This window comes from Argopecten irradians, chromosome 2, assembly GCF_041381155.1.
Source record: "Argopecten irradians isolate NY chromosome 2, Ai_NY, whole genome shotgun sequence".
Taxonomy (NCBI): Eukaryota; Metazoa; Mollusca; class Bivalvia; order Pectinida; family Pectinidae; genus Argopecten; species Argopecten irradians.
This window is the reverse complement of record NC_091135.1, coordinates 6,355,258-6,425,228: the sequence shown is the minus strand read 5'-3', so window position 1 is coordinate 6,425,228 and position 69,971 is coordinate 6,355,258. Positions and strand designations below refer to the sequence as shown.

Below are 69,971 nucleotides of genomic sequence, written 5' to 3'. Positions count from 1 at the left end.
ACCCCTTCATAACTCATGCCATACAATCATAACAGATAAGGCCATTGACATACATGTACCAATCTTACCATTTTGAAGATCTTTTGGACCCAAATCTCAGGTGTAGACATAAAATAATAAAATCAATAATAAAACACTGAACAAACCACAATAGGTCTTTTCAACCACATGATGAATAGCCCCTAATTATAAAAAACCAAGATATTTTCAGCACTAATATCGAATTAACAGTGCATAGGAACTCGATACCATAAGGTAATAAGCTCTCTTTTCCTGTAACAGTTGCGATATATCATCAAATAACTGCGGGATTGGGAAAAAATAAATAAGAGTTAATTTCTTTATTTGCTGATTAACATGTCATTTCTAAATTTGACGATTTGATTCGCGAACATTCGCAATGACGGTCACTTTTTATTTAGTGCCTTCTGTGAGCCCGGTTGATTCCGACCTTTGCCAAGCTGACGTTTTTAGACAGGATTTAATCAAGCATTCATAAGGCGGTATCAACTGGTGAGTCGCAATTTTGCCCACTCATATTACAAGCGTTAACACAACATGTAGTTTAAAATTATAGTCTTACTTTTATATCTTGAAACATTTTCATTGATTTAACCGGTCGACTTTGACAAAATGATAAAGCAGAGGTGCCTTACGTTAGCTACAATGTAAATATTATCAGCGTTTGTGGATACAATGCTTCGTTTTAGTAGATGAAATTCATAAATACTTGCACAAAAACATCAATTAACAAGGCTTCCTCGAAACATGAGATTCAACTGCAATTTGAATTGAATATTCTTGAACATTGTGTGTAAGGATCATAACCAGGCTATAGCACATAGACGACTTTTTTTCAAACAATTCGTACATCCCGCCCCCCTTATAGGTTTTATGTTGTTTTGTTTCTTTGATTGGTCAGTTTATGATCACGTGAATCGTCATCATTCGGATACGGACATGCGGCATGTGTCATTCTTTAGCTGAGAGAAAAAAACTTGTAGAACGGCCATTTTGTAGAGTACAAGAAATTTTTGGAATTTCGTTCGTTTTATATCGTGCGTTGAATAAGTTATTAACCACGTACCAGTAACTAGATTCATATCACTGATTGGACCAATGTACAAATTGGTAAGTTTTTTTGGTGTTATATAACATGTTCAGTTATCACACTAATTTGGGTCACTATTTCAGACCCGTACTCGGATTTATTGGTTATCGGTCCACAAGTTAGCATTGCGCTGTCTCGCGTTTATATATCAATGAGCTTCCCTATCGCGGGCTAATTTTTTGGTTATCTCGCGAAAGTCATCTTGTGGATTACGTGGGTATCCCAGGGACTAAATAAGCAACGGTAAATCGCTTCTCGTTGTTTGAGCTTTCCCGTTTCGACATCTTTTTACGTACGTCATGTTTGTTACAATGGCGGCGGAAATGACCTAAGTAGTCCACGAGGTTTGCCTGATCGTGTGGTTGACTCTATTATGTACTTTTTCACCGAAGAAACTCTTGTCCAGGGTACCAGGCATGTCGTTGTTTGTCAGTTGTTTCGGCGAGAGGCGAACACGTCGTCATAAAGGTGATGTTGCGATTTTCAATATACAATTCGCGTGTGGCCGAAACCAATGAGCTATTGCTTCATAGACTTAATAATTTTCCAAGAATGGTTACCTTGCTGGCGTCATACCAGGAGATCTCTGGGATGAACATGACTTGTTAGGAATCGGAGATGTGTGCACAAACGATACATTGCTTAAACAAAACCTTAAAATCGCGCTCAGTAAAAAGGTTGAATTTTCAATGTCCTCTTTTCCCAATTAACTTTTATTAGAGCGCAAATCATTTCCCTGTATCCGTATTGGCGTACATATCTCCGCTAAATACCATCCCAGAGAGAAGTTCGTGTGATTGCCGACGTGATCTCTGCGTTAAAGGGGGGGGAGGTGATATCTAACAAACACAAATCCAACTTCTACACACCCCCCCCAAAACCCACACTCGAATCCAAACTCGGGTTCTCTTACCCTTTACAAAAACCGGAATGAGAATCTTATATATCACTAAGCCTACCTACATATAGTTTTACAACTACTATAGTTAGTTGGCACCCCAAAACACCTGTATAAAATGACATACTTTTCATTATGCTGTGACTACATATCAGTAATGGAATTAAATAGAGTAATTATGCAGATATTGTTTTCTTTTTCATAAAATCACATCTACATAAAAAATATAAATGTAAAACACAAAAACACGATAAATTAAAAATAAACAATACTAAATCAATAACTGAAAAACCAAAAACTTAACAAAACATGTTAAACCAAAAAAAAAGTAAAACAAAAAAAAAACCTCTGATGAGGCTTAATTGTGTACCCCGCGTTTATTATATATGCCAATTAATATTTGCCCTTTGGGACCCCGCGGTTATTATATTACTTATGATTGCCTATAGGGCCCCGCGTCTCACTATTGTTTCAGTGACTGCAAATTTGTTTCTCGCCCAACGCATAGCCCGCCGTGTTTTTTTAAAAACCTGTTATATGCCCTTCTACATTAGAACGTTTTATATAGCTTTGTATGTGGTTGATTCTAATTCTATATCAAAAATAAGCATCCCAGCTGCTGAGTAGTCACATGTTAGGGGTAGCAGTTTAATTGTATATTTTTCATACAATAATTGCGATTATTATGTCGTACTAATTTGTAAGATCATAAGTCACTCAATAAAATAAGAAAGACAATGGTAAGTCGAACATATCCTTTGGTGAATTCCTATGAGGTAAGGATTTAGACGGTTAGGACCAGTAGGAGAGAGGTCAATATTTTTGTTGATATTGTATAGAAGATAATACAACATATTGATAAGACTTAAAAACATGTCATAAGTGGATCCTATTATTTGTTTTCAATATTTTAAGATACTCCTCGAGAGTGTAGAGGACCTAGTGGCGGGGAGCGACGGGCAATACTTGTGTGACAGGCGGGGTTTATATGTTTCATGTAGAGCAGACATGAGACGATAATTAATATCCTGATGCGCCCAGAGGTGCGGAAGGCAGCCGTCTATAGGCGAACCACATTTATGTATGGGGCTCGAGCAAAGAAAATCATACTAGACACAGTGCTGCGGCTTCCGCTAATTGTAACGGAACGATCCACCCTCTCTACTAGCTTGCAGGACTGCCTGCGCAGCTGGGAGGCTAGTTAGATAGTAGTGTCGCTGGGTGAGGGAAACCGGCAAGTCACTTACAAGAGGGATGACGTAGAGACAGCGATCATTGAGGATGTGTGGTGAGTGTGCCAGTGAGATTATAGCCATGGGGGAGAGGGGGTGCGCCGGAGCGACAGCGACAATATAGCGACAGAGACCGGTCATTAGACAAGAGGAGGCCTTTTGTTGTGGATAGCTTAGCGACGTGTATCAAGTGAGATGTGTGCGGCGAGATAACCGTTCCGAGGCACAATGAATTACTTGAACCGGGGGTGGTGTGTAATTGTAGGGTGAGCGTCGCGTGCGGAGGACTAGCTCCCAGTTGGGTTCAGAGCGTCGCGGGAGAGAACTGCCGAGCTCAAATGCGCATGGCTACCTGGTAGAACCATGCATGTCGTGAGGTTATGGTGGCTGAGCGGCACGCAAACGCTTATATTAGTTTGAGCTACCGAGGAGTTAACAGAAGCGGCGGTGGGGGAGTGGCTACCATACGATGACAGAAACAGCTCGAGTAGATGATCTGTTGCGTTCAATCGTGTTGGCCAGCTGATCTCCTTAAAGTAGCGCACCACAGTGTAAACCAGTGTTCGATCTGGCTTCAGAACACTACGAAACATACAGTACTCTCAGTACCAAGATAGTTTCACAGTCGACAATGGCAGACATTTGACATAGGATAAAGACATAGTGAGTGGGGTTACAAGCTATCCCATGGGTAGTTGTTAAACGTACCTCAGACATGACCGAACCATTTAGCTCGCTGGCAAGTCATACATATTAATAAATAGTACAATGCTATCGAGAATAAAACTTTCCACGAGTTTCATTGAATGAATGTGACCAAACAAGTATCAATATTTTTGGCATATTGGTGTCTACTGGTACTAATGTGTTGTTGTAGTTATTTAAGGCGAAAACAAGGAGGTGATGCAGCCTTTCCCCTGGGTTACTATAAGTATTTGTTCTCTCATAGAGAGGTGTCGTGTCTAACCTCAGGGTGGCGAGATATCTATTCTACGGACGGGAGGTTGGGGTGGTGGCTGTAGTTCTTTGGCACGGATATCATTTACGGATTAGTTTAGGGAGAATTGAGTCCGAGTCGCGTCTGATGGCAATGTGCGCTATCCGCTTTGTTCGTTGGCAGTTGAGGATGCAAGTGCCAATTGTAATTGTGTGCAATGAAGCCCTTAACCCCTACCACCCCCAAAACACCCCACCACCCGTGACGGCGGCTCGCCGCCCCCATGGCCGGGTGCCCTTCTCTCAACAGCACGAAAGTTTTAGAATTTACCATACTTTAAAGTTAATTTTACAACTCCCGCTCGTACTGCTCTCGTTTTTTGACAGCGTGGTCGAGCACATCTGCCAAGCGGTCACTGTACAAAACAATCTATCTACTCATACAATAGCGATCTCTGATTACTTGGCGCACTAAATCAGCATCGTCTAAGTACAGGCATCTGTCCTGTATTGCAGTTAGTTGCAGTTATATTCTCTAATCTAGACGACAATAAACTCAAAACCTTTCAAGGGCTCACGGAATAGATTCGCGGTTTTCTCGTGGTACACTCTATAGTGTACCACACAGCACCACAACTGTATCCGGACCAACTGTCCTAACACTCCGCCGGTCTACATGCGCGGAAAACGTCGTGCGCGTCCTATTCACCGCTAGGCGTTCAACTTGAGAGGCTGTGACTCCTGTATAATCCATGGTTATTGGTCTAAAGCCTTCAAAAAGGTCTATGATCCATAAAAGGCGCCATTTCACTTCCTCTAATTCAAATATCAGTTTTACCTTTACACGTTGAGTGAATTCCATTTTACGGCGTACCAGCATCTAGGACAACATGCCAAAGACCTTTTTAGCGCATATCTTGCAAAGAGCAATGATCGCGCAGTCCCGAGCAGTGGATCCAAAAACTTGACAACAAGAAATTTAATCACCAGTACGCTTTCGTGCTGACGCTTTCGTTTACAATACACAGATCTCGTCCGCCTATCATTTAATTCGTTGATATTTCTCCTATATCAAGCGTCCACGCAACACTTCTGAGACGCTTTTAGCCATACTCTGCCATATTAGGCCCTTGATTCTCTGTTATGCAAAACTGTATGCATGGATTATGATTATAAATCGTTTTCATTTGCAATTAACTAAGTTATTAGTTTAACCTTATATAAGCTATAATCTAGGACAGTCATCAGTATATAATAATAAGATATTGCTGTGATATTACTCCAAAACATATCATTTTGATTCGTGTAGAAAAAAGCAAAATGGGGAAAGAGAGGGGCAGCCGAAGTTAGAAGTCCCGTTTGGGATATTGTGGCTAAATAACGTTCCCTATCAATTTCATGTTAATTTCACTATCTCTGTGTTCCAGAAGGAAAAACTGAGTGAAAGGGATAATTCCCATGAATGATGGTGTCTTGTTAACTGAGAACAATTTGACCCATTGTTCAGTATAAAACCATTCAACAGGCAATCAATTTCATTAAAAAAAGCTTATTGTTTCTGAATTTAATTAAGTCACCCTTCTTTTCTTGCAAAAATTCTGGACATTTGAAAGCTGCTTTTAGAATTATTCCCAATACATTCCGACGGTTTATGGTGGTAGACGTTTTGGTTAGCGTAGGATGTTAGCGCACTTGCTGGGGATTATTTTTTTTGGCAGGGCCATCTCCATATTTTACATTTTGTATGATAATGGTTTAACCAAATGGGCGGATCTTGCTCTGAAAAAAGTTGTAAGTATTTTTTGAGGCTTTTCCTACCTCAACCCCCCCGATAGTGTGGATTTATGTATCAGAACCGTGGGCAAAGCATCTGCAATTGTCCATCCAAAAGTGGTTTCGGGTGGATTGTTTTGTTTACTTGAATTCGTTCTTTATAAACCCCGCTGCCTTCAGAGGCTTACATGATTTCCAAAGCCTTTTGTTTCTCAGTTAGGGTGTTGCCCACTTGCCCCGTATAAATATCGTTAAAAACTGTTGGGCCCGCTCTCATGAAACAAATTGACTCCCTTTCCCTCGGTATAGAACACTTGATAGCATTTTGATGGAGGCCACACGCACTCACACAGATGATAAACTAACTCGTGGCTGATTGTAAACAATTTATGTAAAGGACTTTTTCATGTAGGAGTGAAAAAGATCACCCTAAAAGAGTTATTGCAATCTGTGATTGGAAAATTGCAGTTTGCGACAAGTGTCGTTTTACCAGGATACGGCGCCCTTCCTAAGATGGTTAATTGATTTAACTTTTAGGAACTTCAGAAGCCAAACTATAAAATACGCCCTTAAATTCTGGGAGGGCTATTGAGCAGACTTGGCAATGTGGGGACAATTTTTTAGACAATTTCAATGTGAAATGTTTTTTCTTACTCTGGCATTTGGGAGTCTTCCAATACATTACAACTGTATACTGATGCAACAACATCTTCAATCGGTTTTGGGGCTGTTTTTTTGAAAAAAGGGGTTACATTCGGGTTTGGAGCATGATGAACATTTCAAAGCCACCACATTAATTTGCTCGAATTTTTACCTCCATTAATAGTAGCTAGTTTTCTCACTTGGGGCTGGACGAGTTGTACCAATAAAGCCATTTGGGCTCTATGTAAGATAACTTGAACATGGTGTCAGTGCTTAACTCTCAATCTTCTCGTGATCCTATAGTCAAGAAAATGGTCAAGAAGTCTAGTGCTTGTATGTTTACGACACAATATATTGATTGAAGGCTAGACACATTGAGGGTTGTAAAAAATAACCTGGCTGATGCTTTGTCTCGTTAGCAGATTCAGCATTTCAAAATGTTTGCTGTCCCACAGCCGAGAGGTTGTCCCTCCAACGACAGATGCCCAGCGAATGTGGATAAAAAAAACAAATCTTCTTCCAACCTTGTCCCAACCTCATAAGTGCTTTCTCTCTAGCACCAACATCGAGGAAACTGTATGAACTCAGGTCCTTAATGGGACCGTTCGAGAATTTTGTATCGAGGTTCTAGGCACATCGTTTTTTTACCCTACCTGTATGTCAGGGTACAGTTGCCCTTTGATATAGCCCATGCCTTTCAACTTGGCAAGGCAACCAAGCACAATTTACGTCCCAACTCTCAGCCTTAGCATATATTCATAAGCTGAACGTGGTAGGTATAGTGATCCGACAAAAAACATTTCTTGTTCGTTAAAGCTATTCAAGGTGCTACACGTAATAGCCCCTTCATTGTTTTCCCGACTTCCCAATTTACTTTAATCAATATTACAGTCTCTCTCTGCTCTTCAAGCATGTAAGGTTACAGCATGCCCATATGAGCAAGCTCTTAATGCCAGCTGTCTTCTCTGTAGCCTTTCAACGCCTTAGCTAGATTGGGTGAATTTACTTTCCAGTCACCCTTCAATAGTGATGACACAGGTGATTCAATTACAGGATGTTCGATTTTGAGTTTCACAACAATATACCAAAACAGAATACTCATTACATTTTCGGCATTTTATAACATAACCTAGGTGGGTAAACCTCACACTTATACCTATCAAGGCAGTAGCAACATGGTCCATTGCCTCTGTGCAATACTTAACTGACATATCTAAGGTCATTCGCGGTACAAAACCGGGCTGTCTCTTTCAAACTAAACGTGGTGACGCTTTCTCACGCAGAAGTTTTGACTCGTTGACAAAACAATGCTTGTCCATATGCGGATCTTGATGTATGACTCGATTCAAGGGTCACTCATTTCGTTATAAGGTGGGGCATCATTTGCTGCTTAATAATATTGGGCTTGTCTGATTCTCAAATACGAAGTTCCTTGGTCGATGGAAAAAAAGAAAAGTGACGCTTTTTAAGGTCCTATCATTTCGATCTCCTGCCATTTCACACACCAATGACTACGTAGTTTACATGACAACCCTCCCCCCAACCATGAATAGTTGGGATCTCAATTTATGTGCGACATTACTATGTACTCAGTAATCTTGTCAGCAGAGAGATGTGTGTATCTTTGCAATTTTTCCCACACAGATTTTTCAGTATTGGGGTCAATTTTATGAAATAGGATTGTGGTTGTAAAGGTTTACTCTTTAACATTATGTATGGTGTCAGGTAGTAGGTACGCCCTGGCCCTGGGCTGGTTCCTTATACATGTTTAATTTTACAATGTTATAATTTTTCCACACAGGCTATAGTGACGGTACGTCCAGGTCATTGTGGTTATAAAATTCATTTGTGGTTTACATGTTGATGATAAGTTTGATATTTGTCTTTGATGTATATATATGTTGAGACTAGATCTGCGACTGGGAACTCAGTGGCGGTACGCCCGTTTCCCTGGTGGTTTTTCTATGACTCTAAGTTTTCTTTTGATGTTACTGTGTTTTACTCTGTAACATTTGGTATTTGCAAATACATTGTATATGCCATAAAAGACTTGTGTTGTAAAGTCTGTTTGGACACTGAATGTGTTTCCAACATTATTTGCTTCTGTTATATGCATTGAAGTTATCATATTGTTTTTGTTTAGTATATATATATACATTTATATTTTAGGTTTGTTTATACGCAGCAAGGGTGGCTGGCAGTTCCATCTGTATTGAAGGTAATATAAACATAAGTAACCTTTTGGCGCATCTTTTCAGGGCTGCTCCCGTTCACTCAAAATTCTTTTCGATAAATAATTTGGGTTAGGTGTTAAGTCAATAAATAAATATTTTCGGCCGCCTTCATAAAAGGTGAGCCAGTTTTCTCGTGTCCGAAAAATCCTTGTTGCGTTGTGTTATTCTTGATTTAATTCATTTTGAGGTAAACGAGAGGAGAGCTTTGCAGACATTAATCGGGCACCAGAACTCGATAACCCGGATAATATGTAATGTGTCTCCATTAATAGTTGCAATTAGGAGAAAATTATTACGATGTCAGTAAATAAAAATGTTTAATTTCTTATCGTTTGGTTCAACTTCTAAATTTGATGACTTGTGATCCGCTAAAGATTCCAGTGACAGTCACTCTTTAGATGGTAGTGAATGAGAACGCAGTCAGTCCCGCCAAGCAGTGGACTTCACATCTACCGAATGACTCGCTTACATATTTCCTCACAGTAGTCAAAAGGAGTACATACCCTTTTCGGTTTAGTGAAAGCATCTTTTCTTCAACATCAAAGAAAGCGATTCGCTTTTGATTGAAAATCGTGTAAATAACAGTCAAATTGCTTTCGTTTTTGGAAGTACCATCTTCGTTTATATAAGAAGAAAAGGGTTGACAGGATATACAGGAATACACGTACTATCTTACAATACAAGTTTTTATTTTGGTGTCGACAGGGAAAACAAAGATGATTCTGCTAAACCAACCGTCCATCTCATCTAATCTGCATCCAATAACGATAGGCAAGCATCAGATATGTTAATTAAAATAGCGAAATATATACAAAATGAACCGAACGTGTGTAATAAATCTGTGCAAGTAGACAGATCATTACAAATTACATAAACCAGTAATTCGAATAATCTATTTTAATTTTATAATTTCATCACTAGAACAAAATCATAGCTTTTGCTACTATCCCTATACACCGGCCCAGCCCAAGTGAGCACGAAACGTTGGGCCCTAGTTCGCCAAGACCCCACGAGGCTCCTCGATCGTGAGTCTTATCTCCTATGTAATCTTTTCATGGGATATTGAATATCTAGGATATGATCTGTTGTCGAGAGTTAAAATTTCTTATAGATCACGTGTAAAACTAAGCAGTCTCGAACTGCTATTAATTCCGAGACCGTAAAATGCAATCTTGTTTTACACCTTCAGCCAAAACACAGGGGCACGCAAATCATGACAACTAGGTTAGCTTTTTGAGACCTTTTGATATGCATTGTCCTGTATGATGTTGACGTATATCTGCCCGGATTATATTTGTGTATAAACGTTATATTTATTAAACGAATTGTCATATATCTGTTATGAGACACTGTATTTGATATACTTTAAAAACAAAACGAATATATTACCTAAGAAGTCCAATAGATATATAGAATAATGTAAGGTATCTATCGGTTAGCTTGTATATTAAACGTTACATTAATATAATGATCAAAAATGCTTTTTTGTGTCTTCCATAATTCCAATGTTTCAGAACGAATCCAGCAGGAAATATTCACGTGTGGAAAAATCGTCTTTTTGTGTCTTTATTTCCCTCATTAAAGTGTTTATTCCCATTGAAAACAAGCGTTCTGACGGCCTTCGAGGGTTAAGGTTCATTATACGAATTAAAAATCAAACAAAATGAACGGAATAATATAAAACAAAACAATGCATTTTTAGCTCTAATATCGACATTATGTCGGGCACCAAAACCCGATATCGGATAATAAGAATTTCCTGTAATAGTTGCAATAGGAAAATATTACGATGTAAATAAATAAATGTTTAATTTCTTTTCGTTTGATTCAATTTCTCTAAATATTTGTTTAACTTGATCACCAACATTCCAGTGACGTCACTTTTACATGTAGTAGAAGTAAATGAAACGGCAGTCAGTCCCGCCAAACAGTGACGTCCACAATCACCGGGAATGACGTCGCTTACATATTTCCCCAGGTAATAAAAAGGAGTAAACACTCATTCGGTTTAATGAATGCAACTTTTCTTGATCATCAAAGAAGCGTTTCGCTTTGAGTGAAATCGTGTAAATAATAGACAATTTGCTTTCGTTTTGAATACCATCTTCTGTATGTATAATGTAACAAAGTTACAGGATAAACAGAATACCCAGGTCACTATCTTACAATACAAGTTTTATTTTGGTGTCGACAGGGAAAACAAAGATGACTCTGCAAAACCTCCTCATCTCATCTCATCGCAAAAAACGATAGCAGCATCGATAATTAGATTTATAGCAAAATAAAAAATGTCCAACGTTTCAAAATATTGCAAGTTCATTCATTCTTTACATAAACCAGTAATTAGAATAATTATTTACGATATTTCGTCTAGACTAAATAGTTTGCGAATCCCATACACCGCCTGCAAGGAGACGACATTGGCCTATCGCTACCCCACGATGCAGCTCGATCGTGGTCTTATATTATGTAACTTTTTCATGGGATATTAAATCTAGATATATCTGTTTTTCGACAGTTAAATATCTATGAACATGTGCAAAACAAGCAGTCTCAACTGCTATTTCGAGGCCGTAAAAATGCAATCTCTGGATCACCTCACAGCCAAAACACAGGGGCACGCAATATTATGACAGAAACGTTTTACTAGTAATTTTGATACGTATGTCATTTTAAAGTATTTGGAGACCTTTTGATATGCACGTGTATATATCATCGACGTTTCAAGTGGACGTGCCCTATATTATTTTTTCAGTGAAAAACACAGAAATTATATGTATTATATATATGTGATAAAATTTAAGGTTAGAGCTTTTTTATTGTCATTATTGTTATATACACTGTATGTGATATTAAACGAAAAACACATATTTTACCTAAGAAGCCAATTATATATATATGTAATGTAAGTATCGGTTAGCTTTTTAACTTACATTATATATAATATTAATAATAAATAAAAAATACTGTAAGTAGGATATCTTTCATAATTCTAATTGTTCTGAAATCAGAACGAATTTCTTAAGTGTTCCAGCAAACTTAATGTAGGGTAACTTACTTACATTTGGAGAAAATCGACTTTTTGTGTCCCAATTTTCTGATGCAAATATTCACTGTTGTTCATACTTGAAAGGTCTTTATCACTACGGTGTTTATTCCCGTTGAAAACAAACGTTTTGACGCCCTTCGCGGGTTAAGTTCATTTTACGAATTTAAAGTCAACAAAAGAAGCGGAACAATATCAAGAAACAGTGCATTTTCAGCTCTAATATCGACATTAGTCGGGCACAGAACTAGATACCAGATTATAAACAATTTCCTGTAATAGTTGAAATAGAAAAATATTACGATGTCAGTAAATAGATGTTTAATTTTCTTTTGTTTGATTCAATTTTCTAAATTTGATGACTTGATCCCGAACATTCCAGTGACGTCACTTTTAGTAGGAGTGAATGAAACGGCAGTCAGTCCCGCCAAACAGTTACGTCACAATCACCGGAATGACGTCGCTTACATATATTTCCCACGTTAGTAAAAAGGAGTTACACACTCATTCGATTTAGTAAAAGCATCTTTTACATTGATCATCAAAGAAGCATTTTCGCTTTAAGCGAAATCGTGTAAATATCAGGCAATTTGTTTTCGTTTTGAATACCATCTTCTGTATGTATAATGAAAAAGTTGCAGGATAAAACAGAATACCAGGTCACTATCTTACAATACAAGTTTTATTTTGGTGTCGACAGGGAAAACCGAGATGACTCGGCAAAACCTCCTCATACGCACAAACGATAGCAGCATCGATATTAATTATAGCAAAATAAAAATGTCCAAGACGTTGGAAATATTGCAAGTACATTTCATTATTTACATTTAACCAGTAATTAGAATAATCATTTATGTTCATCTAGACTAAATAATTTGCAAACCCATACACCGCCTGCAAGGAGATGTCCTTGGCCTATCGCTACCCACACGATGCTCTCGATCGTGGTCTTATATTGTGTAACTTTTCATGGGATATTAAATCTAGATATATCTGTTTTCGACAGTTAAATATCTATGAAACACGTGTAAAAAACAAGCAGTCTCAATGCTATTCCGAGACCGTAAAAATGCAATCTTGGTCACCTCAGCCAAAACATAGGGCACGCAAATTATGACAGAAACGTTTTACTAGTAATTTGATACATACATGTATGTCATTTTAAAAGTATTGGAGACCTTTTGATATGCACGGTGTATATCATGACGTTTCAAGTGGCTGCCCGTATTATTTTTTGTGAAAAAAAGAATTATACCTATATGTTATATAAAACTCGGTTAGCTTTTTTATTGTCATTATTGTTATAGACACTGTATGTGATATTTAAACGAAAAAACACATATGTTACCTAAGAAGCCAATTATATATATAATGTAAGCATCGGTTAGCTTGTTGACTACTACATTTATATATAATAATAATAATAAAATTACTGTAAGAGGTATCTTCATAAATTCCAATTGTTCTGAAATCAAAACAGATTTTTTAAGTGTTCCAGCAAAATTAATGTAATGTAACTTACTTACTTTTGGAGAAAATCGTCTTTTTTGTGTCCCAATTTTCCCTGATGGCAAAATTTTTCACTTAGAAGGTCCTTTATCACTACGGTGTTTATTCACGTTGAAAACAAGCGTTCTGACGCCCTTTGCGGGTTAAGTTCATTTTACGGAATTTATAAACAACAAAGGAGCGGAATAATATCAAGTAGAAACAATGCATTTTCAGCTGCGTAATATCGACATTAGTCGGGCGAACAAGAACCCGATAGTCGGATAATAATGAATTTACGCTGTAATAGTTGCAATAGGAAAAATATTACGATGTCCCAGTAAATAGATGTTTTTAATTTCTTTTCGTTTGATTCATTTCTAAATTTGTTGACTTGACCCCCACAACACATTCCAGTGACGTCACTTTTAGAGTAGGAGTGAATGAAACGGCAGTCAGTCCCGCCAAACAGTGAACGTCACAATCATCAGAATGACGTCGCTTACATATTTCCCTACGGTAGTAAAAAGGAGTACATACTCATCTCGTTTAGTGAATGCAAACTTTTATTGATCATCAAAGAAGCGTTTCCGCTTTAAGCGAAATCGTGTAAATAACAGACAATTTGCTTTCGTTTTGAATACCATCTTCTGTATGTATATGAAAAACTTGCAGCATTAACAGAATACACGGTCATATAACCTTCAAATCACAAGTTTTATTTTTGGTGTCGACAGGGAAAACCGAGATAACTCTGCAAAACCTCCTCATCTCATCTCATCGCAGCAAACGATAGCAGCATCGATATTAATTATAGCAAAACAAAAATGTCCAACGTTGAAAATATTGCAAGCACAATTCATTATTTACATAAACCAGTAATTAGAATAATCATTTATTTCATCTAGACTAAACAATTTGCAAAATCCCATACACCGCCTGCAAGGAGATGTCCTTGGCCTATCGCTACCCGAGATTCTCTCGATCGTGGTCCTATATTATGTAACTTTTTTAATGGGATATTAAATCTAAATTTATCTGTTTTCGACAGTTAAATTTCTATGAAAATGTGTAAAACAAGCAGTCTCAATTGCTATTCCGAGACCATAAAATGAAAATTTGGTCACAGCTTGGCCAAAAAACACAGAGGCACGCATATTATGGGACAGAAACGTTTACTAGTGAATTGATACGTATGGTCATTTGCACGTGTATATCATTTTTATGAAAAAATGAATTTATATATATGTTATAAAATTCGGTTGGCTTTTTTATTGTCATTATTATATACACTGTATGTGATATTTAAACGAAAAACATATGTTACCTAAGAAGGTGCCAATTATATATATATAATGTAAGTATCGGTTAGCTTGTTAACTTACATATTATATATAATAATACTAATAAAAAATACTGTAAGAGAGATATCTTCATAATTCCAATTGTTCTGAAATCAGAACGATTTTTTAAGTGTTCCAGCAAAATTATGTGTAGTGTAACTTGCTTACTTTTGGAGAAAATTGACTTTTTGTGCCCACTATTTCCTGATTAAAATATTCACTTTTGCCTTACTTGGAAGGTCTTTATCACACAACGGTGACTTTATTCCCGTTGAAAACAAGCGTTCTGACGCCCTTTATGGGAAAAGTTTATCATTTTAAACGAATTTAAAGGAACCAAAAGAAGCGGAACGATATCAAGAAACAAAGCATTTTCAGTCATTAGTCGGGCACAGAACTCGATACCGGATAATAGGAATTTCCTGTAATAGTTGCAATAGGAAAATATTACGATGTCAGTAAATAAATGTTTAATTTCTTTCGTTTGGTTCAATTTCTAAATTTGATGACTTGATCCCGAACATTCCAGTGACGTCACTTTTAGTAGGAGTGAATGAAACGGCAGTCAGTCCCGCCAAGCAGTGACGTCACAATCACCGGAATGACGTCGCTTACATATTTCCCACGGTAGTCAAAAAGGAGTACATACTCATTCGGTTTAGTGAATGCAATCTTTTCTTGATCATCAAAGAAGCGTTTCGCTTTGAGCGAAATCGTGTAAATAACAGGCAATTTGTTGCTTTCGTTTTTAATACCATCTTCTGTATGTATAATGAAAAAGTTACAGGATAAACAGAATACACGGTAACTATCTTACAATACAAGTTTTATTTTGGTGTCGACAGGGAAAACCGAGATGACTCGGCAAAACCTCTTCATCTCATCTCCTCGCATAAACGATAGCAGCATCGATATTAATATAGCAAAATAAAAATGTCCAACGTTGGAAATATTGCAAGTACATTCATTATTTACATAAACCAGTAATTAGAATAATCATTTATTTCATCTAGACTAAATAATTTGCAAATCCCATACACCGCCTGCAAGGAGATGTCCTTGGCCTATCGCTAGTCCCACGATGCTCTCGATCGTGGTCTTATATTATGTAACTTTTCATGGGATATTAAATCTAGATATATCTGTTTTCGACAGTTAAATTTCTATGAACACGTGTAAAACAAGCAGTCTCAACTGCTATTCCGAGACCGTAAAATGCAATCTTGGTCATCTCAGCCAAAACATAGGGGCACGCAAATTATGACAGAAACGTTTACTAGTAATTTGATCCATACATGTATGTCATTTAAAAGTATTGGAGACCTTTTGATATGCACGTGTATATCATGACGTTTCAAGTGGCTGACCGTGTTATTTTTTGTGAAAAAGAATTATACCTATTTTTTTTTATATGTTATAAAAATCGGTTAGCTTTTTTATTGTCATTATTGTTATTGACACTGTATGTGATATTTAAACGAAAACACATATTTTACCTAAGAAGCCAATGATATATATATATAATGTAAGTATCGGTTAGCTTGTAATAAAAATAATAATAATAATTAACAGAACAAAAACAATAGGTCTTTTCACCACATGGTGAAAAGCCCTAATAACATCATTATAGCAGAAATCTAATATTTGTGATTTGGTAGATATAGTATTGAATATCATTCGAAAATAATATTTTCAATTTATATCAAAATATATCAAGTATGTATAATTTCATTGCTTTATTATAGTAATTAGTTTTGTATGATTAGCTTTCCATATTACTGATCGTCATGCTTAGATAATCGAACAAGTGCTTTGCGAATACTGCAGCTGGCTAATGTTTTTTTTAATGATAATAAAACCCACTCACCTGTAAACATAAAGTAAACCCATTCATGTCACAGTCTAATATCACAGTAGGTAAACGTTTCAACTGCTACTATCCAGCCAGTGTATCCTTAAAACCAGGATGTAATTGACAAATGACTGAGGAGAATTATAACCTACTTCATACTAAGTGAGGTTCCAAACTGATTCATTGAAAATGGGAAATAAATACATATGCATGTACGTTATACATATACTTTTTTAGTATTATGTTGGAATGTGACTGGAGACCCTGACGTTTGTCAACCCAATTTGATATATTCAGGTTTAATATAAACGGGTTTAGTGTTTAATTGTATGACTTATGTGGGTGGTTTGGTGATAAGGTCAGCATCCTGCTATTAACAACCACGGTTGTTCAATGACGTCTCCCGTGTATGCGGTGTGTTGAGTGTATTGATTGTATGTTTGGTGTGGAAGAATGCATTACATAACGACTTGAATTTTAATTTTTAATTAATATCGCCATAAAAGGAAAGACAGATGTTACATTGAAATTTAATTTTGTACTTTTTGTACTTCTATCCGAAGATACAATATGCGATTAGCATTCCAACCGATAGTATTATGTGTACAGTATATGCTAATAACAACGCTTGTGTGTATATAGCATATGATTACAGATTATACTAAAATCATTAGTTGTCTGTATTTTATATATGAAATAGCTCTACTACATCTGTACACGCAAGGTTTATATCCCCATTAAAAGTGGTAAGTCCATTTTTTAATTCTTCTATGAATACGACCTGTGTCTCCCGTTAACGATTTGATTTGTATCTATTTTTAGTTTCAGTTTAAAGAACTAAAATTTTAATTGATTCAATTTTAATTGAAAAGTGTATCAATTATAAGTATGACGTCATGCGAGAAGGCATGTTATTGATTTTGTGTTATATATGCATCACATAAAAAATTATCATTTCCAAACTTTCATTTCATCTATTACATGTAACACATTGATTGTCCAGATTTTGTAAAGGGACCAGTATTAGAAAACGTTAACCTGTAGCCAATTTTGAAAATGTTTTATCACTGATTTTCAGTCATAGTAAACGACTTTTCTTAAAAGAAACTTTCGATATCCATTGATATAGATGTGGATTATTCTTGTTGAGACCAAATTAAGAAGAAGATGAAGCCATATGAATGTGAGTATAGGACATTCTAATTTTGACCATTATATTATATATTTTAGACTGACAATAAAACCATTTACAGTGATATATTGATCATATTATACTGTAAATTCTGTGTCTTATCCACACGGAAGTAAAGTTCGCAGGAAGCAAAATCATGCAGTTTTCCATGATTTTATAAATGAAACTCCGGATAATCCCCATTGACAACAGAATACCCGATGGGTATCCGTTGATATAAACATTTGAAAGTGCACATGCATTGTGCACTTATAATGGCACGAGAGCCTACATTTTTAAAAAAAATTATAGATATTTCATTTTTGTGTTTAATGATATCTATCAAAGATATTTTTAATTTTAAAGGCTAGTCATTGTGTTTATATGTAAATTCGAAATTACTTACAACTTATACCCAACATATATTGGAATATATTTGTAATACCTGTCACAGATAGCCTCGCGTTCATAGAAAACACGTATTAGGCTTCTTCTGGACCAGGTGTAAATAAATCATATAGTCAGCGGGCGTAACGCAGGAAATTAATGTACTCTGGTAATACACATGTAGGAGTTAACAGTTGTTTTATACTTCATGTTTTTCTCCAAAGGGAAATGGAGGTACGCTATTTTATTCTTCAACTGTTTCATGGCAGCAGGCGTGTACTTCTGTATTGATATGCCGAGCCCTTTACAGGTCGAATTCCAGGGCAGCAAGGTAAGATGTTCTGTTTTACGTTTTCTGAAAGAATATAAAAATGAAACTGTACGTACAATCGTATACGGAGCCCCTCTATTGAAGATGCCTCACACTTATTTAATTTCTTTTATTCGAATAATTCGGTTTTTTTTTCGAATTGATTCGTATTATCTTCAAATTTTACAAAGTGGTGATATCAAAAGTAAACATATGAATAATATTTTGATGAATCGAAATATTTTTGATTAAAACGACATAATATTTCGACAGCTGATTACTCCTATAAAACGAAATAATATCTCAATAAAACAAAATAAGATAAATGTTTGCGACAGTAAAGGGGCTTCGAAACTAAACCTGGCTAGTTTTTTTTTGTAAGCAGTCTAAAAGTGTCTAAAACTACTTTTCTAATATGTTTACCAGCAATCAACAGTATTGCATCAGTACATTTATTTATTGTACTTACCCATTGAAGCATACTGACGAAAGCAAATTGCACGATTTTATTTTTGATCGATGTTCCCACTATCACATGTTGAGTGATTGGAAGAAACAAAAGCTTTGAAACACCACACGATATCTTACACACGGGCAAAGAACTTATCTCACAGGCAAAATGTTAATTCCAAAGCCAATGGAGAAAAATTATGTTTTTTATTATGTATTTTGTTAACATAAGAACCATAAGAGCAATTTTATTGTCATCCATTGTTTCGAATCTCTGACCAGTCATTAGTTCCGTGTATTTCCAAATTTATAACTATATAATTCACTAGGCTATCCAGTGTCAGGCGAACCAGACTGAATCAGTAAGAGCTTGTTGCGACACATGTTTAGGCCTGGGACCCACACGATACAACCTCCTTCATGCCTTCCTTTACTGGACGTAAGTATTGAATTCTGTTACGTTTGTTTTCTGTAAAGAATGGTCCATTTACACTGGATAAAGACTAAGTTGTCCACGACCTCCACAACTGAAACATCGTGACGAGATGGTGTAAAATGGGAAAGCTGTCTTTAGCGTGACTGTGTTTCACTGTTGTAGCTCGATCGATCGCTTCTACGATCTGCAAAGCGCAAAGGGGCTTCTCCTGATTTGCTCCTTCGCCCCCAAAAGACATTGTGGTGGCCTTTCATAGAATAAAAGATTGCCTTTGTCGTTGTACGGTCCTTGAACGGGTTATAAAAACATGACCATGTATCAGTTTCGGCTTGATTTAATCGCTTCCTTATTTCAACATTACTTGTTTCGGTTATATTTTGCACGAAAGAAATATTTCCAGAAACTTGATTCATTACATATCCCCATCGTTGATTATATAAACAAGTATGTTTCACAAATGTAAATATGAAATCATCTCTTCCCGAAGATCATCTGTAACGTCACTGTTAGCCGGCTACGTCATTGATAGAATTGGCAACCGTGGTAAGTATTAAAATATATAAAAAAAATATTCAAATCAAAATGAGATATGTTAATACTTAACGTCATTGGAAGGTCATCCTTAACGTAGTGTAATAAAAAGATCTAATTTACGTTTCTAGTAAAATCAAGACTAAAAGAACGGATATTTGTAAGTGATGCAATTTTCACTAAATTTTTGCCATATAATTATATGTAATAAGGCCCCTGTAAAACTGCCATTACATTCACGCATACTTATTATGTTTCCATTCATTTGTTAAATGTCGGTGATAACGTAAATCTGTTTACGATATTTCTCTCATTTTAACACCAGTGTCAGCTGTTCTGATAATCCTATTGTCGTCCCTCGGAGCAATTCTGTTCGCCATTGCTGGAACTGTGGGTGTTCTAGGTACCTCTTCTATGTTTCCAATGATGATTGCGGGCCGCATGCTCATCGGATTGGGCGAAGGGCCATTACGGAGTACGTAGGCGTCTCGCACTATAGGAAGGGCCATTAAGAAGAACGTTATATCATTATGTGCGGTTGAATACTGTTGGACTATATACTTCTTTCTTTGCACATAATGATTTTATTTGCGTTTTATCTGCACATAATTTTGTAAGATGTGGAGTTAAATTGTATATTATGATCCAGCTACTATTTGGGGTTCTATACATTGAAGAATTAATTATACCTGGTCGGAATATGTATTTTTTCATAGCAAATGAGTCTAAAAACTAAATATTGTTTGTCATAATGTATGTCACTACTTTGGTTTATTTCAGTCGTACAGGACAGGGTGATTGTCCATTGGTTCGCCAAAGACTCTTTTTTACCGATCAGTCTGATTCTACTTACGAGACGGTCAGGAACATTACTCAATTTTTTGACTACAGAAAATATCGCCGACTTCTTTGGGTTTTCTTTTGCGCTTTGGATAGGTAGGAAGAAGCCTAGAGACCCTTCCCAAAATTATGAAAGTATTGCATGATCGTCAAAGATGACTTAATTTGGATTTTTATGTAAATGTTAAGTATTTCTAGACACCACAAATTACAAATGGTTCAGAGATGCCTGCGGCATATTTAAAAACCTCGACGATACGAACAGGTAACAGGTAACTGTCACATATATGGCTTTGCGTTTAGCGTTTATCTCTGGCGAATATTAAATATCATTTCTGTGGGAAATGGTTCGTGTACACACTTTGTTATTCTCTCCTCCACATAGGTGCCTTTATATGTGTCATGGGCATTGTTGCGAGTTTATTATTAGCCATACTGGACTATCATGGAACAAAGAAACTGGACCAGGCATCCCAGCAGGAGATGGCTTGTCGACCTGTCGTATGTATTGGTAATACCTGGTATCATCAAGTCATAATGCCATTAAATAATCATTATTCACTATTTACGTGATCTTGTAAAGATTTATCAATATTTTGTTCAATATTATGTCATTGTTGGGCTTCACAAAATAAAACACAATTTATTATAAGCCGTACATATAAATGTATATGTATACGTAATGTACTATGATTTTGGTTGAATTAAGTTTGAATGCATGTGAGCCATAGCCTCATAATATGAACATGTTTTCAAACTTGCATTTAATAAATACTTGCTTAAGGTATTCTACATAATACCATGCTGTAGAAAGAATATGAGTAAGTAATGCTAATGTCTCTCAATTTCATATTGTTGTTTCTAGTACAAAACGAATGGGTATAAGTTTAACTTGATTGTTCAAAAGTTAAAGTCACCTCCAGGAATATTTGTGGTGAACAGACAATGGATGATATTGAGAACAATTTACTATATTATGGGTTATTTCCAGTGATGGAACTCTTTCATCAACAATGCCTACAGAATACTGTTTATAATATGCAGTTATTTATATCAGTGAGAAAATGATATCATTTGAAGACATGAAACATATATGTTTAAAAATGTATTTTGATACCGTTTTGGCTGTGTAAATAAACCTTGCTGTACACCTCTAATAAACATTTTTAATATGGTTATAGTTCAGGCCCCTTAGATTTTTTTTTATTTTTAAAAATTATTTCGGGGTTGACTTTAATGTTGCTACATACAATATTTGGTTTTAATACAGTTGGTTCGTGCGCAAATACATTGGTTGTGAAAAAGGTCCTTTCTTGCATAAACCTTAAGCCCAATGTAATGACGAAACACGAGTATTATAATATCTGGCATCTTACCCATTTCTAATTTTTAACATAATACCAAGCTTATCTTTGTATGCTACAAAGTCATATATATTTAATTGATACAATTTAAACACAGGTGTCTTTTCTCGCTAATCGCATCCTCGATATTCCAGAGTTTACTATCATTACCGTTATAGTTACCCTTGAAACATTTCATAGCAATATTGACCGCAGATGAGAAGGCAGTTCGGTCATTTAATGTCCACCAAAAGAATTAAATAATGGTAAACTGTAGTTGACTTTGTGGTTTTGAAGTTGGGCGTCGGGTCTCTGTAGTCTTTAGAGGAAGCATCTCCAAGGCTGTGATCGGTGAGATGTTTTTTCTGTCCTGAACTGCTTTCAGTTTTACTATGAAATATTTCAGAGGTATTTGTATACCAGCAATGATATTAACTCCTGGAGTATGCACTAATTGATTCAAATTACGTTTGTAGAAGTTATCCGACATCGCCAACCTTCCGATCACGTTCTGGATCCACATAACCATGCTTGGCTTTCATTACTGCACCTTTTACGGCTTTGTTGCCAACATTTCGTATGTAAAATTATATTTGTTATTGGATTGATCAAAATAATTTTCAATATAAAATTTCAATTCTTTGAAGCACATGTATACCGTTGTAATTCGACTTCATATGATCTTGACATCTGTTTTTATCCTTATATATTAATAATATGCTTGAATCATTTTTTTTTGTTTTTGAAAGTATGCCTAGCATTTATGCAGTCAAATGTATTTTGAAAATATGGCGTACTTGAAAATATGGCATATATTCTATTCAGTGACATCAAAAATAGATTGATCCAAATGGAAGGAATAAACAAACAATATGCTTGTAACTTTTTTTTTAACTTTCATTGACTTTTACTATGAATTTTTCAAAGTGTAGTATGACTTTGAATACGGTATTGCGCAACTCTGAAACTTCTGTTTCCTTTGAAAGTTTTCCGACTCTACAAATAGGACATTTAATTCGATTACTTAGACACCTCTACAACAAGAATTCGCTTCGCGAACGGGCTTTCTGTCTGTTCGATCTGCGCTTTCTATCAATATTTAATTATCAATATTATTTTTTCCGTTATCCCAACAGACAATATATCCAGTTGAGATACGGATACACTAAAGTACAAGCGTCCTACGTCACAGGAGCGTCCTACATAGGATCGGTATTTTTTTCACCGTTTGCTGCTCTTCTACTGGTAATACGGTTACATTACTTTCTTATGTATCTGTTAAGTAATGCAACATGATCAATACATCGTAAAATATTCTGAACTATCATTTATAAAAAACCCATAAAACTCACAATACTTCCGCTTTTTATCGTAACGTAATATATAGACGTGTATACCGTAAAAACGTAACACTAGTGCTTTTGATTCCAAAATTATTAAAAGCTAAATGATAAATACCGTCATATCTTCCGCATTCCTTACATTGTTGAAACCAAATACTAATATGTTTTGATAACAATGCAAGTAATTGCTGAAAATCTTTCTTGAAAATTCTGTCTTTTTTCATTTTTTATTGATTTACAACAGAGGAAAATCGACTGTAACGGTTTGGTGGCGATGTCTGTGACCTCCCTAGGTATCCCTGTGTATCTACTGATGGCGTATTGTCCCTCTATCCCTCCGCTGGCATTCACTGTTGCTGTAGGAACTATCTACAGTTTTGCTGTTGTACGTTTACCTTCCCATAACATTTACATTATAATGTTCTTTTGTTTACGACAAAAACATATTTATCATTATGTTAAATTAGTTTTAAAAATATTTTTCGAACATGTTTATAGCATAATAAACTGTACTTGTAAATATATTCAAAACTGATATAAAGAATTTGTATAAAGAAGTATCACCTGAAAGCATGAAAGTTATCATGATTTATCTAATTAAAAATGTTTTATCTGATAGATACAATAAAACAAAAATACCATATAACATTTTAAGTTATTACATCCTCTTAGATTGGTTAAAAATAAAGATACATAGTTTGTGATTGGTTGGGAGTGATGTAACATTGATTCTGATTGGCAGATAATAATGTGGCAGGTGGCCATCAATTTGTTACCGCCCGCCGTGTTTGGGACCGGGGCTGGGATTGCAATTTTTCTGATGCGTGTCTGCATAGGCTTGACTAATCTAGCTGTCGGTACAATTGTGGAAAGCAAAAGCAGGTAACGATCATCATCAGACTCAGAGTTCAAATAACGTCAGTTACTGTTGATTAGTACTCATGTGGCACTTGTAGACTTGTATGAGAAATTAAATTTCTTGTAGTTATACGTTTGTCTCGCAACCTTAACAGAGGGTATGTTTGAATATATATTTTGCTTTGCTTTAAAATACTACTTTAAAAGCACATAACAGTTCTTACACTATGTATAAATCATACATGATGTTTTCAGTACTAACCTTGAAATACAGATACAAGCCTACCAGGACGCTCTACTATTAATGGCTGTGTTCTCTGTGATGTCACTTGTAACTGGAATTTTACTTAACGTCGTTGATATACGTCGGGTGGGTATATGGACAGGTGTAACTAACAGGATTAATGTTTACATAAGCCTTTTCAATAAAAAAGTAAAATTTTAAAAATTGACATTTATAGATTCAAAAAAATATTTGAAATTTCACATAATGAAACGGGAAGCTCTTTGATGGCGTGATTATAAAATTTCTTAAACTGAAGTAAATTACATTTGAATGCAGGGTGACGGCGTTAACAGACGTTTTATAAAGGACAAGGTTCGAGTATTGGACGATATTGGCCTCCTTTCAGATGACAAACTCGGGAAGCGGTACGCCACTGAGTCTAACTAAGCCTCACGTCTAAACCGTCAAGGAGATTTAAAAAGTTTTATTTTTATACCGTTCATTGAGTAGTTGTATTCAAAACTCAATAGCTAATGTGCGGATGGTGACGCAATTATTTTTTGTAGGAATACGCCAGAAAGCATCGATATAAAATGAAAAAGTCCAGATATCTTATTGGCATCACCTTCCAATAAAGGTCATGATCTATGGAAGACTTAATTCAAATAAACAAAATATGGACAGAAGATTGTAACATTGAGTAATGTATAGGGTTTCCAAAAAGGTATGTCCCAAATTTAACGCTTTATAAAAAATTGTTTCAAAATAAAAAGGTTAAGTTTTGCAAAAGTTAATATTAAGTCAAAAACAGGGAATGTTTCTTGGGACACCCTGTCTTTTGCTGAGAAAAAAATGTCAATCAGTTATGAATATATACATATTAATTTTTTTTATTTGCATTGATTATGTTATATTATTATATGTGAAAATATATATTAATATATATACCCGGAGAGGGCGTAGATATGTTGATAAATTGAAATAAACTGTGCCTAGTCCCTGTTTGATTTTATTATATTTTCTTCAATAGATATGTTTAAATAAATAATGAACTAAGCTACTAACTCTTCTAATAAATTTACTTATCAACTGCTTCTAACCGCCACACAGATGAAAAAAATGAACCATCCATGAAATTGGGACAGCTGATTTATACTGCCTTCAGATATAGTTGACAGTTTTTGTTTCATCTTCGATTTCTTTCTATCCTTTTATTCTTTAGAGTATATTCTTTAAATCTTTTTACTCTAATCCAACATCGTTAAAATATTACCATGCTAGAGTGTTTTCGAGGGTTTTGTTATACCTAGCATTAAATAATATGGCGGTTTCGAGATCCCAATACGACGTGGGTAAAGTACAATTTACCGTCGATAAGTCTCACCATCTGGTGATTATGACGTCATCATTTGACGTGAGTTTCGTGACGTCATAATCATCAGATGGTGGGACTTATTGACGGTAAATTGTACTTTACCCACGTCGTTTTGGGATCTCGAAACTCCCGTGTTCAACTGATGATCGTTGCAATGTGCATGTGATTGTATGCGTTTAATTTTACGAAGAGTGTCTATACGAAAAGGAACTATCGCCTTACAAATATCTAACTCTTTCGATAATAAATGTGATTCTATTTTCAACGCTGCGATATTTACAATCGATTCTGTTACCTTAACTTCCTATTCTGACATTAAAAATGTTGAATGTAAGGAACATAGAATGGCAGGAAAAATGCTGCAAAGTTTGTCCAAATGAATGCATGCACGATTATATTGACTGATTCAATGACCCATTTTGTGGACTATTTCTAAAACATCAAGAATCCAACTCAACATACAATGTATATATATTGACATAAATCATTGTGTATCTTCCTAGCTTATAGGGCAAATGAAAAAAAACTGAAATCCTGTTCAGAAAGGGATGACCTGGATGCCATGCAGCATTCTAGAAAGAACGGCGAATTGTTTGTTTTTAAGAATGTCCTTATAAAAATATTCCACCAAAAGGTGTCTTTAAATGACTTCTCAATAATTTTATTTTTTTGACATTGAAAGATGCTAGTTAACAGGATTGAATAACAGTCAAAGCCTGTATACTTTGTCCCCCTTAGGCGGATCAAGTGTTGATATAATTCAAATATATTTACACATGTTTTGAAATGAAAATCTATATAACAACAAAACGCAGGGAAGGTCAGTCATTAGTTCGAAAAAGATGTCAATATGGGCCATGTATTTAGTGGAAATCATTTTGTCAGGTTCTTCACGTTACATATCTGGATTAAAGGAAAATATGTTTGTTTCAATAAACTAAGCAAAATCATTTTCTTCCTCTCAATAACAGAAAGCCTTCTTTTTCCCCTTTGTTTTTAATTAATGTTGTTTTGGTAGAGGTTTACATTACAAACACTCATCGCAGCGCATTGTTCATGCAATGCGATTAAATTGTCTTGCAGATTGTCACTTATTATTGCAAAATTATTCTTTATGTTTATCGACCACCAAAAACTACTTGTTTTATGCTTTATAAAGAAATATTTGTCCCTTAACCGGACTTTTCTTCATTCACCTAACAAAGATACTCTTGGGCATATTTGATTTCGTAGATATTGCCATTCTGGCAGTAAAAGGTATTGTTTACCTGCATATTGATAGATAATAGATATAATCTATTTTATATCATCATTATTAGGGATTTCCATTTATGAATGGAAATCCCTATTGTTATTGTTCTATTTTCTTTTTTTTAATAGGGATTTCCATTTCGGATGGATGGAAGTTTCTAAAAACAGAACAAAATCAATAGACAGGTTTGTTACAATCTGATATTAATGTCGGTATTTGCCAGACATTAATGGCAGCTGGCGCCGTGGTTTTTTTATTTTGAGATATTGTGATATCACTTATTAAATATTTAGTTTCTTTTCGTTTTATAGCGTTATCTCACCGTGACAAAGGCCAAACTAATCGTCACGTTCCAATTCGGCTGTAAATATATTGTGACTCCGTCGAAAGCGAACCACAGAATGGAAACACCTGCTTTAAATCATTACTAATTATGAAACCTTTTCATTGTCGTAACCTTGTGAACATCACCGAAGAATAATGCTCACCTTGATTATATTTCATTTGTTAAAACTACTTCCTTGTTATTTTTCTATTTCAAAAGCTATAGAGTAACACAACTCTTGTAGGTGTAGAAATAACTTCATGTCACCAGTGACACTGCTAAATTGTAGTGAGACTACCTCTTCCTCAATTGATTTTCTTTGTTATGTTTATAAGGGACTCTTTTTCCCCTTTTAACATTTACGCCTCTTTCACTATAAACATTATCAATACATAAAGGTGTTTACACCACTTGAGTATATAGTGAGTGTGTGTTGGCATGACATTATAATTGATACCCAATTGATCTGTTAAACACTCCTCTATCATAATTCATTTACTATTCCGTACTTCTGGTGAATAATTTCTTAAATATGTTTTTTATATCACTGAAGATGCTCCATCGCCGACAAACTTTCTTTTTACTCTATCAAAAACAGGAGGGGACGAATTAGTATTTCTCTTCGGTTACAAAATTTACTTAATTTAAAACATCACGACCATTGAAAAGTTTGAGCTTTTAGCTTTATTTCAAGATGAAAATATGAATAATTGTGCATGCACCAGAAGCAAAATAGATTATTATATATGCATTTTTGTGTTGATTAGACACATATTAACACGATTATACTGTAACGGAACAGGCTTTGGCGGGAAATGTCTATGGTGTATTTGCTAGCTATTAAAATCGCCTCTGAGTAAAGTAAAGGTACATTTAATATCTATATAGCTTACCTACTTAAATCGTTACTAATTTACGATCAATTACGATCTCATAGAGCCGTAGAGAGTCAAGTTACATATTAGGTGTTCGAAACTAGCACTACAGACGACCATGATAGAAACTACAGACTTCGGAGCTATGTGCCGAGCGCTCTGATTGGTCTATCGTGAGAGCAGATTGGTTCTACAGGTCTGGTAGAGCCAGCCTATCTGGTAGAGCCAGCCTATCACTGGTAAGTGCCAGCAGCCTCCGGAATGGAGGCACTATGGTACACCATGCCTCCTTATTACCTCCAAACTCAGATAGAACATAAATATGAAATTGAATGAAATAATACGGAAATCATTCCGATAGTACCATGTATCAACTGTAACTAGTATGAATAAACAGTAAGCTGGCTGTGTGGTAATCCTGTGTATGTTGACCAGATATAGCATAATTACTGCTTGTCGGCGATAATGTAACTAGTTCAGAAGAGAATTAGATATTTTGGGGTGACATTACCTGGGAGAAAGACAGGTTTTTACCGTCTGTTTACCGGGAATGTGTTTAACAGTGACAAGTAATTATAATGACGGTTACCCACTATGGGGAAGCGCATATTATTCTATCTGTGGTCTCGAACAGTGGGCAAGCTTATATATAATTTTGTCGTACCAGGAATAGTGGGGGATGAGGGTGCGTTGACAGCGCCTCGGTTGAACGGGTATCGTGCGTGCTAGGGTGAGACAAGTAGGTTTAGGTTGGCCCAGTGCGCTAGGGATATGTGCATATCTTTCACTATTAACTTCACTGTAAATGTTGTGCAAAGTTATTAAATTCCATATCTAAATTAAACCTGTGCTCTAACAGCGTGTGTAGGTCAAGATGCCGGACTGTTCTGTTACTATTAAAGGTCAATAGTTGGGACATTAGGACATGGTGATTGGTACTTCGGGTTGGGGGCGGTTATTACGCATCCAGAAGACCATCTGATTAAGTCAATTGGTCTATAAATATCATTTACATATTTCATTACATTTCGTTAGTTCTTAGTAATGATAGCTACTACATATTATATATTTTCTTGGGTTAATAGAAATAATCAGTGAATCTTTTGGTTACTTTATTTTATGATTTTATTCAGTTCAGAAGTATTCATAATAGTGCATTTCAATGCATAATTTGGTTATAAATGCGAATCAAAATACTTTGTACATTCCAATTAAGTCTAGGATAATTCTTCTACTTTTTGCTTTTGTTATCTGTTTACTTTATGTTTATATAATAAACTGTTAACATTTATTCCATCTCCTGGTTATACTTTCCATTGTGTCCCGCCGGAATCTCAAAAGAATATTGCAGAGGGAGAACTTGAGGAATGGGTGATGGGCCATACATTTCCACTATACACGGAAGGCTCATCCATTCGCCGAGACCCCCTCCTGCTACATTTCATCATGATCAGTTATCATTCAAATGATGGGTATCATTTATGCTCTGTCGGTGGCGGAATATCGTTAGCGATGATGTCGCAGGTAATATTTAACAAAAGATACACTCATATGGTCTAATGATATAAATAGATCTTAGCGGAAAATGATAGCTGGATTCAAGTTTTTTTTGCCTATATATGTAAAAGAAAATCATATATAATTGTCATATGATACCTAATAATCAAACGAGTTCAGTAGTGACAAGGCGGAACGACATAGATATAGAACTGATTTCGATGCCTGTTTGTAGTTAGGCATATGACATTGATACATATAATCGTGACAATCAAATTTTAGATTTTTTACCGATTCTTCCTGAATCACTACCTCACGCATTGAGTAAGTATTAGCTGCATTTAGAAAGTTACAGCGTTCTCTCCAAATAGGGACAACATAAGCTGTGATAATAGTAGATGTTTGGTGCTCTCAGCAGAAAGGGAGAGGGACGACTGGTTTGCTGTTTCATCTGTATTTGGTTATATAGTGTAAGAATGTGGGTGCGTGCTGCTCGATATCTTTGACATAACGTTTTAGTGGAATATTATTTAAAAGTAGACAAGAGTTCCACTATCACAAGGGGACACATAGGAACTCCCAAAACACGCTTTTACCGCACGCCAACAGAATAATGTGCTTGTTAGTTCATTGTCCTATTAATAGTCAGACGTATTTAAAAACGTGTCAGGCAAAGGTGGAAAAATCATAAAGAAAACACGCGGATCCATCGGTCTGCAACTGCCCCACAGGGAATTCGAACGTAAGACACAGAAATGGATAAAGGACTGGTGGTATTTTTTTCTGGATATGTAAACCATTCGTCCTATCGGTTCATTATATACATAAAAAGGCCGTCCAAAAAGAACTTATATGTTAGAAAAAATGTATGACGAGGTATTTTTTTAAGTTTAAAATAATTAAAGTAGGTAGCAATACTTCAATTACGTCAATATTTGTTGCTTAAGAGGATGGATTACACCAATTAACGTATTAAGAATAATACCATCGCATAATGCACTTACAAATGCAGTAACGAAAATTCAGGTTTTTAGGACATAGCAGGTGTTTCTTACATTGAACATTTACCTTATACATATTCACCATTACGCCCTGTATGAACGATACCATGAGTTGTTGCCCCTACTTCTCTAAATATATACAGTATGTAAACTACAAAGCGTTCAAAACGTCTGTTATAAAGAATTGTCATCACAGTGTATTTCAACCCTTCTGAGGGATGCTCCAACAAATGGAGAGTTTCTCTACAACATGACAAAACAGGGCACATTGTACAATCTTCCTATAGCGACACTGCACAATAATAATGAATGAAAGTCACATTTAATAAATGTCATTGAAGATGATCTTACTTCGTGTGTATGTTTTGCCCTTCATTGCATAGAGAGATAAATACTTCCTTGTACGGGTATATTTATAGATTATCTTATAACGCCATCTTTACATTGTTACGGCATAAATATAGTCAATGTCATCAGTGAATGTTATTAATGCTACACACACTACCTTTTTACACTGTTTTTTTCCTTTGAGTTAGACAAGTAGGAATCATTTGTTACCGTTATTGTAGTCATACATTCTTTAACTGCGCCAGATCACGTTTACCTCTCAATTAACCTTCACGTGACCCAGGAAGTTTTAAGAGTAGCGTCAATTACTGACAAAATGTACCGGGACTGTACATGTTTTGACAGAGAGTTTCAGATGTCCTGATATATTGAGTATTGATTTGGAAAAATAATCCCTTGGAAAACCAATAGAATCGTACGTATATATATTTTTTATTTTATCACGTTGTCTGGAAAATTAATTATAAGCGTTGATGTCAATATTTTTTAATTTCATTAAAACAAATTTTGTTTGTGAACTTTTGTGAAAATTCGCTACGCGGATCCACACAGTTTGCAAACTTTTTTGATACTCCAATGAATGTTATGTTATGTTATTATATGGTTTTTTTAATCCCGTTTATCTCATTTTCAATTGTAACACATCTTTTGTACGAGAAATCAATATCTCCAATAACACGTCTGCAGCTTCTACGGGAGACATTGGTATGGCCATGAATATTTGATGACAAAGGAAATCAATGAGCCCACTATTTTATGCAGATCGGGAATCCCCTGGAGTTCCATAAGGAAGTATACGCCGGGTATTTGTAGCATCGGATAATACCCTGCGGCAGAGAGAAACATCAGACGCAGATTTACTAGGCTCGAAATGTAAGTTTGAAAATGAAGCTCATATTTAACAGAGATTTTGTTTGGATACTTTACTTTATCGTTTATTTTATGATGACAATCTTTTTCTTTTTACAAAAGAAAGTAAACATGACCGTACTTTAAAGAAACAAGGCCATTCTGAAAGAGTCTTTGAATAAATATATAAGTGTTATTTATCTTATTTTCAGACTTAACGAGAATGCATGGACGGCGAGGAATAGCCAACCAGGTAAAGATTCCGTTTTGTAACTTTTGAATTTTATTTTGATTAAAATTCATTAATAAAATGTTCATACTATAATTGACGTGTTTTACACGATGTTTTAGTTTATTTTCACTTTCAACAGATTGCTTTTAAACTATTTTCAACTACTGCTTGCTCGTAGCAGGACTAAACACGGTATTTTTAGTATTGTTAGCGTTTGATTAAGAAATTGAATGAGCTGCCAAACCAAGCAATATTGAATACAATTTATAGCATTTATCATTTAAGAAATTTGGAGTATATAACAGTATGATTACATTTCTCAAACTATTGACCACCTTGGTCCGTTCTTACCTGTCTGTTACTTTAAAGAATCATAACGTTTTATATTTGAGTTATTTTACACGGGTTATTTGAAATTCATTTGCATTTGAGTTTGCATATTTTAAAATATAACGATATATAAATGCATATTGTTTAATCCAAACTAACCGAACTAAATAAGCTTTGTCATATTTAAACAATTGGAAAATTACATTATAGTGTAAATCTGTTTGTGTTAGACAAAAACTCTGTATATGTCAATATCATTTTTCCTGACACAATACAGCTGTTTAGGTCTCTCTCAATTTAAATAGCTTTATTTACAGAAGATCGTGACACGTTTTTAAATCGTCACAAACAGGTTTTCTCACGTGATCTTAATCTAAAAATAACCATAATCATAAAGGACATGTTTATTTGTACCGTATGCTGAAATGTTTCTTTCATACATATAAAATTATGTACTTCGGTTTCATAAAATGTTCGGAATATTTAATATTATCGTCGTTATTATTCCATCGTTATCCTATTTTCCCATTTTATTTCTTTGTTTGTTTGTTTTTTGTCTTTTTTGTATGTCTTTGTCTTTTTTCTTTCTTTTCTTTTGTATTCCGTATAGCTGTTCAATGTATCATCAAGATTGTTGAAATGGAGACTGCACATCACATCATTGTGAAGCCGTTTGTTCACATTTAAAACATTACTTTGCTCTTCCTATTTCTAATGAATAACAAAAACAAATACATATTCAACAATTCAACCATTGATTCAAAGTGTTTGTATAACATTGATTGTTCATATTAGTTAACCAAACAAAGGTTTGTTTTTTTTTATAAAAGGAATCTCTTGAATGCTCCTCAAACTTCAAAAGGAAATATTAAGTATGCACAAAGTAATATCGTTGTTCCTACAAGTATGAGGTTTCATTGTCTATTGATATGGTGATGTAGTGGTGTTTATGGTTCAGTTAAGTGTCAAATTGGCAGCTAAGGAATTGATTGACATGTAAGGTGGAAAAAAAATAACCATGATGATAATTGGTCATATAAGTCCCCCCTGCCATTATCTATATCCACCCCAGACAGAGCAACATCCAACTTCAAAGCCACACAGTCAACCACAGTGTACCATTATATTATTCTTTTGATGTACATCAAAGAATCAAATTACCAGTGTCGATATTGGAAAAGTCAGGATTTAAAGACTCGTTAGATTTTACATTTATCTTCAAAACGTTTTAGAGTTTTGTTCACGTTATAATACCTTACAGGTTCTATCAGTTATGCGTTATTCCGTCTTTGCATATTACAGAGTTAGCTCCCTTGCGGGTAGGTATCGATTGTTATGTCATTATTTTGTGAACGCAATTCACGTCGTTTTCTCCGAAACGTATGACGTTACGCTCGCAAACACATGACGTCACAATCAATACCCGCAAGTGCAGATAACTCTGTAATATGCAAATTAGGAATAAGGTCAGGTAAACAATTAACTATTAATTAGTTATTTTGTATTTATCATGGGCTTAAGATAGTTATAAGAGAGATAATTTCATAGCTAATAGGTCGATAATTTTTAAACTGTATTAGTTCTAAACTAAACAAAATCTTAAACAGCAGTCAATAGAGATACAAGTGATTGCGTGAATTCATTATTGCACAAGTTTGTTCATGACTGATTTTTTTTGGTACCAAAATAGTAAATTTTCAGTATGTGAATTCGAACTCATATCTTAATAAATATTTAAATCAACACTTCAATTGATAGGTTTGAGTAACTGCAAATTATTATATCGAAATATCTCACCATTATCCCGTCCGACCTTGGATAGACGTTCTTCTTGACGAATTATGTAGATTCCGTACCCATGCAAACCCGTACCCAAACGAACTCGTACAAAAAAATGGCTAACTCGTACCCAAGGTTGGCGAAGTCGTACCCAAGCATGGCGAAGTCGTACCCAGTAAATTAGGCGAACTCGTACCCACCATTTAAATGCTGTTATAAGTTGTGCAAACCACATGTGTTGTGTTGTTTGCGATTGAATATGCGTGCATACGCATGCGTACGATACTGGGTTAAAAGAAGACAACTAACTTGGACAAGCAAGTACACCATTATCATAATTTTATCTAAAAAAACATAGGAAAGCACAGACCTTGGGATCAACCTTTTTTCAATAAAATAGATAATCAAAAATGTTTAATGGTATTGTATTGTGTTGCAGCATACAATATTTGTTGAAAATGTTTTTTTAAGGTGTACATTCCACCGGTGGATTACGACAACAATATTAAAGAACTAAAATCACCCAGAAGGCAACTTCCACGTCAATATTCAGACCCACCTCCTTACCATGAAAATGGCACAAATGTAAGTTATACATGTGTATGTTTGGCGTTCGGTTTCCATTGATAGTCATGAACTAGATGCGTTCTAACTGGCTGGGGTTCGATCCCCAGCACGGACGTGAAAAGGTCAGGGGTCACTTATCCGATGACCTGGGTTTCTCTGGACACTCCAGTTTCAACCCACTTTGAAACCAAGTCATATAACTTGATTCGCAATCGATGTAAAAAAAAAAAGAAAGTTATAGATAAATTTGTCATTTATTAAAGTATTTACAAGAGACGCAAACATGAAAATTTAAACAGTGTTAAGATTCAATATTTGTTTTGATTAAATTAATAGATTAGATTAAACCGTTTTCGTATTATTTCCTTAATTCAGAAACATATCTATAATGTGTATTTTTCATATGAGGTACCTAGTGTGTTATTCAAATACTCAGATAAAAAATATAATAGGAAAGCAAACAACGTTAAGTGATATGTTAAAGTCATCAGCATAGTAATGACGATACTCAATGTGTGAATAACTATATTTAGCTGTAGACACTAATATTACTCTGCTCATTAATATCTGCAGGGCTCGGTCGACTCGAACTACATGCAACAACAAGGTGCAAACATATTTGAGGTAAGCACATGACAATGATGAAAATGTTTATAAATTCAGAACTTGACAAAGACACGAATGGGTGATTTTAAGTCGGGGAAACATTAATGCATTTTAAGATTGTGGTTGTTAATGTTGAAACATTATAAAAACATGTTTTCTACCATGAAAATATCTCCTAATAGGTATATTGAATAGTTGCTTAACGCATAGAAACTACATGCTATCTTAAAAACATTTTCGGTGTTTATTGCATGTCTTTAGATGCAGAGTCAGTCAAATGGAACCATCACCAGTGTAAGTATTCAACAATGCACTAGTCGTTACACTGCATAACATTGAATATTTGTAGGTAAACATGTCTTATCGATCGCCTCTGTATAAACACCACATGCTTAATACATCAACCTTTTTATGGTCCCAAAAGACTTGCTTTAAAGATCATATTTCAAATTTTTGTTAGTCATGTTGACGTGAAAGTGTTTCTGAATGAATACCAGTTATGTTTCATAGAGTGAGGTAAAAACTTTGGTATTTGAAAAACATCAATGTTTCCACCTCACTTGATAAAATACTACTGGTATTCATAAAATAACAAGAAATATTATATTAATTAGATTTTTTACGCTTCCATTTATCGAAGACCATCACTTTTAGTTCCGCCAAAAGTTATTCCGCCATTGTATTTTACAGAGTTAATTGCCTTTGCCATTATTACGTCATATTTTGGTGAGCATAATGTCATATTTCTACGCAAAAATACAACATTTTTGCACGCAAATTAATGAGATAACAATCAAACATTCACTGTCATTGCTGCATTTCATTGGGTCAAAAGCTTGTGCAAATATCAAAATTCAGATTTTCACTGGAGTGAAGTATATCGCCTTATATTTCACTGCGAAAAATATAGCAAATCTAGTTATATTAATGATGACAGGTTTCGATAAATGAGGCAAATCATTTCACATTGTAGACTAATAGCTCCTACTGTAGTTACGACTCCTTGAAGAACGAAGAAGGAAGTTATTCCTATGTAAGTATTACTACTTTCAAGAAGACATTTTAAATGTCAATTTCTACCGATGCTGGCGTGTATGTTATAATATTATAAGACTCTTTCATATGTGGATATGAAGGATAGGGATATTCTACCCGAGGGTCACAAAATGTAGTAAAACCCGAGGCTTGCCGAGGGTTTTGCAACATTTTGTGATCCCGAGGGAAGAATATCCCTATCCTTCATATCCACTTATGAAAGAGTATTTTTCTTTCATACCTCAACCTTTTATTGCAATTTTACAACTATAATATCCCGCCATTTTGAAATAAATTCGAAGAAATCCATGACTGGAAGTCAATTTTCCATACATGAAAAATTACGTGATATTTTCAACACAAATTCCCTTGTTTGCATCTTTTATAGCAAAACCAGTCATATTTGTGAAACAAATGTTAAAATTTTACCGAGGAAATAGACATTTTGTTGACACCGTGACGTCACGAAGCTTTATTGCATGGGTAGACATGCAATACAGCCTCAGGCGGCATGAGTGTATTGCCCTGGACCAGCCAGTATTACACGTGTAGGTATGAAAGAAAATACTGTTTGGGGATGTCGTCATCCTCGTCATTATTATCACCATCAGCATTACTCTACAATTTGGGGCCGCGGTGGCCGAGTGGTTAAGATGTCCCGACATATTACCACAAGCCCTCCACCTCTGGGATGCGGGTTCGAATCCCACGTGGGGCAGTTGCCAGGTACTGACCGCTTGGCGGTGGTTTTTCTCCGGGTACTCTGGCTTTCCTCCACCAACAAACCTGGCACGTCCTTACATGACCCTGGCTGTTAATAGGACGTAAAAATAAACAAAACAAAACTCTTACAATTCATTCCGATATATTTACACTTGCTAGGCTTGTTCACTATACGCAAATACTAGCTGAGTTTGTTTACCATAACTGCATGGTAACATTGAACTTTGAACTTGCGTGTGAAAATGGTTTATGCAACATATAGGGGCTACTTTTTTGAAGGAAACACATGTGACTTTGTTTACATCTTGACGCAAATAACATGTAGACAATAGTGTTGTTTTTCATAGAATTTTGGAAATTTTTTGGAAATGGTATATATAATATTTATATATAATAAAACATTTTTTTAATTAACTATTATATATATTATAAAACGGGAAAAATATCCCTACGTGCAGTGTTTTCATTTCTATTCAAAATGATGGATTTCAAATGGTAACAATACCTCCGTGCCTGTCTTCGTCCTACGATCGAGTCCTTGGGGTGGACGGGCGTTAGGCCCTCTGGCAGAAGTCATTTATAAACATATCCTCTTGTCTTTGTTTTTTGAGACTTTAGTAATGTGTATGATAAAACATGCACTGCTAGTAATCCACGTGTTGACAGTTACGCGTCACCACAAATACATTGTATCCATCGAACACAAGTGAAGTTGATCCATCTACATATTGTATAGATGAATCTATCGTAGATTATATAATATATTAGTTGACTATCACTGCGGCAGACGGCAAAACAGCGAAATTAATCTGCCCTGTTAGCATAGTTTACGCAGGAAATCTAGCATTTGTTTGGCATTGTAACCTCATCTTAGACCATCGATATATATTTCACTATGTTGTTAATGCTTTAAAGAATCTATATTTTTGTTTCGGAAAGGTAGTGGGCCTTTAATGAAGGGAAATAACTCGTATACACTTTAAATCATAATATCTCTGAAATGTAGATATAATCAGTTGTATTAATTAAAACATCGCTACCATATATATATTTGTATATGTATTTTCTTATATATAGCGACATTTTTAATCTAGTATTATACCACAAATAAATTCAATTTTAAATTTTACTTTAAAACTTTTTCTCATTTTTTTCTTTATAGTGATACAATTGGACAATAAAAAACTATGATATCACAGGAAAGATAGTGGGCAATTCAGTATATATTAATAATTTCATTTATTGATATCAACAGATTCCTTTCCCCGAAAACGAAGCACGTAGAGTTTTGAAGCCGGATACTGTAAGTTCTTAATGTATATTTTATCACGTAGCAAAACTATTACAATCATACAAGTAAATAATGAAATAAAATAATAATCCAAATTAACCATTTATTAGATGTTGAATTATTTATCTGAATCACATAATTGTCAAACGCTAATTTATATAACAATTAATGATAGGAAATACAAACAGTTTTTAAAATATTGCTTTACTGAGCAGAAAGAATTCCGTTGGTCATGGAAACTAAGCCTTAAGGCGTGCCAGAAATATTGAGAAAAACATGATGAGACGAATGCCAAATATGACATATAATGCTTGACTTTTTAACAATATGTTTTATGATTCAAATCTAGATAATATCATATCATTTAACGTCATAATCTCATGTTGTAAGTTTGTTATTGACGACCGGAAACACCAAATATTGAACCGGTAATTAATTGAAAATTTTAAATCTATAACGCCAAGTTCAAAACAAAACAAGTGTTATATTTCAAAATATGAGATAAGCAATGAACCCAGGGAGTAACAAACAAACAAATTTTTTTTTTGTTACAGAGGAAGGTAACCCACAGATACGTGATTATAGTGGCCATAGTGCTGGTTGCCTTGGCGATTCTGGCAGCCATTGCAGCGACTGCCTTGAAAATCACAGGTATCCGTCCTTTTGATAGTATCCGTCCTTTGATAGTTTCTTCAATGTTTATTGCATTGTTATTTACACCGCAACGAAGTTAAGGGAATAGACTTAAATCGGGTTTTCAACTGTACGTCCGTTCTTCTGTCCGTCTATCTGTCTTTAGACACAACTTTGTCCAGTAAACTCCTCCTAAACTACTTTACACGTTTTGATAAACTTTGGTACACAGAACTCTGTAATAAAGGGGAGTTGAGTAAACTATACAGAGTTCTGCAAATGTCACCTATTAATCGATTTATTATTAAATTTGTGCAGAGGGGGTTTAAGTTGTCCATCTGATGGCAGTAACTTTTCTAGTTTATACTGTCCGCAACATTAACGAGAATGTAAATAATAAAGTTGTGTTATGTTTCCAAAAAGAAATCGAAACAAGAAAAGAACCCATTTTCAAACATAACAGGGAAAGAACAAAATGAATTCTTATTAAAAACAATGAAGGTATCAAACTTTACGGAAACCTTAGTCGGGCAAATGAAACTTTCAATTACATCACTGCAATGTCCGAATGAAATGAGAATTTATTATGATTATAAACAACACTGTCTTTAATAAATAAATATTCCAGTTGAAAGTTTATATCATATGTTCAAAGAAAAAAAATCGATTTTGTACCAAGGTTTTTGTTAAGATTTTTAGATTGAGTAATCAGGTAACAAAACCAGTTTAAATGCGTTCATTGTCCTTCCAAAAGTCTTTTTATATCAAAATGCCGGTTATTTCATAAGAAAGAATACTTGATATATTCACACCATTTTTACCGACATTAGCCTTCCTTTCGCCGACTATCCACTTAAACTCTTTTCCAATCTTCTCTTTTTAGCCGCATCGTATAAAAATGTTATGTCATTTCTTTAATTTGTTAATGACTTAATAATAGATGCACATCAAGGGAACAACCCAATACATGGACTTTGGTCTGAGTGGCTGGATTGGAGTGACTGTTCATCAACCTGTGGAAACGGCACCAAGACTCGCAACAGAACGTGTGACAATCCATACCCTGCGTTTGGAGGCAATGACTGCGATGGATCTGCATCAGAATCACAGAACTGCATGCTTGCTAACTGCTCTATAAATGGGAACTGGAGTGAATGGGATCCGTGGACTGACTGTTCGGAATCGTGTGGCAACGGCACCAGAATCCGAAACAGAATTTGTGACAATCCTTCTCCAGTATTTGGTGGGGATGACTGTGTCGGCTCTAATACTGAAGAAGAAGCGTGCATTCTGAAACATTGCCCTATAAATGGAAACTGGTCTGATTGGGAAAACTGGAGTGGATGCTCCACAACTTGCGGTGTTGGCATCAGGAATCGTACTAGACACTGCGACAATCCAACTCCACAGTACAATGGCCAAGACTGCGTGGGAGTCAACTCGGAAACATCAAGTTGTGGTGAAGAGACTTGTCCTCTACATGGTATCTGGGGCATGTGGTCCGAGTGGAGTGACTGTTCCAAGACATGTGGTGAAGGTGTGTCAACTAGGACAAGAACGTGTGTCAACTCTGCTGGCGGGGAATGCATTTGGGCTAGTACAGAGACCAAGACCTGTCAAGACTGGAAGTGTTGGGACCCATGGGGAGAGTGGAGTGGCTGCAGCCTCACGTGTGGAGATGGAAAACGGTCGAGGAATAGAACATGTGATGGTAAATATACCGGAGAGGAATGCGGAAGGGATCATCCAACATTCAAAGACACAAAGACCTGTACCAACTCTGTTACTTGCCAAGAAGGTAGGTGTCATCTGTTATTTACAATAACATGGAACATAAATAGCTTAGTATGTTCATGGCAATTAGCGGTTTTGTGAGCAATAATAAAATGGATATCTGCGAAAGCGATGTTAGATAATTCATAGTTTTTCTTACATAAGAAAATAGCAAAAACGTAAGAAAAAGAATCCTGCATGTTTGCTAACATTTCATCACTGTTCTTGGGAACACTTTTAGAGTCTGTCGAAGCTTATTGTAAGTACAGACATGAGATACGTCATTCCAAATGGACATCCATATTAATATTTTGTTCATTTTCATATCGACGTTTTTATAGGTTTCTGTGAGAGCCGAAGTGCAAATTGTTCCTACAACCATCCTTCAAGGTGTGACATGTATATCACATGTGACGCGGGGAAGAATATGCATGAGCAGGTGTGCAATGTGTTGACGTGGTACAAAGTGAGGGATACCAACCCGTGTCTCGGATACTGCGACTGGGAGGCCAATGTCCAATGTACGCAATGAAATCGTCCATTATGTATCGGAACAGTAAGACAATTTCTCACAGACATTCAAGGTATTGACTTGTTATTGTCAGAGTAAGGGAGATAACTCATTTTTTTCTTGCAGACTCTTGGATTAATACAGATGCCTCTAGATCTTCAGACATTTAAATAGCTCAAGTACATGTTGTTACTACATAATGCTGCAAAATATGTCTATTTGGAGAGATGAATAAGTTCTGTAAATAACCATAAACCTAATATATGTCATCTCTTACATTATTATTTGTGTTTATTTATCTGTTTATTCGGTCTTACTTTATTTGTTTATATCTATTTATTGATAGAAATACTCATTCGGATTGACAGTTCAAAATAGAGAAATACTACGAAAGTATTGCTATTCGAGCTTTTTTAAAATCATGATATTTTTGCGTATCTTATGTTTTGTACATGACTTAAATATTTAAATCTTGACCATTTTTTTGTTTTGTTATTTCTTTTAGATAAAAAATACGCAATGTGTTTTCTATTAACTATCTTTTCTTTAAAGATCACTTTATTGATAAATGAAAACAACAAAGACACTAGATAATCAATTGACACGGATTGTAAATCAACATGAGGCTAATGTCCACTTTTTTTCTTTTTTTTTCTTTTTTTTTGTACTCAGAATTGGCTCTTCATGTATTGAAATACAATTTATACATATCATAGTCATATCATTTATAAATAATAACGTTTTTGAATATAAATATTAAAAAAATTAATAAAATTAAGTAAATTAAATAAAACAAAGAGTTGTTTAATGTTAAATGTAGTGAAATTAGTATTTATTAAATTGTGCTGATAATGTCTTGTCTAATATTTATCTATATATCTTATATTTCGTGCCTCTTGCACGGAGCCATTTCATCATCGTACTTTTTTTTTCTGTCGTTTTATTTTTTTCATACTTTTTTTTTCATTTTGGCATTAGATTGTATTCTCCTCATTTATACTCTTTCATTCTCTTTCTCACTTTACTGCATTTATATTTGCGGTTACAAAGTGTAATATAATTTATATGATAGTTTCAATGAAACAAGATGCTATTAAGTTTTAAAAGTCAGTATATAATTAGATATGCTCTGATTTTGTACTATTTTCATTGGCTAATACATGGACACGTGACGTTCAATATTGCAATTGACTCGGTGTTTCCATTTTTAGAAACTTCATTGTCCAAATGCTGCATTCTTCAGGGTGGCGTTCTTTGACCAATGTTTTTTTCTTGTAATCAATATACACATTAGAGATTGATTTTGACATTTGTTAAAGAAACAACATATCTAATATAAAAATTAAGAAGCATTGTTTCGGTGTTATATCACCCTTGTAGGATTTAAAATAATGACCTAGCTTGGGTTACGCCCTCGGTCACTATTTATTCTGCGAAGGCGATATAACACCATATGGAACTCAACAAAGGTCCATAATTGATATACATGTATATTAAGGTATTAGTTTACATATTGTAATGTATATATTTTACGCTTTTTATGGTGACATCATTTGTATGCGTTAAGGGAAATAAATCCTATTACTATATACTCTAATTAAGTTTCAAGGTAGGTTATCCGGAAACCATTTATTGTTGATCAAAAAAAAAAAAAAATCTCTTTTATTTGAAACAATGTGCTATTCATAGTTGACATAGATATTGTTTGCATGCAATTTTCATTTCCATTAAATACGTGTTTATAATAACATTTACTGTGACCTTCGAATTCGTTGGAAGCCGGAAAAAAGACCTACCTACTTTTTCAAATGAATTAGTTAACCCATATTTAATTAATGCAACTCCGTTCCGATTACATATCATATGATTACATATTAAATATTAGACATGTATAGTGTCTAATTAAACTAAATAGTCATATAATAAATAAGGGCAATATCTAAATGTTCTATTATTGATACATTTTCCTCTTCTTAAACAGTACAGATATTATATTGGCAAAGCTTGAATGTAATACCAGGGTTTAATCCTTCATGTTTCATACATTGGTGGAGGACTAACGGCAAACACGCCATTATGTACATTTTAGATGTTTCCTATGTGTAGAGGGATCCAGTCATGTATGTTACATTTGTATATACATTATATATTTATATTCTGACAAAAAACATCAATAATATCAGAGAAAACAATCTTAACTACCTGAATTGTCCTTATTTTAAAAATGCTCTCGTTAATCATTACGTCTTAAATGTTTAAAACCCAGTATTGTGTTAAATCGTATGTATATGCTCTTTGTTACATGTTCTTGAAGATCACTAATATATCCACTGCCTATTGTTCTGTTTTTGAAATAAAACATTATTACGTATGTGTACTTTGCGTCTTTTATTCCTGTTAATACAAAAAAAATCTTTTAAAAAAAACGAGAAAACCATATGTTAGCAATTTTAAATGTTCACGATGTGGATTTAAGGATATATATCATTCAACCATTTCAATCATCATAGCAATGTGCTGCGACATCGCGAAAATATCATACTCGCAAAAATAATCGGCTACATGGTGTATATGGCCTTACAGATAGGTATTGATTGTGACGTCATGTGTTTGCGAGTGTAACGTCATATATTTTAAAGGAAACGACGCGAATTTCGTACACAAAACAATGACGTCATAATAGATACCTACCCGCAAGGGAGGTTACTCTGTAGTATGCCAAGACAGAATAAACAGTAAAGGTCATTTAATGATGTCAGCCACTGTTTGACAAGTGCTGCGGGACTAGTCCTTTTTGTATTATTTGCAGTTAATTTCACTAAAATGACAGTCGTCATTGCTCGTCATCCTCTAACGGTAATGCGGATGATACATGGTTAGTATGGTAGTGCTTTCCAAGTTTGTCATCTAAGACTAGATGTGTTGTATCTAACGCTCGAACCTTCTCCTTCATAAAACGTCTGTTAACGCCGTCCCCCTGAATCAGAACAGATACAAATATCAAAGGGTGTTTTCTTTTATAAAATAATATGTTGTGGTATTGCTAACTACGGTATAAAAATGAAATTAGATGACAGTAAAACAAATTCGTTGTATCTTATATCATTAACATTAATTGTCCCTTACAGAAAACAAATTACTTTACTGTCTTTTTTTTCTCGTCGAATACGTGATCTTGCCATTGTATCAGTCAATTAAAACCTGTGTCACAAACAAATATCACAACATCCCTTGTATACCAATGAAATTTATTATTACAAATTCTTAATTTCATTACGAGGTCATACTTACCCGCCGTATATCAATGACGTTGAGGAAAATGCCGGATATTACCGACATTATAGATAACGCCGTCATCAGCAGTAGGGCGTCCTGGTAAGCGTGTATATGTATTTCTTTACTGGTTCTGAAAATATAAAGTAAAACATGGTTATAACGATCCTCTGAGGACCTACGAAATCACTTCGTTATAAGCATAGTTCGTCATACCCATATCACAGACATCTTATAGGAATATTGACGCAGAATTGAAATTACTGTTATATGTCCGTTTGTTCGGGAGTGACACTATATAACCTTACCAACCAAAAAGGGAATTTATGAGATCATAATTCTCCTATAACTCCTATTAGTGTAGTGGTGTTTTGTGGCGTCGTTTTGAACGACGTAATGACGCAATGCGCATTTTTTGTGCGTACTTGCGTGCTACCGGAATGAAAAACCCTAATTGTTTTATGTTATTCGAAACATTATTTGTAGTTATGATTTTAAAATGTTGAATATCCTAAAGATGGAACATAGATTAAAATGTTGGAAGTGTACTGATGATTTTATGTTTATTGACATAGACTTATTTACTTTTTACTGCGAATGACGTTGGTAATTCTAATAATGTCGGAGGTACTTATGTCGTCACAAGAAGAGGCTCCACTGACGGAGGCAGCGGGGAATTTGATTTGGTAATAGCGATTACAGTGTATATTACAGGTTGGCTTAAAGATAATACAAAACGAAATATAAGCATGGGGGATTTAGGGCGATTCATGAACTGTGAAGCCCTTATTTGCTAAATAAATTTGGGATTTTATTTACAGTTTTTAATGTTTTAACCCTACCTAGATTAGGTTTGTAAAGATTTAAATTCTAATTTGTAGACAGTTGACAACAAAACGTAGGAAATATGCTAAATGAATGCGATATATCATATTTAACGTTTACATTCTACACATGCAAAGAATGAATATTTTTGCATGCAATTGTTTTTTATAGTTCATATCAATAGTTATGTTATGCAAATGATAGATCCTACTTAATACTAGATCCCGACAAATTATCTACCTGTATCTCCAACTCGCTGCCTAGTGATGACGTAGCAAGAATACCAAACACTCTAACCACTCTGTTAATGGAACTTATAGGGCGAAAAGTTTAAGTAAAATACTATTGCATTTATCTAGTTTACCTCTCTTTGTCCTCCACGATAGTTCCAACTGACAGGTTAGTCAGGCCAATGGAGAAACGCATCAAAAATACGGCCAATCCCGCCCCAGTCCCGAACACGGCAGGTGGTAACAAGTTGATTGTCACTTGCCACATTATTATCTGCCAACCATATTCAATGTTACATTATAATCCGCCAATCAAATTCGGCTTTATATAATAATTTATCAATCGTATATAACGTATATAACATTTTCATTTTCATGGATATTTTTACATTACTATACGTAATACTATAACAAAATACAGCATAACACGATAGTTTGCTAATAAAAAAAAATAACTACATACTTTTTTTATCAAAATGATGATAATAAAGATAAGGAATATACATCAACATGTCCATTGAAGTTATCACTAAACAATATTTTGATGAAATAACATTATAAAATGCTAAATTTATATGCAGGTTTATTTTGAAGTACGTATTGTACACAAAAGTTAAGTTGTACTTTTTTTAATGACTAAACGAATATTTTGACTTGTAGTACAAAAATATCATCCAACTTCTGAAGATCCTTTTTTTTTAGTTAAAGCTTACAGTCTCGTTTGTATAGTATTTAACTTGCATTGTCAGCTTTAACGAAAAAAAATAAATACAGTACTACATCGGTCTCCACTATTTGGTTTTATATACAAATGTATCATCAATAAAGAAAGCATTCAAACTTACAACATTGAAAGTGTAGACGATTCCGATGGAGATGGTGAGCGCCAGCGGTGGGACGGAGGGACAGTAGGCCATTAACAGGTATACAGGTATACTCAGGGTGGTCACTGACATCGCCATCAAACCGTTACAGTCGATTCTTTTCTGTTTAACAATAAATAGAATTATACATGACAAGTTAAAGCAATGCTTTCCAAATAGGTCGTACTAATAAATATGAATAACCAAAGCATTGTTTTCTTAACGAAAATAATAGCAGCACACGGCCAACCCATTATATTTTATCAGAATTGCAGTGTATGCTAGCCCTACCCCCTTAATTGGAAATGAAACTGCAGAAATGATTTTTTCTTTAAATGAAGCACAGTTTTTATTTCAAGTGTACGATATCAATCTCAATCCATTTTGATAGTATATGTTTCACATTCGAAACCTCACCATAACAGTATATTCTTTATTTGAACACAAGAATGTACTCATATTGTGTTGTCTCGAATAGGAGAATCACCTTCTAAATAGTTTTATTAATTTTATTTGTATAATAATAATTATTTTTTCCTTCACAAGTATAGTTGGAAAACATCATAAAATGAAAAAAAATGACTGTATTTTGACAAAGAAAAGAAGAAACAGTTTACCAGAAGAAGAGCAGCGAAGGGTGAGAAGAACACTGGACCTATATAAGAAGCACCAGTTACATACGAGGCCAGTACTTTAGTGTATCCGTATCTCCACTGAATATATTGTCTGTTGGAAAAATATTTTAAAACATTGTCACAACTTCAGATCACACACTTATATATGGATCTAGATAATTGCAACGATCGATAAACCAAGTCAGAAAGTTTTCAAAGGACCATATGTTTGCATGTTTGCACTAGATAATCTTATATTGCCTTGGTAAGATTCACTGATAGTATATGAATAATTATTTCACTAATCACTTACCAGATATTTTTTTAAAGACATAAGATGTAATGATTACATACTAATGCCTACGGTAGGTTATTCCGATAATACAGTTCTCTATTGTTATATATACAAAATCTAGCATTGTCATTGAAATAATTACAATACTATCAAATTACGTACATGAAAAGCTCATAGGAAATTGATTGTGTGAACAATTTACAAGTGTAAAATTAGATACTTACGACATATTTTAGATACTTACGACATATTGGAGACGAAGGCAAAGAAGGTGCAGTAGTGGAAGCCGATCATCACAACATGCATCCAGAATGTTTTTGGTAGATTTGTGATGTCTGATAGCTTCTACAACCGTAGTTATATACAATATATATTGTATTAACCCTACCTCTTACTACAAGCTGTTTATGTTGCTATAGAAATAAATTTTAATGTGATTTTAAATTATATAATAGCATTTTCAAATACCATATATGGAATGTAATGAGTAATATCTTCGAATACATAATTGCTACGCATATCGGCTTTTTTCGAAGGTTTTTTACATCGTTTTACATGAAAACAAATATCGACCAATATGCTGATACGTACGACGGGTCGATTAGCCATCTCCTCTTGGGATTCCTTATCTAGTTTTCTTGTTCCATGATAGTCCAGTACGGCTAATACTACACCAGCGATAATCCCCATGGAACAAATACAGGCGCCTTTAAGGGAAAGCGAAAAGGTGAGGATTAATCCAAAATCAAATAAAGAATAGACGAATACGTGACAATGATTCAGGAGGTTTAGTCCCGACGACAATACGCACTACTTGTCAATGGTTTTATTAGTTTTACGTCCTATTAACAGCCAGGGTCATGTAAGGACGTGCCAGGTTTGTTCGTGGAGGAAAGCCGGAGTACCCGGAGAAAAACCACCCACCAGCGGTCAGTACCTGGCATCTGCCCCACATGGGATTCGAACCCGCATCCCAGAGGTGGAGGGCTTGTGGTTATATGTCGAAACATCTTAACCACTCGGCCATCGCGGCCCCCTCACTACTCGTCAATGCCATCTAAACTAGTGAAATGCGCTTTATCAAGTGTACCATGTCACTTAACAATAGATTGTGTAATGAAATCTTATTTGGGTATAAATATATCCATACTTGATCTAAAATAACCAATTTGTGTTTAAACTTCAATAAAATTAAGATATTTTTCATCATAAATATTTATATAACTTTTTTTTCAATATTATATCTGGATTTCAAGGAAGGCAAAAATAGCTTTTATAAGTATATTTTGTTTTCGTTAAAATCAAGCTTACAATGACATGAAAACCATCTTTCGAAAGAGTTTAATGATTAAAGAGTCTGATGTCGACGGATAGCGTAATTACTTTTAATGTGGGTACTTACCCACCCAAAGGGCCGCATCAAACCCAAAATTCACGGCGATATTTGCAGTTGTCATAAAGTTCAGCATGGTCCCTGCTCTTCTCGTCAGTATGACTAAACTTACTGCGATAACCGAATCTTCTGCGAACCAATGGGCGATCACCCGGTCTTGTACGACTGGAAACAGACGACACCACTTTATAATTAATATTATGGACTATTAGCAAGTGTAATTAATTTATGTTTTCTCTGCTGGCTTAGATAACCAAAATGAATCTGAAACACTTGGAAATGTATACAATATATTATACACTTATGTTTTTTTTTCGGGAACACGCACGTGGTGATAGAAATTATACAAAATGGTTGGGCATTCGTCGCTTTTAAACAAAACAATACAATTTTTTATCTAAACAAAATCAATATAAAATATACTATGATAAAATATAGAGTGGGCATTCGTCGCTTTAAAAACAACAGTTTATTAGAGATTAACTGAGAACATACTACGCATGGGTCCATCGCCGAACCCGAGAAACATACGTCCAACAATCATCAGCGGAAACATGGACGGGGTACCCCTCATACCCGCAGTACCAGCAATGGCGAATAGGATCGCTCCAAGGGATGTCAGTAAAATGATGAGAACTGCTGACACTAAAGACACAATGGAGAAATATATATCGTTTTGTTATTATTAGGAAGTACCATAGCCTTTTTTATTTTGAAATTTAAAAACATCGCGGTAAACAAAAATCGACTCCAGTGAAAATAGTAATTTTATAGAACAGACAAATGTATTATCATTACTTTGCAATTCTTCGAATTATTTGTAAAATATTTTGAAACATTCATTTCATGTTTAATTTTCATTAATTTTCATATACAATATGTAATACATCTATCGATGTAACAGCACAAAGTTTTAAACACAAGGTATACGCTTGACTCAATATTTATCTATGCCATTACTTTTTCGAAATCCTATATGACAATTACAATACTATTAACATTAGAAAGTAAATTAATAGTGTATGTTTCTCCTTGACATGTCTAGTGTTTTGTTTTATGTCAGTCATTCGCTAGGCATAGTTTGTTTATAAAAGAGTTCCTTGATTTGTTGCCCTGGCTCCCTTCGATTTCTCAAAACAAAAGTGCAAACTGAAGTTTTTCCCCTGATATATATCTTTTTTTTTTTTACTTAAGTCCGGTTTTGTCTTAAGTTTGGTTCGAGAGATTGATGCCAGGTCTTCTTGTGCGGGTTTCCTCGCTATTTTTACAGATTTCCGTTTATTTTAACGTCTATTCAAAATACAAAAAAATGTATATATACATTATGTATATGATTGAACAACATCGAAAATCAGTTGAGGCGCTGATGGACTTTAACTTACCACGGTTACCGATCCTATCTATGACGTAGCCAGAGAGCAGTGACGTTATGGAGGATCTAAAGAGAGAGATTATTTTTTCTTACTATTATATTTATCAACAAATACAAAAAAACAAACAATACTAAATGAGTATATTAGTACATGTGTGGTGTGTGAGTTTACTACTAACATAATATATCTAGTTAGTGTATGATTGGTGTGTTATGTTAGTCTGTTTTCATGTCTGCGTTTTTCGCTATGATTGGCTATTCTGTCAGTATTTCTACAATTAAGGAAAATCATATTTTTTTTAAAATAAAGTTGCCCCATATCTTACCCCTCGTTTAATTGCTTTTTGTTTGCATCTTTAAATCATTTTTATTTATTTGTTTACTTATATATTTATTTTGTTGTTTTTGTTTTTTTGTTTAGGTTGGTGTTTTTTATTATTGTTTTTCATTTCATATTTGTGTAAATGTGCATTCATTATAACAATTAAAAATGTTCGGTCGCTTTAAATCAAATAAGTATCAATCTACACCTGATTGCTATACAATATTCAAAAGTAAAAAAAAATCATTACAATGTCATCTACGTGTAAAATCGATACATGCTGTACTTACGTCCAATAGAGGAAGGCATGAAGGAGATTGTATCGTGTGGGTCCCAGGTCTAAACACGTATCACAACAAGATCCTTCTATCACAGTCTGGTTCGCCTGACACTCTACAACCTAACCATCAATGAAAACATATACAGTATACATATAGTTGTTTTTATTCGGGGGAGGGGGTAAATTTCGCCATGTTCGAGGTCCAGTTACCTTCCGCAAAATTAAATTCCTCCTAATAGAAAGCAATTAGGTACACAATTAATAATTAGTTATTGTTCAAATGGTGAGTATCGTTTCAGCTCTGTCGGCGGTGGAGCATCATTAAATAAAGTCAGATGCGGTTTCGTATCGTTAATGATCAAATAAATATTCTCTATATCATTTTCATATTTGGTTTATTGAAAATCTGAAAGAACGCCAATCACCGGTGGGCGCAAAACCACTGAATTACATGTGTGCCTTTCGACATCACGACTTAAGATGGAATTAAAATAAATAGCACTTCCCTATCCTTCTCATTAAATGCTAAACCACTTTACAACCATACTTTGTTTTATTGCTCGGAATGTCCTATCAACAGTGTGATGTGTTCATGCTGTGCATTTCCTTGTAATAGTAAAAAAAATGTTCCTTTTATAGTGCTATATCACTAAAGCATTCCACCAAAAGCACCTAACAGCACATACCAAACAATCGCATTTTATTTGCAAAACGAATGGCAAAACAATCGTCCCACTCCCTTTACGTTGCGCTTCTTGTAGGACGAACTACTACTACTTTTCATTTTATATTGTTTCTCAGCCAGAGAGTCGAAAGGTTTCCTTTCACTGGCAACCCTCAATTCAAGGCCAGATAAGATGCTGTATTAAGGAAGGCGCTAGGTTTAAGAAAATCGGTTACATTTGTAAGTAGCTGCAATATTGTAGCTCAAAAGACTTTCATACAGAAAAATGTATCGTCTTAAATAGAGCTACAATTGGTGCCTATTACTGCTAATGGAGCAAAGTAATGATTATGCAAACCTTTATGAAACGTTTGTTTGCATTTTATCGAACTTGTTTGATATCGCTTTCCAGCTAGGCAATAAAACTGAACCACATAAAATATCAAATTCTCAACGAGGCATTATTTTTTTACATAATACATATGAAGGTCTTTCTGAAGGGAATTTATACGGCAAGTCCACAAATTGTAAATTTGACGTCTTGTGAGCGGCACGGAAGATGTCAAGAATGGTAGTTATGTGTGTTTCGAAAAAATAATATGTAAATGCATATATACGCATGAAATAATTTGAAATCTACAAAATTGTATAGAAAACTGCGCCCGAGTGATTTTCGGAGGCAGTGCTGCACTACGACACATAGGGATCAATTCGTAACCGGCCGAAAGGTATATTAGGCTGGGTACGCATATTCGTTCTAATTTGTAAGATGAAGAAAAAGGATAATATCTTGAATTTAATCGTCTTTTACTGTCTCGTACCATGGGACGCCCTACATGTAAATTAGTTGTACCATATAGATTATTGGGATTAGTTATAGAAACAGAACACGCTAAACAATAGAGATGCGATGTCTTACCTTGCTGCCCTGGAAGTCGATTTGTAAGGAGCTCGGCATATCGACACAGAAATACACACCAAACACAAGGACACAGTCACAGAATAAGATGGCGTACCGCCACTTCCCTGGGGAGATAGCAACAAGAAAATTTATTCTTTGTTGCGCCTATAACGATTTGTTTTTGATAACCGTGTGTTATGTATAGAGTCACGTACAACAAGAAAAAAGATCCTTGCCATCGTTGCTTAAAACCAGGTTCATTTTGTGTTTTATTACAAAAACAGTTCATCATGTGGACAATTACAAAAAAAACAAAATATATGTTAAGTTTTGCCAATTAAACAAGATATAAATTTGCTTAAACATCTAATAAAACGCCATTTTTGCGCGATTTCTGCATCATCATCAATTTTTTTTTTGAAATGAGGAAGGTATACATAGACATGTATATTTCATTTGCATGTTTTATTAGTTCTTTCGCAGTTCTATCCATAGATATATTGTTTATATCTATTGAATATGTCGAAAACAAAAGTAACATCCTAGTATCAGAAAATGACCTATCTATTAAATATATATCGAAAAAAAAATTGAGAGCAAAAATGATAACGACATTGTTAGTTGTGACCTCCATATTGCTAATTCTAAAACATGTCCGGGAGTGTTTGGCCTAATAAATACCTCTATAACTCAAGCTCGTATGCATATTCGCATTACTAGTGACATTTGGAACTTGTCACAACTTCCCATCTCTGTGTTACAGAAAAAATATATATCCGACATTTTGCAAAATTTCTGGATCAATATATAAAGAAGATAAATCAGCCTTATTGCATCAAATATGTATCGACTACATTACCATAATATTTGCACTTGTTGGGTGAATTACATATATCATTGATCTACATACGCCAACACGTGCATATAATTATGTCCATGCTTCAGAAATATTGAATTTAATCTAGAGCTAAAAATACTTTTGACCTTAAAACTGAATGAGTGGATTGTAACATTAATGCATGTTACTTTGTACGTTGAATTTATGATATTGTTTGTAAAATAAAGAGCAAAAAATCACGTTTGCTGGATTGTAAAAAACATACATACATGTAGATTTATTACTAAAAGCATATACATGTACAAGTAATGTGAATCATCGTTGATGTTAAAACTATATAAAGCTGTGGTTTTCCCAGCTATATAGGAACATCAATGTCAATGGCCGATACATCGAATACACTGTCGATTGAAATTTGGCATAAATAGATGTTAAAACTATGTTTATTGAAAATGTTACGAAAACACTTGAATAAAGAATCAAGTTTATTTTGCGTTTTATTAAATAATTTACCGTAAGTCTGTGGGTTTTTTTTTTTTTTTTGGCAGATACAAGTGTAATACAATGTATATGGGCATACTCTGAAATATTAACGATGCTTCACCGCTGAAAAATTGTAGTTTTCCTTAACAAAAACAGGGGCAGACGAATTAGTATTTTTTCAACTACAAAAGTTACTTACTTTACATCATTACTACCATTGAAAAGTTTGAGTTTATAATTTTTTCTTCTAGATTTAAAAAAATAAAATAAAATAATCGCATTCCGAAAATATTCAATGGCACTATGTCATGTATGGAATGAAGTACTGATTGCGCAAGCACCAAAAGCAAATTAATCTATTTTATATTAATTTTTGTGTTAATAAGATATGTATATATGTACAAACGATTAAACACCAATTGTTCAAATAAATAAAAGTATCGTTTATGCTCTGTCGGCGGTTGTAGCATCTTTAATAAGTGGTTGTTTTGAAATAAACAGGGAATTCCATTTTTATTTTATTTTCCTATCAAAATACAACAATAAAACATGAGAGGATACAATTATATTATACATCAATTAATAAATCGAAAGTGTAGGTCTACTCACATTCATATGGTTTCATCTTCCGTTGGAATCCAGTTCAACACGACTATTATCCAAATCTAGAATAAAATGCAATATTGAAACATATATAAACAGTTCGTGTGATGTAAAACTTTTCTTAAACTAGTATACAGAACATATTAATTATTAAGAACATTTTCTATAAAATTGAAACAAAAAGAACACAAATTATAAAATGATATTGTTGATTATTAAAAAAAAACAAAAACAAAAACAAACAAAAAACGATACTTTAAACAGATCCAAAAACACTATAATTTCTATTTTCCGGTAATCTTCTTTCCAGGTTCAACTCACCAAGCAGTAATGAGACGGAATGAGGCTTCAAATGTCGATCGAGTTCCCTTATTATGATTTATGCATCGATATCTTGATCACACGATTCGTAATCGTTAATATTACATACGTGATGCGTATGCTGCAGCGTATGTGAACATTGTAGTCATGCGCCCTGTTGAAATAACATAATCAATATTCTTATTACCATTTTCGTGGGGGTTTAATTACATAATCTGATGAAACTAAATATAGAGTAGATTTTTATCAATGGGAAACACGTGTCTTTTAATGGTGAAATTAAAAAAATGTCAACCATGATCCATCGACAGTTAAGAATAATCCATTTAGATATACAAAGGACAACTGTAGTACATATACAACTAATGGTGTTTCTGGGTGGACTCCATTTATAAGCTTTGCTGCCTTGTGTTATTACTTTACTATTGTCAAGTTAATTTTAGTTTCTACATCTTCATGTGGCTTTATTTCTTGTCTCTTGTTAATTCGATGATTTTCATATGATTTGTCATGTTTGTAGATGTTACATTTTTCTCTTTTATCTACTTATGGCCTCTTCTGCAGCTTTTATCGTCAAACTATTTCTTCCCCATCCTCAATTCCCTTCCAGTTAACGTTTCACTTATTTGTTCATATATTTGAGTCATCTTTTTATGCAACCTGCAAAGTATTCCCAAGTTTCATGGACACTCATTTGTCCTCCTTTTTTTCTTTTAGCTTTCCCCTTGTAGGCCTATTATTGTAGTTTCCTTCAAGGATTGTTCTTATGTAGAGTGCATTCGCATAAAATTGTGTGAAGTATTAAGTAAATTAATTATTTATTATTCAGTTAGCAAACTTAAAGTTTTATACACATAGATCGCGATTCGTAATTTGGTTTGGTTTGATTTTTGCTTTAAGTCTTTGTGTTCACATCTTCACTTGCACTATTTCTGGTTTGTCTCCTGTCCGTAACACTCCATAAAACTTGTAATTCGATCTGCTCCTGCTTAGGGGTCAGCATAAAGGGAGTAGGACGACTGGTTCGCCCTTTATCATTATGATGTGACCGAAAAAAAAAGACATTACAAAAAGGGTAGGAGTTCCGCTAATACACTTTGATTGAGGCACAACGTTAACACTAGTATACCGCAGAATCTCAAAGCGTACAGTTGTTCATACAAGCAACATTAATGACCCTGATGATGATAGGAGGTTAATAAACCTGATGAATTAAACCAACCGTTCAAGAGAGAGCATCCACAAATGTTTAAGACCGCTATGCATATATTCATCTGGTATTTGTTCTTATATGCTTCCATATGCTGTTTTGTATGACGTGTTCTAGAAGAATATTGTGAAATCTTGGGAAATTATAAAAATATTATGAGCTAAAAGTGTAGCTAATTTTCTAAAAGTATGCTAAATTTGAAATCTATCCATAAATCAGATCAGGAAAATTCAAAGAAAAACAGTAAAAATACATGAAATATATAAGAAGGAAAAAAGAGTGCCGTTTTCGATTATACGGTTTGACTGGTTGGACTTATAATATAGTTGTTCGTTTATTAATTAATGACGGACCTGTTGATTTTATATTGTTTTCAGACGAGCCTTGACAAAACCCTCACAGGCCTGTATCAAAAACTGCAGGTCCGTCAGGTTTTATACTTGAAATAATGACTTAAACTAACGGTCGAACCGATTGTTCCGAAAATACTTTTATACAGTCAACGGTAGACCATGTAGATTGATGGTTACAATATATATAATAATATCATGATTACAATATAATGTTTAATCATCGAAAACTTGTATACTTATTTACATAATAGTTAATTTTAACATTTACTGTTAAATAATTTCTTTGTGTGGCAAAGAGTAAAGACTATGTTTTATTTTTACAGATTTGGAATAAATTCCGGAATTCATGGTCGCCAAATCCGGTTCATTTTTTATCTATCAATATACACTTCCGGTAGATTTATGAAATCATCAAGTTGTCAACAATGTCCATTCCTTTGCTATTTATCGGAATCTAATTTACTTCCGGGACTCAAACTCATCAACAGGTAAAAACAAGCTTTACACTTGATTAAGAGAACGAATATATTCAAATTAGTCTTTCAGTTGCCGCAAAATTAAACGTACTGTGCAGTCATAATCACCACATACAAAATGTAAAGTGGAACTACGATAGGCCAACATTGTAAATTCCATGTATCGTAAAAGACTTTACACTTGTTGATTTATAGCACAACCTTGTTTGTTAACATCACGGATACTTTATTTTCATATTAGCTAATATTCACCATATTATCATCAGTAATTTCACAATAAATTATATATAGAAATATCTCTAGATCTGAAATGGCCATATATAATCCATTTCTTGTACACGTAATGAGCATTTATCAACTACAGCATGTTACAAAAAAATATGTTTAAGAGTTAGGGCTAGAATGACGTACAAATTACGCGTACAACATATTAATTATTTTTTTTACGATATAGTGATTTTAATCATTTAAAAAATGTTGGAATTCGCTAAAGGAAAGTTTAAACATTTTTTAGTTTATTTAAGTCACATGTCTGTCAAAATATCCCGTCGTACGTTTGTTTTTCTTGCTTTTAAAATATATGGTGGTTTTAGGGTTGTCTTTTACTGTTAAATAATTTCATTGTGTGGTAAAGAGTAAAGACTATGTTTTAAAAACATAAATGAAACACTGATTTGGAATAAATTCCGGAATACATGGTCGCCAAATCCGGTTTATTTTTTATCTATCTATGTACATTTCCGGTAGATTTATGAAATCATCAAGTTGTCAACAATGTCCATTCCTTTGCTATTTATCGGAATTTAATTTACTTCCGGGACCAAAACTCATCAACGGGTAAAAACAATGCTTTACACTTGATTAAGAGAACGAATATATTCAAATTAATCATTCAGTTGCCACAAAATTAAACGTACTGTTCAATCATAATCACCACGTACAAAATGTAAAGTGAAACTAGATAGGCCTAAGTTACATGTATCGTAAAAGACTTGACACTTGTTGATTTATAGCACAACCTCGTTTGTTAACATCATGGGTACTTTATTTTCATATTAGCTAATATTCATCATATTATCATAAGTAACATCACAATAAATTATATATAGAAATATCTCTAGATCTGAGATGGCCAAATATAATCCATTTCTTGTACACATACTGAGCATTTATCAACTACAGCATGTTACAAAAATTATATTTAAGAGTTAGGGCAAGAATAACGTAAAAATTACGCGTACAACATATTAATTATTTGTGGATGTCTACGATATAGTGATTTTAATCATACATGATCACTGATGATGGTGATGCATGTTACATTTACATGGAGGGATGGTCAAAAGTTATAAATAGCTATTACAAACTCAGATACTTTATAGATCTGTTTTGAAATCTCTAACCAAAACTACTTTATTAATCATATATTGTTTATTTTTTAATTGCCACTACATGTATCTATTATATATATATACAGATTAATTATTACACTGTCATGTGTACTCTTGAATGATGTTATCAGAATTGTATACAGTATATACAGTCTGTATATAATATATAAATTGTATACATAATGATACTCTACATTACATGTCTATATCTCTGGTATGGTTGATTACATTGAAAGTGTATGTATACATCGTAGTATACACATTGTTTTGTTATAAATTATGTATTCACATAGGAGACAAAAATGAAAACACTTTGATCTACATGTACTGTGTTTGTTTTATTTTTGTTTCATTTTTTAATTATTTGCTATAACCTTTTGTTTAAATGTACATGTCATATATATGTATTTTATGTAATTGGTTTGAACAATTAAGATACATATACCATTTTTATTATAATATTAAAATATGATCTATTTTTAAAGTGAGTGAATTAATTAATATAATTGAACATTGTTTTTGATTGTAGAGATTTTGCGAATTTTAATTTATCATTTTAACTTCAGTTTTACCAGAATGGAAATTGTTGACTGCTGTATATATATAAGACTTCCACTTTCATGAGTGTTGTTGACTCAGAAACATTATAATGGATCCTTCAAATAGCCCAGGAGATCTTGGTGCAGACCCTCTCATCCTTGAAAATGATGGAAAACAGTTTGCCTATCAGGCTGTGGAGAATGACAAAGCGGGAAAATATGACACAGCAATGTTCTACTATAATGTAATTTTAAAAAGTCAATTATCATATATTTTAACATTGATATATGTTCATTTACAAAATATGTATGTTAATGCAACAAAAATAGTAATTTGTGATAAATAGCTATATAGAAATGGCAAAACAATTGTGAAATAAGGATGTTAATTAATATGATATCTGATTGTTAATAATGCCAGAATTAAAATTAAAAAAAAATTGCAGATTGTTTGTTATTTAACAATTTTATAGACCTAACATATGTATATGATTATATATTTTCCAAAGTAAAAAAATTAAATGAACTTTATACATTTATGATGTGTTGTTCTAGGAAGCAGCCCAGGCCCTCCTCTCAGCAGCTTTGGCAGGTTCTACAATGTCAGGAATCATCACCCGTGCCAACGAATACATCCTCAGGGCCGAGGCTCTGAGATCAAGTAATGTCACAAAAAACATTTCATCTTTATTTTGCATTTGATTTTATTTGCATTTATATTGTACATGCATTTTAATAAAGTTCGGATAATAAACAAAACAATACACAAAATATTTTCATTGTTTTTCTGTCTTATGCTACACTTATTTATTTAAATTTATTCCAATTGTTGAATAGTTCTAGAATTCAAATACAATGTAGTTGTTTCACACAAAATTGAATTATTAGTTTTTTTATTCAACTTTTTTTTATAGATCTCCAGGCAGCACCAACAAATCAGAGTCAAAAGTCTCAAGAAAAGGTTGGTATTTTTAATATTTAAGAAATTTACAATTTTCTAGATTTAGACATTACATTACCAATTAATTAAGTATTGGATTGATCGAGTTGACATGAACAGAAATTGTCAGTATATATTCATGATCAGGTATGGAGGTGTAGAAATCCAGCAGTCCTCAATTGCCAAATGCTGACATGTTGTTTTATTTATTTTCAGTGAACTTATGTAAACACCTAATATATGTACCAGGTATATTGTGAAACAACACATATACCATATGGTAGCTGAACTGTTTATAAAATCAAATACTTCCATGTTCAGTTGTTTAATTTAATAAGCTGTTTTTTATCTGGACTAAACTTTTAACCTTTAGGTATATATTTAAGTGCAGTTGTTAACTTGAAGAACTAGATTTAAATCATTTTATAGATGTTTTACTATGTTCCCATTGATTTGAAGTCTGGAGGGTTTGAATGTTTGTATGAAAGGGAGATAATCGGATTACTGGGTATGGTATTTACTAAACCTTAATGTGTACGATTATATGTTGTATGCAAATATGTAAATAAAATAGCGAGATGTTATTATCACTCTGTGACTTTGTATACTCCAATACCATGTGTATAAATTCTGTGTAATAAATTCTTGGTTTTTTCTTTATCTAATTCTGAAGATGGATCTGGAACGAGCAACCTTTCTTCTTCAACAAGCGTTTGACGAAGATGAGGCAGGCAATGAGACAGATGCAAGAGAACTCTATACAGAATCCTGTGACCTCTTTCTCAACATTGTAAGTCTCTGATCTGTTTGCATAATTATTTTTTGTGTTATTATTATTCAAAGATGAATATGTACAAATACAGTAGATTGAGATTTAATTAAGTAATACTTCCATCTGTTATTTGAATATTATTGAATATGAGTTTGTGATTGTTGAAACATTAGTAAAATTATATAAATCATTGATTAATATGGAAACAATTGAAAAATAGCAAATAAAGTATAGAATAATATGGAAATAATTTTATAAAAGTTAAAGATAGATATGTAAATAATTTTGAAATAGTTTTGTTTAAACAAATGAAAAATACATGGTGTCTCATTGATAGAGAAAGGCAGCAATGGAAAGAAAAGACAAGACATTGGTGGATAAAGTTACAGTCTTGGCTACTAAAGCACTAGAGAGGTACATCAAATAAACTTTTTTTTTTTATTTATTACTGCTTAGAGTTAGTTATACTGTAGTTTAAACCAAATTTAAATTTATCATTGTAAGATGTTTCCTAAAATGTTCTGCATGTAATGAAACCATTAAATTGCCTATACTAAAACCATATATATTACATTTTATTATGACTCTTAATGAAATGCAAGCGACTATTTAATTACATTTAAATACAGTATTATATAGGTAACTACATGTGCTATGGAAATGAAAATCTGAATTTAATTACAGTAAAACCCTGTTATATCGCCACCCGTTTTACCGCCAAACCCGCTTATCATCATGAATTTATTCACGGCGGATTTCCTCCATACAAATACACCTGTAATACCGCCAAACCCACCTACCACCATCCGCCATCACATTCGTGGAGCAAACGATTAAAGTAACACTATATTGACCTCGATAATATCGCCAAATTCTGTTAATAGGGACACATGTTTTTGTAAGATGCTCGACTGCCGACTGACAGGTAATCAGCTACACACACTATCAAAATTTACTTTGATTTTAGCACTATTCATATTACAAAATACGAAGTGGCTGTACAGTACACAAACTAACTAGAAAGTCTGTTTCAGTACGGCACCGAAGGACTACCTATATTTAGACTTAATTAAGATTTCAACGACAAATCCGATATACCGCCATAGTCGGTATATCACCAAAATCTATGGAAACAGAAGCTGGTGATACTATGGGGTTTTATTGTATCTTAATTTGCCTTAAATTGTCATTGTCATTGTTGAAACTTTTTTTCCTTGATTCTGAAAGACTCATTTTCGAATAAATTTTGAGAAATATGTTATGCAGAAAATACATCAAATTTTACTTTTAAATAAGTAATTAAATAACTATCATTAATTTGCTATCATTTGATAAGTCAACTATTATCTATAAATGTAGATATTGATACTGATAACTTTAATTTTTTGCATAAGGAAGACTTGCTGGATATATGTAGTTGCATGTTAATTGCTTTATTAAAGAGCTGAAGAATTAAAGAAAAAGGAAGAGGGTCCTTCCAGGAGTCCAAAACCAGTAACTACACCACAGAATGAGAGTAGAGTTATGCCCCCTTTGGGATTTGGAGCATTTCTTGATGATGAAGACGAAAAGGGCACACCACAAGCTCCTCGTCAGAATGTGCGGCCACAGGGTCTGCCAGCGACAGGTCTTGTAAATATTGGTCCTTCAGGTTATACAAAGGAGGAGATCGCCACAATTAGGTCAGTGTAAATTATCACGATTTCTTGAATTTTGATAGAGATAGAATTTTATCTTGAAATCATTTGTGTCTTCAGATAACACAATATTATTTTTAGAATCAGGAAATATAACGTACCCGGCCTACTATACCACTTCGGACCGGGTACGAATTGTCCCTATGTGTCGTAGTGGAGCGCTGCCTCCGAAAATCACTCGGGCACAGTTTTCTATACTTTTTTTGTAGGTTTCCAATTATTTAATTTGTATACATGCATTTACATATTATTGTTTGTCCCAAAACAAACAATAACAACCATTCTAAATATCTACCGTAACCATTCGCTACCCTCGCCCCCCTCCCCCCCCCGCTTACCTTGCGACCTCCCCTCCCCCCCCCCCGACCCCGCACCCACCCTCTCCTCCCCCATCTCGGTCACTCCTGTTAAACCCCTCCCCCCCCCGCCTACCTCCGGCCCATTCCCCGCCCGCCCCCCTCCTTCCCCCCCCTCTCTCTTCCGACCTCCCGCCCCCCCCCCCTCCCCCCCCCAATTACCCCCCGCCCTTTCCCCCCTCCCCCTCCAGACCACCGCTCCCCCCCGCCCCCTCACATGACGTCATATTCACAATTTCTGGACTTGCCGTAAAAATCACCCTTTTCAGAAAAAAGAAAAAAATTCCCCCCCCCTTCATATGTATTACGTAAAAAATTAATGCCTCGGGTGGCACTTTGATAATCATGTGGTTCAGTTTTATTGCCTAGTAAGTAAGCGATATCGAACAAGTAAGATGAAATGCAAATAAACGTTTTATAAATGGTTTGGCATAATTCATTACTTTTGCTCCGATTAGCAGTAAATAGACCACCAATTGTAGCTCTAAAGACGACATCATTTACTGTCTTAAAGTCTTTAGAGCTACAATATTGCAGCTATATATATTTTTGCGATGGAAGCCATTTGAATTTTTGCAAAAACTAAACATATTTCTAAAAAATGAAAAACAATACCAAATGTTGTTTCACTTTGCAGTAATTTCTGTTTTTTTCAAACGAATATTATGTCAAATCCCTTTTTTTTGCCATTAGAAAAAACATCGTTTATCAAATGGTCGAGAATATGTGCCTTTTATGAGTGTGGACATGAAGGAAAAATTTGCCTACCCCATGCCTTTTGAGTAAGTAACTTAGCAACCTACTTATTTACCTATCTGTTGTTTGAATATTTCACATTTTTACAGCATTGTTGACAAAATTATGTGTTAATATCATGCATGCCTCGTTATAGGTGTAACACATGCAATTGAATCTCATATTCATGATGATGAATTAGTGTTGATAAAATTTTAAGTTGTGTTGTTGGTCCCAATCAAACTTTTTATTATATATTCATTATTCAACTAGTCTTATAATACCCAAATCACTCCATGTCATTCTCATCCTCGATACTCCATGGGTTACTATCACTGACATTTTATCCTGTAGGCTTGTGATCGTTCAGTATTTTTCTCTTGAACTGCCTTCAGTTTACTCTGAGATAGTCCATAGGTGGATATAACAACAGTGATAGTAACCCCTGAAATATTGAGGATGTGTCTTACTATAGTTTCTCTTACTCTTTGAGCTCATGTGGTTTAATTGACTGAACCTGCATTAATATCATGAATACATTGTATTGTGTTTAATGGAGTGGACATATCTTAAATTTGGTTGTGATGACATCATATTGTAGAGACAGACATGGAAAAACTGAGTCTTTCTCCAAAACAGAAGAAAAATTTATCAGGATGGGTTCGGCCATGCCCAGACTATCAGCGATGACCGAAAACTGATTCTAGCTTGTCTCTTGTTTCAGCATAAAACAGGTGAGTACGATCGCTATTTCCACTTATTTGATAAGTCATGCCCCACTGTCACAATAATGGTATGTAGGTTATGGCTAGGTGGAGATGGCATTTTGCGAATTTAAGTAACGCATACTATGAACAGGCAAATTCATATTTGTTTACTTGATCGAAAAATGGACAATGAATGTTTGAAGCAGGGGATTCGGAAATTAAATGTTAGATATGTTACGATCCAAAAAATAATACAAGCATGTGAAATAAATATGTATGGTTATGTAATATATTAGTGTCCTAATAAGGTAGCCTACCAAGAAATGGATTAAGAAAGTACTGGGCAGAATAAGGGAGAGAAGATAGTTTTGATTATGTCAGAAACAAGCAAAATTTATTTGTTAATTATATACAAGTATGAGAAAAGTACATACTGTAGAACCGTATTTATTATTTTAAATATCATAGTACATGTGTATATATATCAATGTGACGCAATTAGACAGGGTGATTAATATACCGGGTGAGGCATAGGCAGGTTTGACTGTTGTATTAACTAAAAGGGAAATGATGAAGAACTCTGAAGAACTTTTTGTCGATTTTACTGATTTAATGTTTTTATGACAATTGTATAACGTTTTGTTATTACACTAGTAACTCAAAGGTTTGATATTGAATATATAAAGTTAATGTTTATATGAACTCGTGTTTCAGACTGTGGTATCTGACTGCAGTTTTGTAGCCTCATTGGCTATTAGCGCTCAGTATGAACGTCGCTTCAAAAAGAAATTGATCACAAGGTAATTATGGCTAGGTTATTATCTGGAATTTTATGTAATCACTTTTAAAATAGAACATTTGGAGATATGATTTTAGTTAAAGGGACAATTCTCAGTCTAAGAGAACATTAGAATTTGTACATATTCGGAATAACCCATTTAGCACCACCTCTAATGGAAATTAAATCAGTCGGTTTTACTGTGATATGCAAGAAAAGCCCATGTAGTGAAATGCGTGTGAAATGTTCAAACTCGCTCGCTGTCCGCCATTACACATTGTGGTCGAACATCTTGTATGCCGATCACTGTTCCTTGCTCATAGAGTAATACTACTTTAATTAGGGCCCCGCATCGAGAACCATGCTGGAATGCCCTATAGTAATCAGGTTGTCCGTTTGACCGTCTGTCCGGTTGTCCGTCCGTCCTTTTCTAGATTACGCTTTTTTTTCTTTTGCACAAATCTAATGATGGAAGGGGAGTGGATATTTTAGATCATATTTTACCTGTGATGTGATTCCCCATCCATCCTAAGATCTGCCTTGGTAATTTTTCAGGCTGAAATTAAATTAAAAACACTCTCGATCGGCCATCTCTTATTTTAACATTAAAAAAGTTGATCACAATGTTGTTTGCTGAACATTAACTGAATAAACATTTTGTTATAACCTTATGATGCAAAGTTGTTCAGAATTAAACAAGGAGTTTGACTAGTCCAAATGGTAAGGTCATGGCCAATGGTTCCTAAGTCAAAGGTCAAGGTCAAATTTGCATAAAAAAATTATTTTCTCATGAACATTTTGCTACAACATTTATAATGAAGCAGAGTTGTTTCAAATCAGGTGAGTGTAATTAAAAATAAGTCAAGAAGTCAACTCACCAAAGTTTTGACTGACCAAAGGTAAGATCATGGGGTCACATGCATCAAAGGTTGTGGACATCATTTCCATTTTACTTGGACTTATTAACAATTTGATGTTATGCATAATAAATAAAATTATTCATTGCTTAATATATTAATTAAAGTCAATATGATTTGAATCAAAATGGCTACATGATATATTAGTTCATGTTATTAATCTTCAAAAAGGATTCAAGTTAAATACTTGGAAGAATTTTCCAAAGAATTATAATAATGTACCATCATCGTCGGTTTCCCAATTAATGTTGACATTAATTATTATTCGATGAGCAACATATAGCTAACACGGAAGAATTTATCCTTTCGTGTCCTGAAGTTGTACGCGCAGGTGTGTTTAAATATTTTTTTACTTAATATATACACGGATGCGGGTTGGGTAACTATCTGAAGATTTTCTTTGTCGATAGGTTATTTGAATAACGTTCATCTGAAATTTTATGTAATCACTTTTTGTCAAATTATGTTATTATAGAACTTTTTTGGAGATATAGATTTTAGTGAATAATATGGATGAGGTATCTGCCTTTAGATTTTGAACATATGGTGTTACCTGCTCACATACTGTCCATGTCCTGTTTTATCATGTTGCTTTTTGATAAAAGATAAATGAGTTAGGGTATTTTCTTAGTTTTGATTTTTTAAAATTATTTTTGCAGCATAATCTACCCTCAGAACAGACAGGGACAGCCTGTCTATAACCCATGTGGAAAGTACATGATCAAACTTCACATCAACGGGGTTCAAAGAAAGGTCAGTTACCAGTAATTATGATAGTTTGTCAACACATATGATAACCAAGGTCTACCACATTCAGTTAATATCTCCATTACACCTACAGACACCAAGAAAGTAAATCATATCTGCATAGATGGGTCATTTTTATTCAATGTGAATATCAGAAATTAATGTTATGTCTTTATCCCTTCAGAGTAATAATTGACGATTTTATCTTTACTTAAATTTGATATCTGCCCCGTCAGGTTGTAATTTATGACTTCCTACGATGGGACGCGACAGCCAGCTCCTGTGTTTAAATTTACTTAAGTCTTTTTCTCGCCAGGCTGTAATTTATGACTTCCTACCGATGGGGAGGCGACAGCCAGCTCCTGTGTTTAAATTTACTTAAGTCTTTTTCTCGCCAGGTTGTAATTGATGACTTTCTGCCGATGGGACGGGATGGCCAGCTCCTGTGTTCCTTCTCCAACAACAGAAATGAACTGTGGGTGTCACTTCTGGAGAAAGCCTATATGAAGGTGATGGGAGGCTATGACTTCCCCGGATCTAATTCTGTAAGTCTATTGTATGTGAAAGATGAAACTTAAACAATGTCTCTTGACAACAAATCTACTCACAGGTAGCTTTTGGTAGCCACTTGCCTTCTCCGTCCTTATCTGCAGTGGTCAGATGGGAGGTACAGACTAATCTGGAGTGGGAGTCAGTCACATGACTTTGCTGGGTTTAACCCGAAGTCATGTGACCAACGCTTTTTCTAGGGTCTGTCGGGCGCCAATTTACAGCCCCAATCCCAATGAGGTTTAGGCTAGAATATTCCCAATTTCATGGTTTTTTTTATTTAGGACAAAATACTTTGATATTTAAAAATGGGTTTTTTGTAACATTATGCAGTTTATATTACATGTTAAAGATAAATGATAAGTTTAGTATTTTTTCCTACTGAACATGGAGTTAATGAATCTTATGTTGATATGCCGAGAATTTTTTCCAAAATTCGCTCTGGGGCCTTTTCCCAATTTATCTAGGAATAGCCCTGGTGACTGAATCAGACTGGTGTAGTATATTATCAGTTATCTTGTAGTTTTGACCTTGTAATATTTTCCATCAGTAGAATTGAGTATTGCTCAGGACTATCTTGATGAGAATGATATGACACAGTTAATGTAAATCAGCAAAAAAATAATATGAATATTTCATGGATGAACATACGGTATGGGTTCTCTTATGAAAGTACTTACTTTATGATAACTTATAGAGTATAGATCTACATGCCCTGACTGGCTGGATCCCAGAGAGGGTAGCACTACGTAAAAAGTCTAAGGAGTTTGATGCTGATCGAGAGTTCAGACGGATACTTGACCGTTTCCACAAAGGTCACTGCCTCATCACCGTGGCAACAGGGGAACTGTCAGAGGAGGCAGCAGATCGGGCCGGACTTGTACCAAACCATGCTTACGCTATGTTAGACATTCGTGAAGAAATGGTGTGTACTTTAAAATTGTATCTTTTTCCCAATTGGTTTACTAAGGAATACCAACGTCTTTTTCTAGTACCGCTCATGGGTTTATTTTACTGGTACAAAATACTCACTTATACAGTAACATGACGTACATCAATACATGCAGAGTGAATCTAACGCCTTTGGCATGCATAATTGCTGACCCGTATCATCAATTGGTTGATTTTTCAAAATAAGGTTTCTGTGATAATGTATGTTGTAGTTCTTGAATTAGTAACAGACATTTAGTTCCTCTCGACTTATTAGTATCAACCCTTGGTAAAGAAATCAGGGAAAATCAAATAGTGATCAAGACATGGGAACTGTTCGCGAATGGCTCTCTTACAGGGAATATCTCCTATACGCTCATGAAGTATGTTTGACTGGTCAAACCCTTGAGGTAAGCCGTTCGGGAAAACACTTGGGAAATAGTGTTTTCTGTTATTGGTATAATCCCTTCAATAAATGAGTAGGTAACTTTAAAATTCATAAGATCCGTATTCGACCCAATAACCTAAGCGCCCATGTCCCTATAAGCGCCCCTCCCCCTTTTTGAGTCCGCCTCAATTTCATTGCTCATGCATAAATAAGTACCAAAATTACATAATTTTTCTAACGGAGATAATAGATATTGCAATAATTTTCGACTTATTAGCACCTTTTCATAATTATCAATTTTTTTATAGGCGCCCCTGGGTGCGCTTATTGGGTCGAATAACGGTAGTTAGTATGTTTGATATACCCTTATGTCCCTCCCATATCATGTCCTGGTTAACTTTATTGTCGGGGTCCCTCATATATAATCGAAAGGGCATCTCTGACTTTACAGGCAAAGTCATGACCCTATATGCTATTTCCCCCCCCTTTTTGATGTACAGCCTACTGTCGCATAAATTTTCTCATTCATTTTGCAATATTTCGACTTATGATACACACATAATTATTGCGATCATTATTGGAATGTGCTTGAGAAGCTTGTTTTTATCATGACATATTAACTTGTATGTGTGAAAAGATCAAGAGGCATATTTATGAGTATAAAGAATCCTTTACAGCTACTTGTTTTCTTTCTCATGTTAATATATATGATACCATTTTGAGATGGGAAAAGGCAACTTAGCTTTAACAGAGACAAGATATTTAGTGGCTTGGAGCCATTGAGAATGGAAAGGCGCAACTTCTCAGAGACAGATGGACTCATGACCCAGCTACAGAAACGCCTTAACTACGACCCAAAAAGTGCTCAACTTACGACAATGGTAAGTGGATGTTTTACACTTCTGTAGATTCCTTTTGTTAAAGGTGTGTGGGAGATTTTGAAAAAGAGAGAATTAGTGGTATATAAATATTAATAGTACTTTATTGCTTTTGATGCTGTTGAAACGGCATTCTTAGGTATGCTCGACAAGCCTTGGTGCACATGAAAACAATAAAACCACACCGCGATGAAAAATTTAAATTGTTGTATTTCTGTTCATTTTAGAGAATTATATTTATAATTTATACTTGATAGTATGAGAGTAAAATCGAACCTTAGAATTCAAAACCAACCCAAACATTAAATTTTATAACATACGTATGTGCGCCCCCTAAAATAAACGGTAAATGAATTAAAGTAGTGTCAGTTGGGACTCTAAGATTTAATTTATCCCTACGAGCGGACATGTAAATGCGTCCCCCAAAAATCACGAACACTGCCCAATTTGAATGTCTTCCTCCGCAGCAGACATTCGGTTGATTTTGGATTGTGTATGTCAATTTCAATTTTTACGTAATTCATGCTAATGATTCGATTAATGTTATATGAAATGTTAGGACTATAATTGCCCAAAGAAAAGTTCTTAATTACGGTTATAGAGTTTTTTAATATTGCTTTGCAATTGTACAAAACTATTTCTGGTGATATCATTGCGCAGTAAAAGTAAAAACGTACACTGGTAGTTTGTGCCTTGTGTTGTATCAATACTAAGCGTAGAATTGAAAGTGGAAAAAGTATAACCACAATTTAATCAAACATAAACATACAACATATAATGATAGATATAGAATCTATGTTGAGTGTACGAGCAACTAAATGTAGAGAAATGAACTCGAAATGTCGCGAATTTGTCATGTAATGTACGGTAACCTTACGA

General features: G+C 34.4%; 6 protein-coding genes across 7 annotated transcripts; 5 read left to right on the top strand and 1 right to left on the bottom strand.

Moving 5' to 3' along the window:
- The first annotated feature begins 18,318 nt into the window (after positions 1 to 18,318).
- LOC138316864 (lysosomal dipeptide transporter MFSD1-like) lies at positions 18,319 to 25,405 on the top strand. The gene is made up of 12 exons (XM_069258513.1): positions 18,319 to 18,444; positions 19,203 to 19,312; positions 19,797 to 19,852; positions 20,166 to 20,315; positions 20,621 to 20,776; positions 21,066 to 21,181; positions 22,500 to 22,600; positions 23,160 to 23,268; positions 23,611 to 23,751; positions 24,109 to 24,248; positions 24,480 to 24,594; positions 24,787 to 25,405. The coding sequence occupies exons 1-12, from the start codon at positions 18,322 to 18,324 to the stop codon at positions 24,895 to 24,897; spliced, it is 1,428 nt and encodes a 475-aa protein (XP_069114614.1). The 5' UTR covers positions 18,319 to 18,321; the 3' UTR covers positions 24,898 to 25,405.
- A 6,265-nt stretch (positions 25,406 to 31,670) lies between these two features.
- Positions 31,671 to 39,269, top strand: LOC138316396 (uncharacterized). Its single transcript, XM_069258096.1, has 8 exons — positions 31,671 to 31,996; positions 32,185 to 32,225; positions 34,785 to 34,898; positions 35,454 to 35,504; positions 35,748 to 35,780; positions 36,460 to 36,519; positions 38,500 to 38,547; positions 39,090 to 39,269. Exons 2-8 carry the CDS (start codon positions 32,196 to 32,198, stop codon positions 39,267 to 39,269), a joined length of 516 nt encoding a protein of 171 aa, XP_069114197.1. The 5' UTR covers positions 31,671 to 31,996; positions 32,185 to 32,195.
- A 568-nt stretch (positions 39,270 to 39,837) lies between these two features.
- LOC138314263 (coadhesin-like) lies at positions 39,838 to 43,823 on the top strand. Its single transcript, XM_069254510.1, has 2 exons — positions 39,838 to 40,966; positions 41,283 to 43,823. The coding sequence occupies exons 1-2, from the start codon at positions 40,285 to 40,287 to the stop codon at positions 41,471 to 41,473; spliced, it is 873 nt and encodes a 290-aa protein (XP_069110611.1). The 5' UTR covers positions 39,838 to 40,284; the 3' UTR covers positions 41,474 to 43,823.
- Positions 43,817 to 54,918, bottom strand: LOC138314262 (lysosomal dipeptide transporter MFSD1-like). Of its 2 annotated transcripts, XM_069254507.1 has the most exons (14): positions 54,730 to 54,918; positions 54,415 to 54,470; positions 52,503 to 52,609; positions 50,930 to 51,039; positions 50,328 to 50,383; positions 49,441 to 49,590; positions 48,955 to 49,110; positions 48,144 to 48,259; positions 47,797 to 47,897; positions 47,261 to 47,369; positions 46,626 to 46,766; positions 45,915 to 46,054; positions 44,744 to 44,858; positions 43,817 to 44,429 (listed from the first exon to the last, which is right to left on the bottom strand). In XM_069254507.1, the coding sequence occupies exons 2-14, from the start codon at positions 54,428 to 54,430 to the stop codon at positions 44,286 to 44,288; spliced, it is 1,461 nt and encodes a 486-aa protein (XP_069110608.1). In that variant the 5' UTR covers positions 54,431 to 54,470; positions 54,730 to 54,918; the 3' UTR covers positions 43,817 to 44,285. The 2 variants fall into 2 exon arrangements, with proteins under 2 accessions (XP_069110608.1, XP_069110610.1); XM_069254509.1 differs by lacking the exon at positions 52,503 to 52,609 and having other exon boundaries at positions 43,818 to 44,429.
- A 2,583-nt stretch (positions 54,919 to 57,501) lies between these two features.
- LOC138314261 (calpain-7-like) lies at positions 57,502 to 62,117 on the top strand. The gene is made up of 7 exons (XM_069254506.1): positions 57,502 to 57,605; positions 58,726 to 58,943; positions 59,254 to 59,359; positions 59,613 to 59,659; positions 60,312 to 60,428; positions 60,748 to 60,824; positions 61,853 to 62,117. Exons 2-7 carry the CDS (start codon positions 58,809 to 58,811, stop codon positions 62,100 to 62,102), a joined length of 732 nt encoding a protein of 243 aa, XP_069110607.1. The 5' UTR covers positions 57,502 to 57,605; positions 58,726 to 58,808; the 3' UTR covers positions 62,103 to 62,117.
- Positions 62,118 to 63,883: 1,766 nt separating this feature from the next.
- Positions 63,884 to 69,373, top strand: LOC138316394 (calpain-7-like). The gene is made up of 7 exons (XM_069258095.1): positions 63,884 to 63,932; positions 64,620 to 64,705; positions 66,260 to 66,353; positions 66,746 to 66,892; positions 67,594 to 67,825; positions 68,938 to 69,095; positions 69,350 to 69,373. The coding sequence occupies exons 3-7, from the start codon at positions 66,318 to 66,320 to the stop codon at positions 69,371 to 69,373; spliced, it is 597 nt and encodes a 198-aa protein (XP_069114196.1). The 5' UTR covers positions 63,884 to 63,932; positions 64,620 to 64,705; positions 66,260 to 66,317.
- Positions 69,374 to 69,971: the final 598 nt, after the last annotated feature.

What these genes read in the sequence shown, in the direction of transcription:
- LOC138316864 (XM_069258513.1), top strand. Translation starts at nt 18,322, where the DNA reads ATGTTTTTCTCCAAAGGGAAATGGAGGTACGCTATTTTATTCTTCAAC. An exon ending in GGGCGAAGGGCCATTACGGA is followed by an intron (nt 20,316 to 20,620) that starts GTACGTAGGCGT and finishes GGTTTATTTCAG; the next exon opens with TCGTACAGGACAGGGTGATT. An exon ending in CTATCTACAGTTTTGCTGTT is followed by an intron (nt 23,752 to 24,108) that starts GTACGTTTACCT and finishes TCTGATTGGCAG; the next exon opens with ATAATAATGTGGCAGGTGGC.
- LOC138314261 (XM_069254506.1), top strand. Translation starts at nt 58,809, where the DNA reads ATGGATCCTTCAAATAGCCCAGGAGATCTTGGTGCAGACCCTCTCATC. An exon ending in GGCCGAGGCTCTGAGATCAA is followed by an intron (nt 59,360 to 59,612) that starts GTAATGTCACAA and finishes TTTTTTTTATAG; the next exon opens with ATCTCCAGGCAGCACCAACA. An exon ending in GCTACTAAAGCACTAGAGAG is followed by an intron (nt 60,825 to 61,852) that starts GTACATCAAATA and finishes GCTTTATTAAAG; the next exon opens with AGCTGAAGAATTAAAGAAAA.
- LOC138314263 (XM_069254510.1), top strand. Translation starts at nt 40,285, where the DNA reads ATGCTTGCTAACTGCTCTATAAATGGGAACTGGAGTGAATGGGATCCG. An exon ending in CTCTGTTACTTGCCAAGAAG is followed by an intron (nt 40,967 to 41,282) that starts GTAGGTGTCATC and finishes ACGTTTTTATAG; the next exon opens with GTTTCTGTGAGAGCCGAAGT.
- LOC138316394 (XM_069258095.1), top strand. Translation starts at nt 66,318, where the DNA reads ATGATCAAACTTCACATCAACGGGGTTCAAAGAAAG. An exon ending in ACTTCCCCGGATCTAATTCT is followed by an intron (nt 66,893 to 67,593) that starts GTAAGTCTATTG and finishes GATAACTTATAG; the next exon opens with AGTATAGATCTACATGCCCT. An exon ending in CATTCGTGAAGAAATGGTGT is followed by an intron (nt 67,826 to 68,937) that starts GTACTTTAAAAT and finishes TACCATTTTGAG; the next exon opens with ATGGGAAAAGGCAACTTAGC.
- LOC138314262 (XM_069254507.1), bottom strand. An exon ending in CATGCCTTCCTCTATTGGAC is followed by an intron (nt 50,384 to 50,929) that starts GTAAGTACAGCA and finishes CTCTCTCTTTAG; the next exon opens with ATCCTCCATAACGTCACTGC. An exon ending in ATCGTGGAGGACAAAGAGAG is followed by an intron (nt 44,859 to 45,914) that starts GTAAACTAGATA and finishes TTATATTTTCAG; the next exon opens with AACCAGTAAAGAAATACATA.
- LOC138316396 (XM_069258096.1), top strand. Translation starts at nt 32,196, where the DNA reads ATGCATGGACGGCGAGGAATAGCCAACCAG. An exon ending in AAGGTGCAAACATATTTGAG is followed by an intron (nt 35,505 to 35,747) that starts GTAAGCACATGA and finishes GCATGTCTTTAG; the next exon opens with ATGCAGAGTCAGTCAAATGG. An exon ending in CAAATGGAACCATCACCAGT is followed by an intron (nt 35,781 to 36,459) that starts GTAAGTATTCAA and finishes TTCACATTGTAG; the next exon opens with ACTAATAGCTCCTACTGTAG.